The sequence below is a fragment of the Panthera onca genome, chromosome C2 (genome assembly GCF_046562875.1).
Source record: "Panthera onca isolate mPanOnc1 chromosome C2, mPanOnc1 haplotype 2, whole genome shotgun sequence".
Lineage (NCBI taxonomy): Eukaryota > Metazoa > Chordata > Mammalia > Carnivora > Felidae > Panthera > Panthera onca.
The window spans coordinates 153,821,063-153,891,782 of NC_138347.1; the positions used below are offsets into that span (position 1 = coordinate 153,821,063).

At 51.3% G+C, this 70,720-nt stretch overlaps 1 protein-coding gene across 1 annotated transcript; it reads left to right on the plus strand.

Moving 5' to 3' along the window:
- The first annotated feature begins 4,956 nt into the window (after window positions 1-4,956).
- DCLK3 (doublecortin like kinase 3) lies at window positions 4,957-54,981 on the plus strand. Its single transcript, XM_060638204.3, has 5 exons — window positions 4,957-5,447; window positions 28,309-30,143; window positions 48,260-48,392; window positions 51,568-51,735; window positions 53,830-54,981. Exons 1-5 carry the CDS (start codon window positions 5,381-5,383, stop codon window positions 54,021-54,023), a joined length of 2,397 nt encoding a protein of 798 aa, XP_060494187.3. The 5' UTR covers window positions 4,957-5,380; the 3' UTR covers window positions 54,024-54,981.
- Window positions 54,982-70,720: the final 15,739 nt, after the last annotated feature.

Below are 70,720 nucleotides of genomic sequence, written 5' to 3' on the forward strand. Positions count from 1 at the left end.
CAGCCCACAACCCTGGGTTCATGACCTGAGCCAAAGTCACGAGTCGGACGCTCAACCGACCGAGCCACCCAGGCGCCGCACAAATGGGTTTGTTTTTATTGTGAAAATGCAGCACCGAGTGCCATATTCTTGGGCATCCGGAGGGCCTAAAGGGAGATTTTAGCAGACGTTGGAAAGACACTCATTTAAAAGCAGGAGCTTGTATCCGGAAAATGTGTTAACAGTTTGGATCTCTTCCTCCAATCACGTCTACACAGAGCTGACACAAAGGGTGACACAAAGAGGACTAAAGGGTGAAGCGAGATTACAGGCATGAAGGACATCCACAGGAAATCCTGTATTTTGTCTTGGGCAGCAGGTTTGACTTCATTCCCTTTTGAAACCTATCACTAGTGTTGACTCAGGCCAAGCCAGATGGAGGCATTTGGAATGACTTCCCGTAGGTAAGAATCACTGGCCGAACGGAAGGTGCCAGTGCCTGGGTCAGTTGTCAGCACGGGTGCGAGATCACAGTGGCCATGCTGCAGTCATTTCTCATACCCTACTTTCTTATTCTTCTGCTGGTAGAGGGGGCCGACGAGTTAGGGCTTGAGTCATGGCTTGGCAGCTTGCTTACTGTGGGGAGGTGACACTGGAGTAAGGACTGCTCAGGGACAGATGGGGCGGTGTATGGAAAAACATGGCAGTCAAGACAAAGCAAGGAATGTGTGCTAGCTGGAGCCCAGAGTGCCCCTGGGGGAACGGCAGGACATGAGAGTTAATAGGTAGACAGGACCAGAGGTTGAAGAGCCTTGAAGATCATTCTAAGGGGTCGGGAACTTAGTTCTCTGGGCACTCAGAGTCACTGGCAGATTTTTAGTGGCGAAATTATGTAACGTCTAGAGCCACATGGAGAAAGGTTTCCTTGGCTCCAGTAAGGCTGGTGATTTGGGAATAAGGATGGAAAGAGTGTGACCAAGGCAATGGCGGGGAGGTGGTGGTGAGAGGACAGGGTTTAGTGAATGGATGTGGAGTTGATAGTCATTCCTGGGCTTATGGCTTGGAACCCTGAATTAAATGAGACCAAGAATCCAGCAGGAAGAACAGATCCGGGGGGACGGACGATGAGCTTTGTTTTGGACATGTTGTGAGGGGTGCCAATGAGAGGCCCCCGAGGGGCTGTCCAGGAGGCGACTGAGCTGATCTTGGGGGAGGCAAGGCGAAACTGGCCTGAAGTTAGAACTAAGGCTTGGATCAGATCAAGCCTGGGGTGAGTCTCCCAAAGCCAAGAGCAAAGCCCCACGCCGTAGCAATTTAAGGCCTGAGTGGAGGACGAGAGACCCACGAAGCAGTAAAGATGTTCGCTTTTGGAAGGTGGGGTGGAAGGAAAAGCAACTGGCACCACAGAAGCCAGGAGAGGAGAGAGTTTCAAGGCCGGTCGCACGCTGCAGTGCGATGAAACACAGCGAGGACTGTGTGGCGCTCACGGAGCCTGGCAGACAAGGTCGTTAGCGGGGTAGTCAAATCAGCAAGGCAGAAAGAGAGGAAACAAGGCCCGCTGCGGCAGGTCTGAGGAGGTGGGGGCGGGGGGAGGTGCCTGGAAACGTCCTATCCATATGCTAGGGAGAAGTGTAACGTCCTAGCCATATGACAGGGAGAACGCACGCTGCAAATGTGCTGGAATAGTGGTCTGTGTTAAGATTCTCAATTTTTCTCCTTTTCCTCCATCTCAATCTGGCGTCAGCCCGGGCAACGCTGGGAAGCGGAACAATTGCTCCTGGAGGCTTCATCACCCCCTTATGTAGGTCTCTCCTGCAAGCTTGTCTGGCAGTGATACCCCACCTGGGCTTGACCTCCCCGAAATGTTCCCAGCTACCTCCTTAGCAAAGCCGACCCGGTGTCCTGGATCTGTCAGTCAGCTTCCCTGCCGTTAGCAATTTCCCCTCCAGGCTTAGAATATTCTAGGCACAGCCTCGGAGAGGCCCCCATTCCACACCTTCAGCCTCTGCTTCCTTTCCAGCTGCTTTCCCGCGGATCCGTGGCTGTTGCCACCGGGGATGGACACTTACCCCAAAGCAGCCCATCCAACGGTGGGCCAGTGGTTTAAGGAGCCTGGTCAGAATAAATAAGCTGGGCTGAGGATATTCCTTCCTGGACAAACTGGATTCTCAGGGGCGGCAATTGCAGGGGACATTCGGGAGTCAGGTCCCGAGGTGGTAGCCAACCTGCTTTTGGATGTTTGTGAGATTTCCTCGGATCCTGTGCTGCCTGCCGCCTTGAGCCGCTTGAGTGACTTTTGATCATTTGCCATCAAAATAGCTCTGAGGCCTCGTCCAGACCACGGGGACTGTTACTCCCTTCTTTTCAGCTATGCTAAGTGAGTTGCTCCTGAAGTAGATCACCCGTAAGCATGATGATTCTTTTCTGTGTTCCATTTGACCATTTGACGTAAAAGATTGCAAATGTATGTGGTCAGTGCTTCTCTTAATACGAAACTAAAGTGATTTCCTTTGGGAGCCAATTGATACAAATCATCCCTTAGCGACCAAAACAACAGACTCTGAGAGTGGTAACTGACACGTGCGAGGATTTACTCTCTCTTAAAGGGAAAGGCCAAAGTCGAGAGTTGAGGGGTGGTATGGTAGCTCCATGATGTTGTAAGAGACTCAGGCTCCTATTTTTCCGCTCTGCAAGTCTGAAGGCATGGCCTCCATTTTCAAGGTGAGCACATGACCCCAGATGGCTGCCGAGGCTCCAGCCATCGTCAACCATCATGTTAGCTAGCTTTTGCTGCAATAATGCTGAGGAACAAAGCAGCCCCGAACTCCATAGCTTACAGCAATGGGCATTTGTTTGTTCACTCCTAGGTCTGAATGTCTGATGGGGTGGCTCTGCTTTGGTCTGCAGGTTGGCTGAACATAGCAGCAGGTCCAACTTTAGGTCTGCTGCACGTTTCCTGACATTTTGCTTGGACCAGCTGCCACCTGGGCCCTTGGCAGGAGCATGCAAGGGCAAAGCAAACCACAGGGGTACATTCCATGCTTCCATTCACGTTACGTCTGATAGCATGTCATTGGCCAAAGTCAGGAAAATGGTCAAGTCTCAAATCTGGGTTTGGGAAGTACATTCCATGTACTTGTCTAATTCTGTCAGGGTTGTTTAATTCTATCAAGGGGCGGGGTGAAGAGTTGAAATAATAATCCAACCAACCACAGACATGTGTGAAACCCTGGACAAAAGACACAGGTTGAGAGGGACAAAGGACTGTACCTGTTAACCACATCAGAGTCTTTAAAGGAGCCCATTTGAAACTCCCACACAACACATCCTATTCTATTTCATTGGCCAGAAACTTTCCATATGGCCATTCCTGCGTGCAAGGGAGCCCAGGATATATATTCTTTATTCCAGGCTGCAATGTGCTCAGCTAAACTTTGAGGTGTGTTTCTAGGTCAGAGAGAGGGAAGAAGTATTAAGGAGGAAACTGATAATGTCTTGCAAAGTGTTTGACAAAGACGTATCATATTTATCTCTTACTGTTGCAGGGTAATCTGATAACTTCGGTGAAGGTGTTCATTGTACTTGTTTAATGTGTGTATCTAATGCACATATAGATGATTATCTAACCAGTAATTAAACACTGCTGGACTGTTGCTTTTGCAAGGAAGAAAATACAAGTCATATGATCTCTCTTCCACCGGTTAAAGCTTTTTTTTTCTCAAACTCAGTTTAAATTTTACTTACTCTTAAAATATAAATGATAGGGCCAGGAGGAGTGACTGCTCAAGGCTGCTAAAAAGAAAGTATTTAAGTAGCTGAAGGGCACTTACCACCTAGAGAAATTTCCAAATAGGCTCTTCCTTCAGGCTTTTGCTTAAATACCACCTTGTCAGTGAGGCCTTTCCCGACTGCCCAGCTTAAAATAACAACATCCCCCTTTCCTTACTTCCTCTTTCTCCATATCACTTATAATGACACTTGATTATTTCATTATCTGTCTCCCCCCCACTAGAAGGTAAGTGACTTGAAGGCAGGTCCTTTGTCATTTTGGTCGTTGTTGGTGAACTGGATTACTGAATATGGTCCTCGATGATTGCTTTGGGTTGTCCGGTCATCCAACCAGCCGGAAGCAGAAGCTGCTTTTTCACTCAATGGCTTCCTAAGGCTGCGGCAGCCATTCTGTGACCCCCAGGCAACAGCCTGAGTCTGAGGAGAAAGGCCAGCATGTTGAAGGCGGGCCTGTGGGAGCCTGGAAAGAGATTTGGTGCCGAGGTCATCCCTGAGCAGCAGAACAGTCTTCTTTTAGACTAGGTATGTGTGAGAGAGAAAGACAGATGCTGACATCTGGGACCTGGCCTGGGACGATCCGCTCAGCCTCGGGGTTCTGTTGAACCTGAACAATTTCACAGAACACCAGCATTGGACAGGGCCACTCTGTGACCCGATGGATCAGGGCAAAATCAAGACCACTTCTGTAATCTTGTCAGGGGCCATGTGGACAGGTGCGTGCACGGTGGTCCCCTGTATTCATCATGTCTCCCAGGAGGGGCCGAGCCAGTGCTTGAGGATACGCGTCACCTGGGACAGTGAGGCAGACCTGGGATACGTGCAAAGATGAGGAATGGGCGTACGGTGCTTGGAAGGGGTATAACAAGGCAAGGGGCATGGAGCAGCCTTCGGATGGTGCCCGGAGACGTGAGGCTGAGGGCTGTTCTGCAGGCTGTGCCTTAGAAGCCAGGGGTGTGGTCAGAGTGTGAGCAGGTGTCCGAATCTGGGGGGGCGGGAGGATGTAGGTGGCTGCAGGACGTGGGGTCAGGGTGCTAGGGGAGTGGGAGTGGGGTGGGAGGGAGGGAGGGCTGCGGGAAGTCTGGACGCCGATCTGCCAGGAGGCGCGAGGGCTGTGGGGGTCCTGGGGACGTCTTCGGTTTGCCGCCTACAGAGGAAGGGGGCGAGCCTCCGGCTCGAAGCAGGATCCCGCCCTGCGGGGCAGGAGCGAGCGCGGAGGGAGCGCGGAGGGGGCTGGACCGGGCTCGGGGGGCGGGGCCGCCCAGGGGCCCCCCCCCCCCGAGGGCCGCCGCCCGGCCCTCGCGGGCGGAGCAGGGGTGTGGGCGCCGGTCGCCCGCCCGCCCCGCCCCGCCTCCAGGGCCCGGCGCGGCGCGCACGCCGGGCCGGCGCGGGGAGCGAGGCTGCGGCGCCGCGCGGTTGCTAAGCCCGGCGCCCCCGGAGACGTTGCCGGTGGCCGTCGCCGGGCGCGGCGCAGCTCGGGGCGGGAGGGGGGAGGAGAGAGAGAGAGAGAGAGAGAGAGAGCGCGCGCCCCGCCTCCCCGCGCCCGCTCGGCCGTCGAGCCGCGGCCCCGCGCTCCCACCGCCGCCCCCCGGGCGCCCGAGCCCGCCGCCCCGCCATGCCCGCCGCCGCGCCCACCCCGCGCCCGCCGCCGCCCCCGGCCCGGCCCGCGCCTCCCGCCCCGGGTAAGTAAGTGCCGCGCGCCCCGGGCCCCAGCGGGTCGGGGGGCGCCGCGACCCCGGGCCGGTCCGGCGGGGGTGCCCCGAGCGCTGCGTGTGCGTGCGCGCGCGCGTGTGTGTCCGTGTGTCTGGGTGTGTGCGCGCGCGCGTCTACACCCACTGGAACTCGCTCGCCGGGGATAGGGGGATAACGCGGTCGGCTGCTGCTTTCCACTCCGTCGCCAGCCAGAGGGGGCTTCCCGGGAAACGCGTGGGCGACCTTCGAGGCGCGGTGGGGCTGCGGAAGAGTGCGGGCGTCCGGCAGGCAGGGGACACGTCGTGAGCGCCTCGGGGCGCCAGGGCTTTGCCTGGAGCTGGCCTCCCGCCCTCCTTCTCACAACCTGTAGGGAAAGTGGAATTATCCCCATTTCTCCCAGGAGAAGCAGCGGTGCCCGGAACTCTCGACTTGCCCGAGGTCACTGGGCTGGGTAGCCGTGGAGCTGGGCTTTGAACCCGGGTCTCCAGAGCTCTCCGACCCAGCTAAAAGGAAGGGAACTCCTTAGAACTAGATACAGAGACACCCGGAAGAAGTAACGACCTTCGGGATAAAGGCTACAGGCGAAGCGTCGGGGAATTCACAGAAGCAAACGAGTTCCCGAAATCCCCCATCACTTAATTTTGAATCTAGGACCTCATTTACACTGCCTTCCACGTCTGGTTCTGGGGGGCGAGGTGTTGGGAGGTGGAGAGGAGACTGCCCCAGGGCCGTGCAGAGGCGGCTGGGGACACCTTTTCAGAGGATCCCTCTGCTGGGAGTGGGGGGTCAGGAGAAGTGGAGGGAACTCCGTATTCACGCCCAAGGTTAGTCATCCCTCTGCCTCAACCTTCCCCCTGCACTCCATTTCCTTCCTTTTCTCTGTGTGTTGTCCAAGAGGACAGCGGTCAAATGGAAGCCGGTCCTGCTACCATCACTGTGTTTCTGGAAGCATCTTGGCATGGGGTGGTCCCGTGCCTCCGCGACCGCGTTACAAGCTGTGAAGTCAGTCTGGGTTGACGTGGTCTGCTGGGCCGGTGTCGAGCTGACAGTCGCCATCACAACTAAGGAGGCAGCTCCAGCCGTAGTCAAGCATTGTGCTTTTTCTTAAGGGACAAGGTGGCAAATGGCAGGGGCCCCAGGAAGTAAAAAAGTAAAGGGATGCTGGGCGTGCGGGGCAGCCCAACTTCAAAAAAGCATTTTAACTTAATATTTGGCTTGCTTTGGGTGGTGCCCTAAAATGCCCCACTGGAGAAAGAGCAGAGAAGCACAGAAGGATTGTTCAAAGATACTCAGTAACTCTCTTCATTTAGGTTTGAAAGGTCTTTGAGCCGTGTTCTTTGATGGTAAGCTGAAAGAATAGGAGAAGGGGGAGAATCCCTGCATGAGAACCCCATAAGGACTCAGACTAACAGAGGAAGTCTTAGTTTAACATGGCCAGTCTTTGGGCAAAGCTTGGAGAGAGGGATGCTGGGCTGTCCGGCTTCGGTGCTGGGCTCATTGTATCTGGTACCCATGGTTCCCCCCCACCCCCCCCTTTTCCTTTGGTGGCCCCCTTCAGCCTCTACATTTGGCCCTTCTGGTGGTGAACCAGAGCCCCTTTTGAAGACGTGTCTGTGGGGGGCTTCTTTGGGATGGATGTTTGTTCATGACCTGGTAATGTAGGTCGTAAGGGGGCAGTGCAGGGAGAGTAGAAAAGTGGGGAAGGAAGACATTCCTGTTGGGGAGTCAGGCCGTTGGGTTCCCTCCTCAGAGGTTTGTGGCTTCCTGGTGACCAGTCACTCAACTTCTCTGGGAACCTCAGTGTCTTCCACTTTCTTTGTTTTTTTAAAATATTTATTTACGAGAGAGAGAGAGAGAGAGAGAGAGAGAGAGCGCGCGCACCCACATGCAGGAGCAGGGGAGGGGCAGAGAGAATCCCAAGCAGGCTCCATGCTGACAGCACAGAGCATGACTCCAGCCGGAATCAAGAGTCAGAAGCTTAACCCACTGAGCCACCCAGGAAGCCCTTCAACTTCCTTTACTTAGTAATAACGGTCTAATCTCAGAGGGTTGTTTGATGATCAAAAGGGAAATATTTTCATTGGCTTACCAAACCATTCCCGAGCGAGTCCGTAAGATCCTTACCGAGGGAGAACGGACAGCCTCTCTGGGACAGTGGTGTGTGGTGAGGGCATCGTGCTGTAGGTCGTAGGTGATGGGCTGGAGAGAGGCACCGGTTCAGTGGCTGTATGAAGGGGTACGGAGGTCCGCCGGGGTGCTTGGGCTGGGTTTATAACACTTTGCAAATGGCAGTGCGTCCTTATGGGGGTTGGGGCTCTTGATCCATCTAGAGCTGCCTCCAAATCCTGGTCCTGATCTTCGAAGCTGTATAATCCTCAGCAGGGTACCCAGCTACTCTGAGCCTGTTTCCTCTTTGGTAAAAAGGGCATGATCAAATTATTCTGAGGGCCTAGTGACCTAAAGCGCTTAACGGCGATTACTACAAATGGAAAGTATTTTAAAAAAATGTTTTTTAACGTTTATTTATTTTTTGAGAGACAGAGCGCGAGAGGGGGAGGAACAGAGGGAGGGAGAGCAAGACACAGAATTGGAAGCAGGCTCCAGGCTCTGAGCTGTCAGCAAAGAGCCCGACGCGAGGCTCAAACTCGTGAACCGCGAGATCATGACCTCAGCTGAGAGGACTGACTGAGCCACCCAGGTGCCCCGAAATGGAAAGTATTATTAAAGTTACCTTTTACTCTGAACAGATGCTATTTGGGTGCCTTCGGCCAGTGCTTCTTAAATATTTTTTGGGCATAGGACTCATCTGGGGATTTTGCTAAAACGTAGATTCTGATCCGGGAGGTCTGGCGTCAGCCTGAGATTCTCCTTTTCTCACCGGCTCCTAAATTCTGTAAGTGTCACTTGTTTGGAGATCACACTTTGAGTACTAGGCCATAGGCCACTCTTAGGGCTGGGGAGATGATGGGGAGGGTTGGGGCTTCCTAGGCAGGTCTGGTCTGGTGCGGGGGGGTGGGGGGTGGCGCAGAGACAGCTGGGACGTGTTCCCTATAGGGGTGATGGGTCTAACTTCCTTCAGGTGCCTTAGGACCAGCCCCCTGGAGGAAGCTCTTTCTGGCCGAACGGTGCCTGCTCCCCCTGCATGCTGGTCTTGAGGGTGTCGAGATGAGTAAGCCACGGATGCTGTTACAGTGTGATTGGGGGTAGGGCGGGGACAGGCATGGAAATGTGTGATTTTTACGTGGTGAGATAAACATTCTATACGGTTCATGGGTGATGGCCATGGGGGTCAGAGGGTTGGAAAAGGGAGGAAGACTTCTTGCTGGTGACGACGCCTGACCTGGTTTTGGAGGATGAATCACAGCGGGGGTGGGGGGTGCGGGGAGAGCAGAAGCGTGTGAGGGGTGGCATTCTAGGATTAAGGAACAGCATGTGCACGGTGTCATGAAACAGCTTGATGTGTCCAGGTCATTGAACCAAGAGCCATTTGGAGCATATGATGAGAAGGGCTGGGACAGGGAGGCCAAGCTCCGTCGCTGGGATGTAGTGGTCAGGACGGGCTGGGCTCTCCTGCAGTAACAAATCGTCAAAGCTTAACCCGGTCAAGGTCACTTCTCACTCACACTCAGTGCCCCTCACAGGCCAGAGAGGGCCAAGGAGGCAGAGCTTTTCCCTTTGTGCAGACACGTCGTTTGGAAAATGTGGCCTACGTGGCCGCCAGCGTGGGAGAAGGAGATGATGGGAGAGCTGCCCTGTGGCTCCTCTGGCACTGAGTCGTCGTTCCGTGTGCCACAGCTCATTGGTCAAAACTCACTGCGAGGGGGCTGGGACACTATGGGGGCGGTGTGGACGGAAGTTCAGAGAACATCACTGTCTCTCCCACGTATGCCTCAGAGTGGGCCTTGAGCCTCGCTCTGCAGGCCGGAGTTTCTCAAATGGGAGCAATATGTGAATTCCTTTAAAGGAAACCAAATGTTGGAGAGTCCTCGTGGTGGCTCGAACTATTTTGATTATAACGACTTCATACACGTAGTCGCCTTAAAAGGGTCTGTACTCTATGCTTAGGGCTCTTGTATGACTGTAAAACCAAAACACATGTCTACGTAAAATATCAACACGGCTGCACGTGGCGAAATTCAGATCAGCTTGATGAGTTTAGTGTGATGGATGGTGATTTTAGCTACAGCAAAACCACCGTTTCTGATTCTAAAAACAGCTGTTCAGGTCCTGCGAATTTGGTAAGCTGTGGGCCGTGCCACATGGGTCGCCTGATGGCTCAGTTCTCCTCGGTGTTCCCCGGGTTAAGTCTGATTTGTTACCTTCTTACTAGCCTGTGACACAACCTTTCTTGTCACCTGCCGTATCGTGAATGCGGGAGTATGCGTCGTGAGACAGTGTGGCAGCTCTGGGTCATAGCACGTTCGTGCACACGATCCAGAATGTGCTTCTGTTGCTTTTCTGTGGCTCGGCTTCAGAAAGATTTTCGTGGGAATGAAACACAAAGTCACACCCGCTTCGAGAGAACTTGCAGCCGGCCCGGAACGTGTCTGAGGATTCTCCAGAGTCTGAGAAGCAAGTGGAAATGCCCGTGGGGTGTCTAATGGAGGAGGCCGGTGACCAGCTTTGGGGTCCAGAGACCTTGCTTGTTCAGGTGTGGGTGGGTGAGGGGCGGGTGGGGAGGCCAGAGGCAGGTGGTTCAAGCCAGACGTGCGAGGGTGGGCACCAAGGCAGTAGGTAATAGACGCGATGGAGAGGAGGTGCTACGGTTGAGAGAGATTTGGGGGGTGGGATCCACGGGGCTGGGAGATTGGCCGGGGGAGGGGAAGGAGGGGAAGAGGACCCAGAGATGGCTCACTGTCATGGGTTCGGGGGGCCGATGGTGCCGCTGACCAGGGTGAGGACCTCGCGTGTCCGTGGAAAGAACAGGAGCGCTCTAGGCTAAGGCTCTGCGCCCGTATTTATCAGCCTGCCTTTCCCACCTGACTTGATCTTTCCTGAACCAGTCTCTCAGGAACTGCAGCATCTTGCAGGATCTATTTTTTCCTCTCCAGGACATTTAATCAGTGCTCATTTGGACGACACGATTGGCTTTGTGAGCCTTTCCCTCGTGCCTGCTGCTTCTGACCCGTTGGAGTGGGCTCTGGCAACGTTCTTGCCTAATCAGGCGCATACTTTTTGCCTTCTACATATTTGAAGGAGGCGAAAACAATTTGAGAAAACTGTGGATGGTTCTGAGAGAGAAGCTGTCATACCATATAAGGGGAGATGAGTTATGCGCCTTCAGTTTTTAAGAGCACCAACTCTGTTTTTTTGGACACAGACACTCAAAATTCTCCGAGGAGAGAACAGACGTGGTGCGGGTTACATGATCTCCAGGTAATTACGTAACAAGGAATGTGGAAACTGTGCCCTTTGGGGAGTCAGAGAGGGGAGAACACGAGGGCACCCGAACAGACAGACAGGTAAAAAGGTCCCAGACTGAAAGCAGATCCCTGTGGTGGCCAGAGTGGAGTCTTGTGTTAACGCAGGTTATTGGCACAGAATAGTTGAAAAGGTAACTTGGCCTCTCCTCTTTGTATGAATTATTAACCTAATATACCCTGGTGGAAACGCCTAGAGCAAGCTGCCAGAAGCGGCTTCCATCCTGCTTGTTCCTGCTCATGACAGACTCCCACTTGTCTCTTGGCCTCGGTACAACCATCACCTTCATGGCACAGCTTCTGAGGTCCTCCAGGGGGCGGGTGTGTAGTCCTCCCCCTCTGATCCCCACTACATCTCTTTGGCACTTGGGACAAATGGTCTGTAAGCAAGTGCTGACCTGTCACCTGTAGAGACCACATGCTACTGGAGGACAGGCGTTGTGTCTCTTCATCTTGGACCCCCCCCTTCCCCGTCCCGCCCCACCCCGCTAGACTAGTGAAGCATTTTTCCTGAGAGCTGTCTCCACACCCATGAGCTAGTCCAGGGCACCTTTAAGAACCATCTTGAGACCTCAGGGCTGGGTTAGAGGAGCAGATGTCCCAGCAAAAACAGCTTGGTTTGCGGAACGTCTCTTCTAGGCATGGGTTGGATGAAGCTAGTTGTTCAGTCTGGTTCAGATGCTGTGTTGATTTCACATGCACTGGAACCAGAATCCTCGGGTCTCTACATCTGTGGCAGACTGTTCATGCTCCCCAGATATCCATGTGTCCTCTGCATTAGCAGATGCCATCAGCACCCCCCCCCCCCCACTCCTCAGTCCCCATTCTTATGGTTCCTTCCCCTGCAACCCACTGCAGCCCTGTTTGAGGGCTTTCTCTGGCTGTAGGGGAATGGTTCCCCCATTCTTGGAGAGAGCCAGAAGTCCTGGGGAGGTAATGCCCCTGGGAGCCGCCCTCAACCCCTAATGGAGGGGAATGGGTGGATAAATATCACAGTTACCTTGCCCCTTTGGTGAGACAACCCTCGGCCAGGGTTCTCCCCATTCTTCCAGAAGGTTCCTCTCAGAGCTGAGCCCAGGTTGCCCACAGCAGTGACCAGCTCACCCGTGCCACTGTGCTGCCTCCGTTCTTTACTCTTCTCCAGTGCTTTCCCAAGAGTTCTTCCCCATTCAACCCAAATCCTTGTCCCAGGCTTTACTTTGGGGAGAGTCAAACCCAAGACCCTTTTGGGCTGACCAGGGCCCTCAGACTATGGTTGGGAATGCTGTGTGTCACTTCTCACGCAAAGCAGATAAGAGCCAGGGCACTCAGGTGTGACCATTCCGCTGCCGCGGCCACCTCGGAGGGTCTGAGAGGGAGCAGGGCTGCTTAGTCCACATGGAATTCATATGGGCAAGAACTCTTAATGGTAGCTGCCGAGCTTGGCATTTATCGGTTTAGGCCCCTACCTGCCTGCCACGTGGCACCAGCCCTGTCCCTTTGGGGGCCAACACTGAGGTCGGTCCACCCTCCGTTTCCCCATCCCGTACTGAAGCGGGGGCACTTGGGATCTGTTACCTGTGCTTCCAGGCTCCAAACTCGTTCCCTCTTCAGTGGTTTGATAAATACTAGAGTACAACTTATTTATGTTTGTCCACGGCTTTTAAGTCATCCGGAATTTATTTTGGTATATCCTGGAGAAATAAAAATCCAGATGTAGGGGTGCCTGGGTGACTCAGCGTGGTTAAGCGTCCATCTCTTGATGTCTGTTCAGGTCATGATCTCAGGGTTTGTGAGATCGAGCCCCACGTCGGGCTCCATGCTGATGGCGGGCTCCATGCTGACTGCACAGGTTCTCTCTTGCCCTCTCCCTGTCCTCCCGCCATGCTCTTTCTCTCTTTCTGTCTCTCAAAATAAAATAAACTTAAAAAAATACAAATTTATTTATTTATTTATTTATTTATTTATTTATTTATTTATTTATTTATTTATATTTAGAGAGAGAGAAAGAGAGAGCACGCAAGTGGAGGAGGGTAGAGAGAGAGAGAGAGGAAGATACAGAATGTGAAGCAGGCTCCAGGCTCTGAGCTGTCAGTGCAGAACCAGGTGCAGGGCTCGAGCTGATGAACCGTGAGATCATGACTTGAACTGAAGTTGGATGCTCAACTGACCCAGCCACCCGGGTGGCCCCAAATGTATTTTACTTCCAGTTATTAACCAGTTGTTCCAATATTGAATAAAAATGATTCCCACCTTCCTGATGAGTTGGTAATGATCTTGTATTATACATTAAATGCTCCTTTCAAGTAGTATCTATTTTGAGGCTGCAATTTTCTTTTTCCTAAAACCCAGCTATTCCTGGGTAAGTACCAAGATCTTATAATTGTAGCCTTGCAATATATTTTGCTGTCTTCATTACTCATTGTCATCTCTCTCCTGTCCTCCCTCAAAAATTGCACAAGTACTTAAGTGGCATCAAACCTACAAATTACGATTAGAACTGATATGTTTCATTGACTGGGACTTCACGTTCTGGAATGGATAGCCGTTTAAATGGATCTTTTATTTCCTCTCTGAGTTTTGTAGTTTCCTTACATTGCTTGCTAAGGTTATTCCTAGAAATTCTCTATATGTTGACATTATATATGTTATTACTTTTTTTTTTTAAATTTTAGATAGTGCAAGAGGGGGGAGGGGGGCAGAGGGAGAGAGAGAGAGAGAGAGAGAGAGAGGGAATCTTAAGCAGGCTCCACACTGAGCATGGAAGCCAGTGAGGGGCGGGATCCTACCAGGGATCATGATCTGGGATCATGACCTGAGCCAAAATCAAAAGTCGGATGCTCAACCTGCTGAGCCACTCAGGCACTCCTATTGTGTTATGTTTTAAACTGGTACATTTTCCAACTGGTTATGGCTGTTCTATAGGAAAGCTTAATATAAATATAAATATGTATACTTAGAAAAAATTTCTGGCCTTATAGCTGGCCAGTTTTGAATTATATCTTGAAGTAAAAACGCAAAATCTATTTCATGAGGTTCCATGGGCTCAAATTACCTTTCCAGGTGACTCAGAATAAATAGATAGATTCTTGAGTTGAAAGAAGTTCAGGGAAGAGGGAAAAAGGGGTAGAGAGAAAAGGTATACAAAGGAATTGGGCATGTGGTAGGAATGAGGATCCCTCTGCCCCCCCTGCCCCGTCTACTTGCAGAGTTATAGATGCTGTGAAAACAAATAGTTTGCATTCAGTATGTTTTCTCTTTGAGACATAATCTCTCGTGAATTTAAAAGTTGCTTGTCAGTGTCTCTGACTGTCACTGGGATCGACACTTGTTAGTAACAGCATGTTTATACTGTGAGTCTTGATGAAAAGACAGGCCTAGTTATGAGTCGTTAATGTAAAACAAGATAAAAGGACACCACAGCCCTGGTCAGGGTCTCACCTTGTGTTGGAGTTCAGAAAACCAAAATCATTGGACTCAGTAATTTATTTTTTATTTTTTTATTTTTATTTTTGAGAGAGAGAGAGAGAGAGAGAGAGAGAGAGGGAGAGAGAGAGAATGAGCAGGGGAGGGGGAGAGAATCCACAGAATCCAAAGCAGGCTCTAGGCTCTGAGCTGTCAGCACAGAGCCCGACGCGGGGCTCAGACTCATGAACTTCGAGATCAGGAGCTGAGCTGAAGTCAGATGCTTAACCTACTGAGCCACCCAGGTGCCCCTGGACTTAGTAATTTAAAAAGAAAAAAGAGAAAGCAGTTGAGTTCATTAGATTGAAGCTCCGTTTTCTTTTGGGAACTTGGAGTCAACCAATGCCCAATGGTTCCAGACCTCCCCAGGAGGGGAGCTGCTAAGGTGTTGGCCATTTGACCCTTGGAGTGGTTTCTCTTTAACGCCATTAGGAGTAATTTAGAATTCAAAGGAGTTGATCTTTCCTACAAGGATCGCATAACTGAAGATGTTTTACTGGTTTTGAAGATGGTATTTTCCAAAGATGTCTTGCAGTGTGAAAGGGAAACAGGAGTGCACACTCACATTAAGGAGAAATAGAGAATGAATGAAAAACTCTGAGAACCAATTGAAAAACCCCCGGGGTTCCCACCTTCCCAGGAACATTCCGTTATTTATTTGCTTTCCCCCCACTCGCTTTGTCTGCATTACAGAGCAAAGACAGCAGTGGTTGCCGGGGTTCTCTTTCTTAGTTTGCTTTCTTCATCATGAGCACAAAGCAGATGTTTTCTTAGAAAGGAAAGTGCAGTGTCGGTGTAGAGGTGGAGGGGGGATGGGTAAGGAGAAAGACTGTTATCTGCCCCTCTCCCCTTCCTCCCCCCCCTCCACCGCATGTTTGCGTGGCCATAAACACGTTGTGTGGGCTTTTAAGTAGTCTTAATTGAGGATGTTAACAAAGGAAAAACCTACATGAGGGGGGTTTTATTCTACTGGGAGGGGGGAGTGGAGTTTTAAATACCTGCCCATCCCAGGAAAAAAAAAAAGGAAAGTTTTATAAAAACTTATAAAAAAAAAAAAAAAAGGAAAGTCCTTGCTGCCTTGAATAACTGTTAGAAATTCTCAGCAGTTTCTGGCTAGCCGGCTGCCTCCATCTGGAGGCTGGCATTGTGTTTTCTTAACCTACAACTGACTATCACCCTCTCAAAATTGAACCAGTAACAGTCATATCCTTTCGTGGCTTTTTAAGGAACTTTTTCTCAAAGGTTCTTACAGTTCTTTTCCTACCCTTGACAATAATCAGTTTTTAGTGTAAAGGTTACCCACTTAGACATTGAGAGATCACTGATGGTCACCACAAACTAGTTTTTCATTCACTCACATTTAGTTGCTGAGTATCTCCTATGCCACCTGCCATAGGCACAGTAATCTTTGTTTAAGTTGAAAGTGCAAATAGCCCTTTGTTGCTGGAGGCTGTTGTATTCGTCCATAAAGAGCTGGAGCGTGGAGGTCAGAGCATCAGGTGGGTATTGCAACATCCGTCGTGGTAAGCTGGGAAGGGAGAAAGGAGCAGGAGGGTTGGTGAGTGAGGGGGATGGAACGGGTTGAGGGTCTTCATGGAGGGCCTCTTGGAGAAAGGATATTAAATGATCGATTGCAGACCTGAACAAAGGTAGGAAGTGCGAGAAACGTGTGTGCGAGAAATAGTTTGATGAACACTCTAGGCATCTCTGGGTAATTAACTGCCTTTGGTTTTTAAGGAAACACGAACGATGGAATGCCTTCTACGTGTGAATTCGAGAAAACATGCCACAAAACCCTCAGTGCTCATTCTTGTTTTGAGATTTAAAGGACTTTCATAATTCTTTAGGCGATAGTGTGGGTCCATGTTCCCTAGAAGCAGAACCTGAGATCGGGATCCCTGTGCGTGTGATTTTGAGGGGAGAGCTGCCACGGGACGGGAGGTAGGGTAGCAAGGGCAGCGGGGGACGTGGCTAAGCAAGGATGTGGTCTCAGCTGGAGACAACCTCAGCCTGAGCCCACGGGAGTTCTGGAGCCTGCACCGCACACAGACCTGGTCCCCCCTGGGTGACCGCTTGGTCTTTGGTACCCTTCCCTGTCCCCATCAGTCATTGATCATGGGCTGCACTTGAGGAGGTGGAGATGGGTGTAGAACCTCCTGGGTGAGGGACTCCAGTCAACAGAGGATAATTCCAGAAGCTAGAGCAGCGGTGGCCCTTTAACAGCCAACGCTCATAAGAGTTGGTGGGTGGGGACCACCGCCTGGTAGGGGGATAGCGTGGGGCACCTGTCGCATCCATGACTGTGCTGGTCCTAGAGAATGCGGATGACTGGGTATCTTTAGTTAGATTTGGGGGCAGAAACAGATGGAAAGCGCAGGATTGCTTTGGTCACCCAGGACAACCTGATGATTGTGGACCCAGCCAAGCAAGGTCCATTTTATTTACTAGACACTGTCCTTGCCAATGATATATTTTTGGCAAATGCCAGGAGAGAGCTTCGCAAGGGATCCCGAAGAAGCTTAACCGCAGAAGCTGCCAAAGTTGACTCATATCAAGGCTCTGAAGGCAACAGCCTTTGCCAAAACATTTATAAATGATGCTCTCAAAAGACCTGGATGCAGCATTTGGGCTCTTTGAGGGAACCGTACGCATTTCTGCCCTCTGAGGTTGGCTTCTTAGCAGAGGAGCTGGCTTGCCTTGCTGCTGCTGTCACCAGTGTGGTTTAAGCACGATGTACTGAGTGCTTTCCATAGGCAGGTGACCTTACACCTGTCATCTCGTTGCAGTCTTTACCGCCATCCTGGGAGGCTGGCCGGTGGTGGCCATGCAGGTTCCCGTGGTGATGAGGACCACCAGGCACTCTGCCAGCAGGGCTGAAAATGAGGTCCCTCTTGGCTCTAGCACCCGGGGTGGGTGCCGGGGCCCCCTTTATGGTGCCTGTTGGATGCCTGTTGCAATCAGGTTCTTGGCACGGTGACTTTGGTACTTTTAGATTAGAGGATAACCAAACCCAGGTTGAATTCCCTAACGGCAGAAAAGCGTGTACCTTGATCTGCTTCCCTCTTTGTTTGGAATCCTAACACACTTTGGGGAGTTGTGTTTTCAGATCAGCCTGTCTACAGGGATGTCAGGGAACAGCTCTCTTGTTTATTGCCTGCTGCGGGAACACCGTGTGACTTTATTTTGCCCAGTTGGGATGCCGGCTGTGTCAACAGGGCACAGCTAAACCGAGGCTGCTTTGCTTAGGGACCGACGCGTGTTGATGAGTTGGTGTCCTGCTCTGTTTCCTCTGGTTGGTCCCGTGAGCTTTGTTTTATTCCATGGTTACGAATGGCAACCTGATTTTGTCTCAAGCCATCGATTGTTCTAGTTCTTACTCGCAGGCTGTGTGGCCTTGGACCCACTGCTTACCCCTTCTTGTCTACCCTTACATCTAAAAATTGAGGCTCCTGGCCTTTCAGTTCTAACATACAAAGATTCTCACTCACACAGCCTTTGCTGCCACACATCCTTAGGATCCCCTTTGCATCCTTCTTAGGATGAATCCAAGGCCAAATGCATCCAAAGGATGCATTTTTCAACAGAAGCAATTTCTGAGGAGTTTTACCAGTAAGCCCAATCAATCACATAATGGCCATGTCCTGAATATTTATGGCAAGTTATTCCTCTGGGTGGTGTACCTGAACCTCAGATAATAGCACCATGGAGCTACTCGGGTTATTTATTTCTTCCCGAGGAAACTTGGGCAAGATGTATCTTTCATGGAATCCATCCATTTTATTAAGTTGTCTTATTTGTTGGCATAGGATAATTCACAGTATTCCCTTATCGTTATTTTATAGAAGCAGCCCCAGTATTTTTCGAACACCGTATATCGCCGCTCCTGAATAAGAATGAAAACTATAAATTTTTCGGAAATGTTTCCTCTTAAGTTGCTTTACGTGCTTGCTATTTAATTACATGTTGTACGTGGTGGTTGTCTCATCAAGAGTCCAAACCCTTTTAAAAAGGGCTTTCTAAAGAATCCACAGGCTCCCTGCCTCCCTTGCGCTGTCTAGTAATGCTTAGTGGAGGTATCCCCTGGCCCCTCCGATAAGCAGCTGATACATGAGGGGTGAGAGTCTGTGGGGCCAGGCGCTTTCAGGCGGTGGGTCAAATATTCCAGCGGTCTTTAGATCAATCTGAGATCCAGCCAGACCTAAGCACGAAGGCGTAGACACGAGGTAGCTGTGCTCAGTCTCTCTAGAAAAAAAGAACACAGCCTTTGCTTTTAGAATGATTTCGACAGCCTCCCCTATAGGGACGGACCGAGGCGCAGCTCTAGCTAGCCGGTGTGTTTCCGTGTTATTAGGACACAGGCCAGTGGAGACCGGTGGTCCGGGGAAGGCCTTCGGGAGTGACAACCAGCCAGAAAAAGGCTGACCAGAAAAAGGAGGTCTTGCTGGCCTTGAGTCGGCTGGAGACTATACTTTCCTTCCAAATGAACACACCCAAAGAGGCTCCCTGAAAGGCACCGAGAAGAGCGAAATTCAGCCCCAGTCAGGTTTATGGAACTGCAGCAGACAATCGGGATTAAAAATCCAGGTCATGGAACGCAACAGCCCGGCCTGGGGGCCGTGTCCCGTTGGAATTTTACTGAGCGAGAGGCGACGCCCCAGGGACGGGCTCGTGGGTGAGTTGGGGCGTGTCGGGAGGAAACATGAAACCCAGGGGTGAGACAGAAAGACAGGCTGTCCCCAGGGGAAGCTCGTGTCAAAGTAAACCAGGATCGGATGTCGCCGAGAAGGGCAACGTGAGCGACAGGGTGGCATCGGGCAAGGCTCAGCAAACGTTGGCACACAGAGCCGAAGGGGAAGAGAGGAGCATAAAAGCTTCACGTGAGGCAACAATGGGAAAGCGGGAGGAGAAGGGCTCGTCTGGGGGAAGAGGTGTTGGAGTGAGATGGCCATTCTTGCGGCCACTGGAACGTCTGAGGCCTCACGAGCCCTGGGAGCAAACGAGGCCGTGTTTAATATTAATGCCCGGCTTGGAGGCCCGGTGGCCCCACCTGCTTACACAGGACCTCAGCCAGCGTCCTCGGAGTCCCCAGGACAGGATGTCACTGTCCTCAGGTACCCGGTGGCTCCTGTTCTTTCCCCAGTGGTTGAGTCACTCCTCACTCCCCCGCCCCTGCTGTCAGTGTGTCCCCGAGGCCCCACATTGTCCTCTGTGCTGTGCTGGGGAAGGCTGGGCGGCTGCCTTTGAACCTTGTCCCCTGGGTCCCAGAGCCCCACACGGGCTTAACTGACGAATGGAGAAAGAAGATGTGGTTTGTGTATACAACGGAATACTACTTGGCAACGAGAAAGAATGAAATCCGGCCATTTGTAGCAACGTGGATGGAACTGGCGGGTGTTACGCCAAGTGACATAAGTCAGGCAGAGAAAGACAGATACCCTGTGTTTTCACTCATCCGTGGACCCTGAGAAACTTAACAGAAGACCAGGGCGGGAGGGGAAGGGGGGAAAAAGTTACAGAGAGGGAGGGAGGCAGACCATAAGAGACTCTTAACTACTGAGAACAAACTCAGGGTTGATGGGACGTGGGGGAGGGGGGAAAGTGGGTGGGTGGTGGGCGTTGAGGAGGGCACCTGTTGGGATGAGCACTGGGTGTTGCATGGAAACCAATCTGACAATAAATTATATATATATATATACATATATATATATATATATATATATATATATATATATATGAAGACACACAGCTTCTTTATTGTCCTTTGTTAACCCTGTGCTCCAAGGATTGGGAGGGCAGGGGCAGATGCCATTCCACTGTCTCTCTTGTCATTGTCTCTAATCCTGCTGCTTCCTCCGGGGGTCTGATGCCTGCGCATGAAATGCCTCCTTCTTCCCCCTACATTCCCCTCGTTGCCTGCCCGTTTGTCAGCCGGCGCATGTGGATTGCAGGGGAATAAACCCACCACTGGGCGAGGGCCAACCCTGGATCCCACTTTGGCTTGGGTTGGGTCACGCCGTGCCGTGCCTTCGGGGTTGGTCAAATGGGGATGCACTAGTCCGAGGACCTCGTAATCTCTCCCGTCGTGGTCTGCATACTTTGGTTCCACTAGCCACCTCGGCGAGGCAAGAGATGGTCTATAGCGGTGCTTCTTAAGATTCAGCACGCGTCAGACCCCCCTGAGGGTGTTGTTAAGATGCGGAATCGGATCCGGTGGGTCTGGGGTGAGGCCTGCGATCCTGCACTTCCAACAAGCTGTGCGGGGGGTGGGGGGGTGCTGTGCCGCGGGCCCCCCTGGGTCGTCAAAGTGGTCACCGCCTCCTTCATTTCTGTTTGCTGTGCTTAACGGAAGACCCTGGCTAGGAAATCCTGACCGGACTTTTTGTTTCACTGCACGGGTGATGTCATGTTTTAATCACCTATCATCTTCCTACTCGCATTATGAAAAAAGGGTACTGTTAGTTGTAATACTACTTTAAGGAGTTGGTGTGTGGACCCACTTAGAAATTGCCGATAGGTGACCGGCATTCCCAGAAGGATACTCTGGAACTCGTCTCTGTATCCTTGTGTCTCACGGTGGGGTCCATGTGCCAGCAAGATGGGCATCGCCTGGGCCCTTGTCGGAGAGGCAGAATCTCAGGAGCTATCCTCGACCTTGACTGGCTGACTTAGGACCTGCACGTGAACGCGGTCCCCAGGTGGTGTGTGTGCCCTCATACGAGAGATGTGAGAACACAGCGCATCGGCAGCGGGAGCTGCTGGCTTCGCCACTTTAGCGGGACGCCCAAAGGAGGCACGTCGGTGACAGTGGGGAGAAGTCCATCCCTTGGTCATTGGTCCTCTTCGTCACGGGGTGTCCCGGGGGACGTCTGGGGAGAGAGGAACACAGGCTTTCTGGCTTGCATGGAGCGTGAAGGTTCTTCAGACAAAATACAGGCAGCAGAGGAGGAAGGGAGGTGCGATGTGACGGTGAGATGGGTAGGTGTGCAGGATGAGAGCAGGGTGCTGGGAAAAGCAAGGGCGGGAGGAGGAGTGTTGTTGAGGGGGTTTGGGATGAGCTTCGAAAGCGAGCAGATACGGAAGCTTCGCTTTCAAATCCCTTTCTAACTCGCTGCGACTCCAAAGTAGCTGCGATGGTAAAGTTCCAGAAATGTACTGTCTCACGGTTCTGGGGGCCAGATGTCTGAAATCAGATGCTGGCGGTGCCGGTTCCTTCTGAGGGCCGGTGTCAGCCCCTCTCCTTGGCTTGTAGGTGACCATCTCCATGTTCACGTGGCATTCTCCCTGCGTGATTGTCTGTGTCCAAATTTCACCTCCTTGTAAGGACACCAGTCATGTTGGATTACAGCCTACCCCAGGGACTTCCCTTGAACTTGATTGCCTCTGTGAAAATCCTGTCTCAGAATAATGTCACATTCTGAGAGCCTGGGGGCGGGGAGTTTGTATGAACTTAAGGGTGGGGGAGGGGGACACAATTCCACCCATAACGAGGTTATATAGGCAACTGTTAGTTTGCCTGGTCGGTATCCATTGCACTTTCTTCTTTTTTATTGATTTTTTTGTTGTTGTTAATTAAGTATAATTGGCACACGATGTTACATTAGTTTCAGGTGTACATCGTAGTGATTTGACAAATCTATACGTTATGCTGCGCTCACCACGAGTGTAGCTGCCATCTGTCACCGTACATCCCTATGGCAATATCATCGACTATATCCCCCGTGCTGTACCTTTCACGTCTGTGACTTATTCATTCCGTAACCGGAAGCCTGAACCTCCCACTCCCCCTCCCCCGTTTTGCCCCTCCCCCCAGTCCCTCCCCTCTGGCAGCCATCAGTTTGGCCTCTGCGTGTGTGAGTCTGATTCTGCTCTCTGTTTAGCAAACTCCATCTTTAAATCAGTGAGCAGCTTAGGAAGCAAATATCAGGCATCTGTCAGGCGGGCTATTACAAGGACTGGCAAATATCCTTCAGTCAGAGACCAAACAGGGTTCCCGTGCCAAGAAGCTGGGAGGCACGTAGGGAAATTGGCATGAGTAGGTCAGCAGATTAAAAGACAACCCAGAGCAGGGGCACCTCTGAGATGAGAGCTGGAAAGGTCTTTTCAATCACTCCGTTCCTGGTGTCTCAGTTGACGTCCTGTTAGTAATAAAGATTAGGTAGCGACAGCACTAATTAGAGATTGAAGGGTCATCAGCAGTGACAGCCAATAAATGGCACGGCACGTTCGTCGTATTACCTTACCTTTATTAACATCTCCAGCTTTGATCGATACAGACCTTGGCCAGGCTGGCAAGTTAGGAAACTGTGGCACTTTTGAGGCTTACTGACTGGAGGCTGCATTCCAATTTTTTATTCGTTTAGAAAACCCTCCTTGGGATGTTTGCATAATCAAACGTAAGTTCACAAATGTTTCTCCTGCCTCATAATCTGCATATGAGCAAAATGAGTTTGTTCCCAAACAGCCCCTGGAAAAAGCCCAGGACAAATGATTACTCAGTGGAAAGGAAACCGAATCCAGCCGGTCCGTCTTCAACTTCTACAAAAGGATGGAAGCGAACAGCCTCGCAGCACTGCAGCCTGGGGCCACACGTGATCAATCTGGTGAAACCACCCAGAAATACGAGGTCGATAAAAGGGAACACATTTCAGGGGAAGCGTCTCTGCTAGGAATGGGGACTGCGTGCCCCTAGATGCGTTGGCTTTTATTTTCCCATCAGTTTTTGGTGTTGCATTGCGTGTCCCCAGATGCTTTGAAACACCGATTTCCGTTTCTTTCAGCACTCCTAATTCGTCAGTGCTTAAAAAGTGATTATGGATTACTTACGCCTGACGGCAATTTGGATGCGATTCTCCCATTTCTTTTTCTTGATGGGTCATTGTAGCCTTCTAGGAACCAAGGTGAGAATTCCAAAGTTAATGCTGACCTCAGACACAGTTTTTCTTTGTTAGACATACGGGTTATGATTTAAAAATGAGTAGGAAAAGGTACATTCGTTTTGTTCTGATTAAAAAAGACAAGTAAAAGATTAATTTTAGCAGTATATATATATATACATGTATATATACGTATATATATATGTATATATATATATGTGTATATATATATACGTATATATATATATATTTTTTAATCTTGGTACCGCCCAAAGTGTTATTAAATGATCACACAGGAAACTGGATTAACGTGACGTCCAGTCATTTTGGTAGCCTTGTCAGTATGATAAGGTGTAGGGCTGACCCTTGTAGAATCAGGTTATGAATCGTGGCAGCCGATAGGAGACAGGATTGTCAGGGGCCAAACCCACTGGAGGCAATGACAGCAAACTGTCTATGCAGTTGCCGCGTTTACTGGCTGATACCAGTCGGAGAACCTAGGATCAGTGAGCAGGAAGTTGGCTTATCCTCCCAGAATTGCTGTATGCTTCAGTTTGCTGGAGTGTTTCTCTTAGTATCCTATCCCTCCTGTCTCCTATTTCAGTCACTACCTGGATGACAAATTCACCCACTGAGTCACATTTAGCATCGTGTTCTCTTTGCTCTTAAGATCTACGTGGATTTGGGGGAAAGCCAGGGTTACAAGACCTTGTTTTCTTTTGGAGAGGGAAGACAACAAACACACGCTGAGCGCCTTCAGCACGACCGAGGTATCGTGGTTGGCAGATGTGGAGACTGGGGCTCAGAGAGATGCTATAGCTCTGCGAAGGTCGCATGGCAAGTAAGAGCCTGCTAGAACCAGGATTTCAATGAGGTCTCTGACCCTGTGTCCAGTGTTCTTTGCACGCCTCTGGAACGAAGCTGTCACAAACTCTGCAGAGATGTACTGCTGTCCCCTACCTGTATCAGTCCCTCTTTATAAATGCTGCATTGGCAGATTTCCTTGAAGTAAAGTGGATGTCTGTGATCGTGTCTTCTTTCGCCTTTCCACTCTCTTTAGGAGGCCTGGGGTGTGATGTCTGCCAGAGCTGAAAGGAGCAACACTCCGTTGTCTACAAGGAGAGCCGGCAGACTGAGACTCGGTGCTTGTGTTGGATGTGAGGGCTGGGAACCGACTCCCCAGATCCACAGTACTGGCTGGGGGCCGGGCGTGCCGGGGGGATTTACACAGTCTATGGTGTCTCTGTCTTTAGGGGGCTTGATTTCAGTCGAGAAGGAGAGTACACCTGTGAAGATGAACTAACAAGTAGCCGAGACGTGCCACAGAGGAGACCGGATATGGGGCAGCCAAGCGCCGGTATTGGGTCTCGGGTCTCGAGCATCCCTGCCAAGTGTTGCTTTAAGGAACGAACCGAGCTTCAGAGGAGGGAGTGGACTGTGAAAGTGAGGTCAGGGAAGGTTTGGTGGTAGCCGTGGGTCCCAGGTCTTCCGACATGGTGAGGTTTCGGTGGCTGTGAGGACCGAGGGTGGTGTGGGGCTGGGATGGGCGGAGGCCACCGCGTTATGGAGGGCCTTACCTATCCAGGGGAGGGGTTTGGGTTTGGCCCTCCGGGAAGATAATAAGGAGCCACCGTAGGTTCTTGAGCAGAGGAGTGACTCGGCGAAAGCAGTGTTTGTTCTGCTGTGTGTGGGGGTTTAGATTGGCCCTGGGGAGAGACCCTGCACATATTTGTGTCTGGGGTATATGAGGCAAAAGCAGTGTATTGTCAAATCAAGGCTAATTGATGTCGCTGTAGGAACCTAGAAAAACAGGGCTACGAGAGCATCCTTTTCTGCGTCCGTTTCCGGGAAGCTCCAAGCGTGGTGACCGAGGACTGGGCCTTAGGGTGTTTACTTTTTACTCTCTGTACTTTTTCTTTAACTGCTTGTGGTTGACGTGGGGACAGGGCAGGGGTTATTATCCTAGATCGTTTCAGGTGAAGCCACATGACGTTTCCGCTTCTTTGCCGGGCAAGATGGAAGTACTGGCAATCTCACGGGTTCCATTTTAGTGGATTCTGTAAATTGTTGGAGATAAGCAGACACAGCCTGGTCTTCGGCTTTCTGCTCGGATGGATGGGGGGTGGGTACCAGGAAACTGCTGCTTATGCTTAGCCTAAATGGACCACTGTGCCATGCTCTCGGGAGGTGAGGCTGTTGCTGGAGGCTGAACCCAGGGCCCCAAGGTCGGGCTATGTTGTTCCTCTCCCTAATGCTTGCTCCCCGTGCTTAAAGACCAGGCCTTCACAGTCTGCTGATGTTATCCTCTCACCCTTAAAGAAGAAAACTTTGCTCTGGACTAAGGATTTTTAAAAGGGGGCTTGTGTAAGAGAGGATAAAAATATTTACACTTGGAGGCTGTGTTTTCTTAGCCCCCCAGTTTGCTCCTCTAGCCACCAGGAATCAGGGCTGGTTCTGAGGTAAGGTCTGCTGAATCTGGCTGGGCACAGCCATCCCAGAGAGCATGCCCCCCCCCTCCCCCACACACTCTGACTCTGGGTACCACAGGGCCATACCCAAACTCCATAGTTTCACTGGGACCTTGAAGCCCCAGGTCCCATCACGACATACCTGCCTGTCATCCTTGGTCACCATTCAGTGTGTCAGCCCTATCAGCGTCTGTCCCGTTCCATGAGTACTCTTGTAGGGTTCCCTGACATCCCATCTGGACCCTTCTCTGGGACCCTCCTGAACCCCCTTCTGTGCTAAACTCTTCCCACATCCCTAATGTATTCACCAAATGCTTCCCGTGTTCTTCCCTGAAAGCCCCTCTCCTTTCCCTTCCCTGAAATAGAGAACTCTTTTCCATTTAGTTAGCGTGCCGAACGTGTAGAGCAGGTCCTTCTCTTTGAGAAGGTCATCTTCCTTGGCATCCTTCCTTAATGTTCCCCATGAGGAAATACAGACTAGCATTGCTTCTGTAGATCTCTCTAAACTCTCTCAGACAACAATGGAGGCAGATGACAGAGATTATGAGAAGAAATGGTATACCAGATGTCCGCAGTCTCACTGTAAATGTGAGCGCTAAACTTATAAATGCATGACATGTGAGAAGATCAGTCGGTACCAGCCACTGCTTGTCATCTAATTTGACACCTGTGTCTAGATGGAAGTCATCTCAGAACAGATTGTACGTTGTAATTGAAAAACAAAAGGCATTCCGTGTAAATATGTTGGGCCAAATTGCGCATCTTGGCACAACTGGGGTTCCGGCTACAACTCAAATGCACATAGAAAGGATTATCTTTAACTTCTTTTTATTATTTATTTATTTATTTATTTTCATTTATTTTTTTACATTTTTTTATTTTTGAGAGACGGAGAGAGACAGAGCGTGAGCAGGGGAGGGGCAGAGAGAGAGGGAGACACAGAATCGGAAGCAGGCTCCAGGCTCTGAGCTGTCAGCACAGAGGCCGACGCGGGGCTCGAACCCACGAACTGTGAGATCATGACCTGAGCCGAAGTCAGACGGTTAACCAGCTGAGCCACCCAGGCACCCCTCTTTAACTTCTTTTTAAAGGAAGCATAAATGGCAGATTCCTACATGGAGGGTAGGACATATGGATCCTTTGGGGGTAATGTAAGTAGGCCGCAGTCCACCCTCATGGTTGAAGTCCGTGACAGATTCTGTTGTTTTCCTGTTTCCTGACCTGGACAGAAATGGAAATTGAACTGCTTGTGCCTCAACTGCTTCATTCTGGCTGGGCACAATTGATCAGGAAACACAGTGTCTTGTTGTATTCATTTATGCGGTTAATGAGTAAATAGAGAATGAGCATATTTTTTTTTTGTATTTAAAAAAATTTTTTTTAATGTTTATTTTTTGAGAGAGAGAGAGAGAGAGAGAGAGAGAGAGAGAGAGAGAGTGTCAGTCAGCGGGGGAGGGGCAGAGAGAGAGGGAGACACAGAATCCGAAGCAGGCTCCAGGCTCTGAGCTGTCCACACAGAGCCCGACGCGGGGCTCGAACCCACAAACCGTGAGATCATGACCTGCGCCGAAGTCGGACGCTTAACCGACTGAGCCACCCAGGCACCCCAAGAATGAGCGTATTTTCACTATTAAAGCTTTCCCTTTTTCTGAGAGGAAAAGCCATTTGGAGAAGAAAGTTTCTGTACCTACACCGAACTTGTTTCCACCTTCTTTTCTTTTCCGCCCCCTCCCACCCCCCCCCACCCCCCCCCCCACCCCCCCGGTGTAAGAGAATCTCAATCACAGCTTTAAGAAATACCCGCCCTGTCGTGCTGGTCCATGAGTTCTTGTGATGCCAAGTGGATTCTGCCTTCCCAGTGTAATATATTACTACCAAAATGATAATACCATACAAAAGAGATATTGAGACTCTAAGGACAGTTTTAATCACTGACAATTACTGTGCCCTCCCTGTGTGCCAAACACCCCTTTAAGTGAACCGCAATCATTTTCCCATTTGCCCCTCATAAAAACCCTTTGCATCCCCATGTCCTCGCTGAAAAGACAGAAGCATGAGTGATTTGCCCACATTCACACAAGTAGTCAGTGGCTGTGCCAGGGTTCAAATACAGGTCTGTCTCAGAGTCAGTGGTCATCACCCCTTCAGGTACCACCTCACCTCCAGTGAGTTGAAAGTCAAGCTGAGAAAACTCTTCCTGGCAAAGAGGTGGGGGAAAGTTGGGTTCTTTCCAGCTCCGGAACGTTCTGACTTGTTGGCGTTTCCTGGGTGGCAAACCCTGGACCTTTGATCTCCGTTGTGTATCCTGGAGAGTCGGCTCACTTCAGGGGGGCAGAGGCTGCGTTTCCAGGGTCAGGCCTAGCCTAGTGAGAACTCTCCACGTGTGGCCCATTCTGGGGGTTCCTGGGAGGCATAGAGGAGTGACCCAGGCCCGAGGCTGACTCAGTTCGGCGTTCCTCGTCTCTTACAGGGGAGACTGGGGATAAGGTCCCAAGTGCACAGGCTTCCATCGTTTCAAACAGGCCCTCCACGATCACACCTACAGACCATAATAGAACCCGTGACCTTCAGTGAAGTTTTGGCGAAGGCCAGTGGGCCCCTTGAACCCATCACGACTGACACAGTGTTGTCATTTTCCTCTTGCAGGACGCGGAAACCTGTGTGACCATTCTCTAAAATCTTTAAGCTCCAGAATCACGGTGCGGAAGCTGCAAGGCGCGTGGCTGCCTGCGGGCCGCGGGAACCTGGAGAAACCACTCCTGGGGCCGCGGGGCTCCGTCGCGCCCGTGCTCGGCCCGCAGAATGGCCTCCACCCCGTCCACGCCGAGAGCAGCCCGCTGAAGCCCAGGGTGGTGACCGTGGTGAAGCTGGGCGGGCACCCGCTCCGGAAGGTCACCCTGCTCCTCAACAGACGGTCGGTGCAGAGCTTTGAGCAGCTCTTGGCGGACATCTCCGAGGCCTTGGGCTTTCCCAGATGGAAGAACGATCGCGTGAGGAAGCTCTTTAACCTCAAGGGCAAGGAGATCAGGAGCGTCTCCGATTTCTTCAGGGAAGGGGATGCTTTCATAGCCATGGGCAAAGAACCGTTAACCCTGAAGAACATTCAGGTAGCCGTAGAAGAACTCTACCCCAGCAAAGCCCGGGCCCTGACCCTGACCCAGCACAGCCGGGCCCCTTCTCCGAGGCTGCGAAGCAGGCTCTATAGCAGGGCTCTGAGAGGGGGTCACCACTGTGGGGAGAGCGACGCGGCCAAGGGCCGCGGGGAGGCTGGCGCGTCCAAGGCGGCCCCCGGACATCGGGGCCAGGCCCCCGTGGAGCCAGCGCCGGAGGACAGGGCGAGGCCCCAGAAGAAGTGGGTCGGGGGCAAGCGGGAGCCCGAGCCCGCCAGCAGGCCGCCCAGGGAAGCGGCTCTGGACAGACCTGCCAGCGGCGAGAAGCACCTGGGCGTGGAGATCGAAAGGACCTCGGGTGAGATCATCCGGTGTGAGAAGTGCAGGCGGGAGAGGGAGCTCCAGCAGGGCCTGCAGAGGGAGAGGCTGTCCCTGGGGACCAGCGAGCTGGACTTGGGGAAGAGCCACAGGTACGAGGCGGCGGCCGAGAAGCTGGTGAGGACCAGGAGCTGCCGGCGGTCGCCCGAGGCCCACCCTGCAGCCGGGGAGGAAGGGGGCAGGGCCGAGAGCCACAGGAGCAGCCCCAGGAACCCCACCCAGGAGCCCAGGAAGCCCGGCAGACACCCAGACAAGAAGGAGGACAGAGACCCCGAAGGTCAGGAGGGGCACGCTCAGGCCGCGGCCAAGGCCAGGAGGGAGCCGGGGGACGCGCCGCCGGTCAGAGAGGAGGGGCTGCGGGACGCGAGGAGGGAGGCCAGGAGCGCCTGCGGGAGCAGGCAGGGCGGCTGGCCGCGGAGGGAGCAGCCGGTGGCCCCGGAGGCGCCGCCCGGGCCCCGCGGGGGCGAGCCGGACGCGCACCGGGAGCAGCAGACCTGTGCGGCCGCGTCAGCGCCCAGGAAGCCGGCCGCCCGCGGGGACCGGGAGCCCAGGGGCGGCCGGAAGCGGCGGCCCGCGGGCCTCCTGGCGGCCGACGTGCACAAGTTCTACGAGGCGGGCCGCGTGCTCGGGGACGGCAACTTCGCCGTGGTCAAGGAGTGCCGGCACCGCGAGACGCGGCAGGCCTACGCCATGAAGATCATCGACAAGTCCAAGCTCAAGGGCAAGGAGGACATGGTGGACAGCGAGATCCTGATCATCCAGAGCCTCTCCCACCCCAACATCGTGAAGCTGCACGAGGTGTACGAGACCGACGCGGAGATCTACCTGATCATGGAGTACGTGCAGGGCGGGGACCTCTTCGACGCCATCATCGAGAGCGTGAAGTTCGCCGAGCGCGACGCCGCGCTCATGCTCATGGACTTGTGCAGGGCGCTTGTGCACCTGCACGACAAGAGCATCGTCCACCGGGACCTCAAGCCCGAAAACCTGCTGGTAAGCCCTGACTGCCTGGCGGTCGGCAAGTACGCCTCCTAGCGGTTCTCCCCCGCATCCTGGGACGTGGCCCTCGTGCTGCCTTAGCATTGTCGTTCTAGTATTTCAAAGCCCGGTCGTCGGTCACAGGCTGCTGAGATGCGTTGGGGTTGATGATTATTGAAAAAGAAACCTTCCAGTTTAGATAAAATGGGACATGCTTTCTCATTCCTGGGAGAAAAATGCTTTCACCTTGACAGTGACCAGGCGGACTTAATTTCTCGGCATTTGCGCATCGCCTGGTCTGGGGTGGGAGGGTATCTACCGGGCGGCAGCTTCCCCCGAGGGCTTTGCATCGCCCTCCCACCGGAATGCCCCCTGGCCCTTTGGAAGGTAACAGCTTGTCAAGGGTATTCAAAAGGCTCAGCGCTGCGGGGGGGCCCCTGTGCGAGCTGGATGTAAGAGGCTGGCCCTGGAGTCAGATAACCCGAGTTTGAATCCTGGCTTTCTGAGTTGCTTGCCGGAGGATAAGTCTTTCACCTCTCCGGGCCTTTGCTTCCTCATTTATGAAAGAGAAATAGCAATAGTACTTGTCTGGCAGGGTTGGAGGAAGACGGGGCACAGGAAAGAGAAGAGCAGGCCCTGATGGCCGGGAGCTGGCCTCGCACGCTCAGCTCGGCCGTGGTGTTCTCCTGGTTCACGTAAATAGGCTCCCAAAACACCACCGTCAGATAAAGATGGGTTAAGACAAAAGCAAGAACCCTTTATCATCGTGTCCAAATGCACGTAAAACCAAGATTGCCCAAACCACAAGTAAGGCCCCCGTCAGCTAGTAGGAGGGGCTGCCTCATTTCATTCCTCCCTTCTCCTTGGTAAGAATTACTAAGACACCGAATTGTAGAACGACCCTCCCTTCCTGACAGTGTCCCATTCAGAGCAAAATCCTGCTTTCTCGACCCCTCCCCCAAGTCACCTAACAAGCCAAATCCTAAGGTAAGTCCTTTGAACACCCTCTGATTTGGATGCCTGGCTCCCCGTGGTGTGCATTCTCTCTTGTAGCAGCGAGTTAGTAAATGCAGTGTTCCTGAACGGCACGCGTGTTCCCGGTGGTCTCTGTTAGGACAGCATGCTTTCACACGGTCACCCTCTGGGACCCTTATCCTACTTCATTCGTAGCCCTGGTCACCCCCTGATACATCCCTTATTTATTCTTCTGTTTTCTTTCTCCTCTTACTGGAAAGCTCGTTCTAGGCCAGCGGGAGCTTTGTTTTATTCAGACTTTACCCCCAAACCCAGAACAGTTCTGTCACATTTAAAGAAGTGGACCTTCTTTAAATCTTAGTTAGATGAATGAGTGAACTCGGACCATAGCATGGTGCCCGCACAACAGCGAGCATGCCATCAGCGGTGCGACTGTCGTGCTTTAGAAATGACTCGGATGTTAAGGTGGATGTCAGGAGCAGGCATCCAAAGCCACACTGCTGCAGATAGAGCAGTTGGGAATGGGGAACGCGATTTCGATGAGCCACGTTACTTTTTCTTTCTGGCAGCACGTGAGCTTGCTTTCTTTCATTTCGTGGCCGTAGACCCAGCCCGGGAACATGCTGCCACGGGGCATTCATCTGTCTGTAAACTGCTCCCACACGCAACAGAAATACCGAGTCAATCCAGCCAATTAGCTGGCGAAATGAGGTCTGTGTTGACCACCCAGTCAAGCAACCTTGGTTTTGCCTGAATTTAAGAGAACCGAAGAAGCAATTTGGTCGCCTGCGAGATCTGCATTACGATCCGATGGCTCCCTTTGAAGAAATTTCCCTTCTGCGTTAGGGAAGTGTTCTCCTCCTCTCTTCACTTGCTTCCTGATTGTTTCTTCTGTCTTCTGGGTCTGAGCCCCGGTGTTCTCCATGTGTGGTGTGCCGTGCGCTGTTTATAATGGACGCTTTGGAATGAGCCTCTGATGTTTTACTGAATTGTCTAAGCAGAAGAGATTCTGCTTAGAGGCCCGGGTGGGTCCCCCTGAGCTGAGCATTTTGGGCATATGCCTACTAAAGCATTCTAACGCTGATACAGGTTGAATCCACGCTTGAATATGTGGGCTGACATAATTTATCCTATAAAATTGTTTTCTTTTGGGGTCAGTCATCTAAGCTCGCGTTTTCTCAACAAGGTCCCAGAACCATGTGCTGAACCAGCTCATCTCTCGAGCCACAGAGGCTCTTACTTGTGTCAAGGGACTTACTTGTCGGCAGTTTTTACTTTTTTAAATTTTTTGTTTATTTTTGAGAGCGAGTGAGTGGGGGAGGGGCAGAGAGAGAGGGAGAGGCAGAGAATCCCAAGCAGATTCCGTACCGTCAACGCAGAGCCAGATGCGGGGGCTCGAAGTCACGAACTGCGAGATCGTGACCTGAGCCGAAACCAAGAGTGAGACGCTCAACCCACTGAGTCACCCAGATGCCCCTACTTGTTGGCAGTTTTTAAAATGGAGAAAGCGGTTTAGATTTCGGGGAGAAGTTTTTCCTTGAGGAATTAGAAGACGTGCAAGGAATGTTCCGCATGGACAGGCTAACTGCCTCTGAGAAGTCGTTTGGCAACGCTTCATGGATTTAAATGTCAGTACAGGTGTGTTTTTAGTGCCCTTAAGGGCAGTGAAGTGTGTGTGTGTGTGTGTGTGTGTGTGTGTGTGTGTGTGTGTTCTGAGAGGCACATTTTTCAGTCTCAGTACATGACTTATTTATTGGTGTGGATTGTAACTTGTATTTAGACCCTTCTCTCTTTTCTGATTTCAAAGAAAGCCCACTTCTTTTTTTTAAATGTTTTTTTAATGTCTATTTATTTATTTATTTTTAATTTTTTTTTAACGTTTATTTATTTTTGAGACAGGGAGAGACAGCATGAACGGGGGAGGGTCAGAGAGAGAGGGAGACACAGAATCCGAAACAGGTTCCAGGCTCTGAGCTGTCAGCACAGAGCCTGACGCGGGGCTTGAACTCATGGACCGCGAGATCATGACCTGAGCCGAAGTCAGATGCTTAACCGACTGAGCCACCCAGGCGCCCCTAATGTCTATTTATTTTTGAGAGAGAGAGAGAGACAGAGCATGAGCCAGGGAGGGGCAGAGAGAGAGAGGGAGACACAGAATCCTAAGCAGGCTCCAGGCTCCCAGCTGTCAGGACAGAGCCCAGCGCACGGCCTGAACCCATCAACCATGAGATCTTGACCTGAGCTGAAGTTGGACGCTTAACCTGTGAGCCACCCAGGTGCCCCCCTCCCTTTTTTCTTCTTCTTTTTTTTTTTTAATAAAACCTTTTGTGTGTGTGTGTGTGTGTGTGTGTGTGTGGTCGTATGGCTCCTCAGAAACTGCAAGAAGATACATATCTGAGCCATCTTTTGTGAAATACTTTAATATCTTTTCTGTCCTGCAGTTTGTCAGGTTGCATTTATCTGAAAATGAACAGGTCTGTCGCATTTCTAGGCCATATTGGTTCTGTTTCTGGGTGAGTCAAGTTCAACGTGTTGTTATGTCAGAAGTCGAAATGGTCTCTAATGCCAGTGTTTATTGGCTTTTCAGACAGAGCTCTGGATAGTGCTGGATCTGACAGTGGACTTGTGGTCTGGGTTTAGAAGGTCGTCCTCTCTAAATTTGCTGGTATGATAAACACGCCCCAAACTTGCCTGGTCTTCTAAGATTTACTCTTCCTGAATATGACCAGGCTGGCCACTGTTCATCGATTAATGTTCTTCAGGTGCCCTTCATTTAGTGTTTTGCACTTGTACGGAGCCTTGGGTTATCAAGGTGATTCTTTCTTTGTCCTTCAGCGGATGGCTACTGTCTGAGTTAAGACCTGACTTTGCCAAACTTAGTTCTAACGTGAAAGCGCTTTCCTAACTTCGGATTCCATGAGTGATTATAACTGTTGCTTCTTTTAGAGACTTTCTGAATGTGCCCAGAGCTCCTTAGGACTATAGCAAGCTTCTCATGTTATTTTAATCAACAGAAATATTTGTGTCTAATAATTCGGCCCCGGGGTACAATTTTAGGCCTGTATTACTGAGTTTATCCATCTCTCCCGACCACGTGTCCTGATAAGACGCCTCTTCCCCTTGGGTTATCTCGACTCCTGAGATCTTGCAAGAGAAGTTTTAATTATGAGAATTTCCAGCTTGCAGAAATGTTAATTGCTTCTTCTGCCAGCGTGTGCTCCCTTGGTGGGGTTGGAATGTGCTGTGTGGTGTTGACTGGGCCCTGGGAGGAGAGGAGGGGGCACACAGGAGCCAGAGAGGTGAGGAGGCCTGGAGCAGCCCACACAGCCTAGGGGGTGGCTACTGTTGGCTACTTCCGGCCAACAACTGAGACACCTTGGCGAAGAAAGCTGAGGGTGTGGCGGGGGGGGGACACACTGAGGGGATGTCAGATGTGAGCACAGGCCATTTGAGGTCATCTGTCCCACAGAAGGGCAGGGTTTGGCTTTGGAAACGGGCTGAAAGGCGGGGGGTAGGCGGCAGGCACTGTCGCCCTGAAGTGTTTGAAGCAGAGACCCTTGGAGTCCAGGGGAAATGGTGTGGGGACAGGTCCCAGCTCATCGAGGATAAAGGTTGTGCTCTTTCTGGCCTCTCGTGGGTTCTGGGAAGGGAACAGACTTTTCTAGATTTTCTGAATGTGGCTAGGACACGTCAGAGACTGACATCCCCAAGGGTGGTAAGGAAGATACGGAAGGTTAAAAATAATGGCTCAGAGCCCGGAGCCTGCTTCAGATTCTGCGTCTCCCTCTCTCTCTGCTCCTGCCCCACTCACACTCTGTCTCTCTCTCAAAAATAAACAAACATTAAAAAAACGGGCAAACGCACATCTTGCCCATTTTCCCTCGGAAATAACCCTGTCCAGTCACTTTGTGTGCTCTAGTTCTCTAAGTTCTTTTTCCCACTTCTACTTTGATGCGCAAGAAGGACTCAGCGATTAGTGCTCTGCTAGCAGTTACGGTGCGCAGTTCTCCCTCGCCAGCAACACGACTTCTCTGTCCCAGCTCCAGTTTCCGTCTCCTTTCCCCGTAGCATCTGAGATGGGTGTCCAGGTCCTCTCCTTAATGGTCCAGGCATTCACACATGCATTTATACACCCGTTGCATTAATTAAAAATTGGAGGGCTAGGAAGCGTATCTTGTTAAGGTATACTTAGCACCATCAAGAAATGGGGATTTCAGCAATCACACCAAGTCACTAAAGCAAAAGCACAGTGATACAAGCCTTTAGGCCATTGGCCAGTATTGATCACATCGGTGAGAAGACGGGTTTATAAGAGCTCCAACTCATCTCAAGAACCCCAGGGTGAATTCCACAGGAGACGTCAAGAGTTACGACTTCAGGTTTGTATCCATGAGAGTGGTTCTCGGCCTCCATGTGAACAGTTTCCAGGAAAATAAAAAGTGTCCATACAGTGAACCCACATATGTGACTTGACCACAGAGCCGGAAGTTTCAGGAGATTTAAGTCGTCACAATTCTAGATACTGGGTCATTTTGATAACCGTGGTTTTCTTTCGTCTGTTCCTTTTGAAAGAGTCACCTAACAACGGTCGATGTCTCCTAATATACTGCAGACCGTAAATTATCAGTAATGGAGGCACCTTTAAAACCTGATTCATAGTTATCAACCTTGTTGAATCTCTTCTAGAATTGTGACTTCATTCCCCCCAAGGAGTCCTGAAGTGCAAATCATTTAGTAAAGGTAAATATTACAGCCGTCTGTTGTCCTCTCAATACTTGTGTTCATGTGTGTTGCTGTCACTCCAAGAGACTGATGGCCTGTGAGCCATTTGAGGGTCTGACGTGAAGTTTCTTAAAAATCTCTTGTTTTCGAAATGCCCTTCCCCTGGGGAAGCAAGTTGGTAAATCTCTTCAGGACATTCTGTGTGCATATGGATACTGTTGATCCCTCCCCAACCTTTCATCGGCAAGGAGAGTCCACTTTTCCGTGTCTGGACAGAACCCTTCGAATCCTTTCAGCCAGTTGGATAGAACATGTAGAATCAGGTTAAAGGACGATGTGTCTAAGAATCTATGAAGGCAGCCCGCCCAGGCATTTGGCCCCAGGTGCCTTCTCAAGATGCTAAATTGGCCCTCTGGGAACCGTCTCTGATGTTTTGACCTTGTCAGATCCCAGGGTACCCCTGGAGGCCCATGAATAAATAATGGCGACCATGGCAATAATAATTCTGTTTCTGATAACTTTGGCTTTCTTTACTGGGGAGGACCTCGACCGTGCGAAGTTTGATCAATTACGTGCGTGGCCCTGTCATTGTGGGCTTGGTGTTTTATGTCGGTTCATTAGCTTTTTCTGGGAGGGAGTTGGAAGCAGGAACACAAAGATGTGTGCCCATGCAGGTACTGCCTGCGTCTGCGTCCAGGGGAGCCAGACGCGTCGTAAGGGCCGAGGAGCGGATAAAGAGACGGAGAGGACCCCCTGACTGGCTCTCCTGGTGACAGCGGACCTACCTTCCGGCTGTGGCAGGACCACCTGACTACAGTGGGGTAAATCAGCACTTCTCAACCCGTCTTGTGCACCGGAGGCACCTGGATCTTGATGAGAGGCGGCTGCTGATTTCGTGGGTGTGGGGAGGGGCCTGAGACGCTGCAGTTATAATAAGGCCCAGGGGATGCTAAGGGTCCACAGAGCACACCTTGCGGAGCAAGGGCTCCAACAGCGGAGGCCTCTAGTTGTCTCACGTGACCAGAAGTTTGGAGACAGGCGGTTACAGGGATGGTTAATGGAGCAGGTCAAGCACGTCCAGGCCGTTTTTGCCATTTCTCTCAGGGCCCCCAAATGTCTACCGCTCTCCACGGATCGCGTTGTCACAGCCACATAAACGGCAGGAAAAGTAGGGGGTAGACTCTTGCTGGCCTTCTCCCTTTTGAAAGTCGAAGAGAATCTGCCCCCTGGGCACACCCCCCGTTCTAGCTCGTTGGCCAGGACGCATCACGGGGCCCCCCTTGGAAAAGAGGCATGGTCGCAGTGATGGACTTGGGCCCAGTCACAATGGGCCCACCTTTCCTCGCGCAAGTTGCCCGGCGGCTGGGTGGAGTCTGGGTTCTGTGGGAAGGAAGGGGAGCCTGCGGGAGGAGCGGCACGAGCCGTGGCCGCCCTACAGCTCAGAGTGGGCCTGGGAACCGGCGGTGCCTGGAGACGGGGTGCACACACGGTGCGTTGCCTCTGCAGACTTCTGTGTCTTCTAGAGCCGGCAGGACAGATAGGGAGGAGGTGACCCAGCCAGCAGGCCCTGCCGGCCTGTGTATCTTCCTGTGCCAGCCAGTTAGGGAAGGGCTGTCTATGTTTCCGTGTCACATGGCCCTGCGGGGAGTATGGTTCTTTGGCCACTACACGTTTCCACCCTGTTGCTTATGCCGTGGCCTGTGTTTTAGCCTCACCTCGGCCCCCCGACCAGGTACAGTGAATGGGGCATGAGAAACTTTCAAAACACACATTTTCCTAGCCTAGGACACTTTGGAGATGTTCACTTGTGCTTTCTCTTGGGGACTCTGCCCAGTGGCCAGGCCCTTAGGTACCCTTCCCTGTTTGGAGGGTTTGGGTGGGGACGTAGAAACCACCCGCCACACTGAAGACAGTGTGCTCCTGGAGTGGGTGGGGGAGGGGGGACCACCCACGTGGGCCCCTCTGGGTCCCTCCGCCGCTCAGCATGGGGCTGGCTCAGGGCCATTTTTGGGGTGGCCGCCCTCACTCTTTTCTCCATCTCTATTGTGGGATTATAGGGATGATTCTGAGTCCTCTTAGGAGGTCTCGGGGACTGCTGGTTGTAGGGCAAATCTGGGAGACTGTACCCTTCAAGAAGCTGTAGATAAGACGTGCCCACCAGACCTCTGTTTCTAGAATCACCCAAACTTCGTGGGTAATTTCTCTGGATCTCTTGGGAGGCTCCCAACTTCATGGAAAGTTGGGCCTCCTCATCCTGTGGGACAAGGCGTCTCTCAAATGCTTTCCAAAACTTCCTCTCAGCCTGCTTTTGTTTAAACGGGCTCAGCAAAAGGCAAGGTGGAGGCCATCTTGCTCTTCTGGCGGGAGCAGAGCTAAAACCGAGACCCAGGTAGTTTCAGTCCTAGTTCTGAGCTCTTCTGCAAGATGCGTGCAGTCTCTCGCATCTTTGCAAGATCTTCGACGGTTCCGTTGCTTGACTTTGGGTTGAATGATTTCCTTGGAAAGTTCTATGCCCAAGTGTGGACTTTGCTCCTTGAGAGTCGGGGAGCTGGGTGGGTTCCGGTATCGGGGAGACCGAGAAGCTGGTGAGGAGGAGCACAGTCTTCGTGTTTCCATACGAAGGGACAGCAGAGTGTGGAAATCACACGCTAGTCCGGGCCTTTGTTTGAAAACATCCTGCTGGTTACCTCCGTCGTGTCCTCTACCAGGGCGTAATCACTCTAGTCTGAACCTGATGCTTGTGGCCCTATTTCTGTCGTTCTCCACCAGGATTCTCAACTGTGCCACTGTGCCTGCGTTTGGGCAGGATGACTGTGCTGTGGGGGCCCGTCCTGGGCATCGTAGGTTTGGCAGCCTCCTGGCACCCGCCCGCCAGAGGCCAATAGCATCCCCCGAGTTGTGACAGGCAAAGATGTTTCCAGACAGTCAGGCATCTCCTGGGCGGTGGTGGTGGAGGACCCCCCTGCCTGTACTTGTTACGCTGTGACGTTGACTCTTCGCTCTGTGCTCCCCCCCCCAGGAACCCACACCCCATTAGAACTTTCCTGTCACGTGATTGTAGCACATTGCTCGCTGCTGTCTGCATCTTGCAGTTTCACAGAATTCTCAGGTCAACTCTGAGGAAGGCTTCGTCACTTGCATGTACACGTGGGGAAACTGAGGCTACACTAAGCTGAGGGGCTTGCGGGAGGTCCCCCAGCTGAGAGCGTCTGGCCGCGGAACCTGGGGTGTGGTCCAGTGTCTGGTTCAGATGTGGCCCGCCCCGCTGGTGAAGGAGTGGCTGGTGAGCCGGAGATGTTTCCTGGGTCACACGGGGTGGGCTCCCATTTAGCCGCTTACTTCAGGTCACCACCTGGTTGTCTGATGTGATGGGCGTCTCACTCCCAGGATGTCAAAAGCTGGGTTTCACCCGGAACCTGCTTCTCTCCGGACTTCTCTAACCCAGAGGATGGCTCCGTCATCACAAAAACATACGTAATATTCTCCCAACTTAAGAAAACGAAACCTTGTCTTCTCCACATCCCCCTTCAGTTATTACCCCACTTTATGAACTACACACACACACACACACACACACACACACACACACACACCCTGAAACATGTGTCTGTACTCACCATTTGTAGTTTTCCACGTTCCATTCTGTCCTGAACTCCAGCCGGGCTCTCACCCCCTACTGTGCCAAAACCACCCTTTTCTGTCACAAAGATGGGGCCTCCACCCACCCAGCTGCTCGTGGCAGGAACCTCAGAGTCTCCCTGGAGCCCCTTTCCCCACCCTCCCCGTTCAAGTCTTCTCTCCACCCTTAGGTGGGACATTTCTCCCCACCTCCCCTCTACCACCCAAGACCAAGCCACCATCAATCATCTCCTGCTGGGACTATTGCAGTAGCCTCCTTGCTGGTCCTCCTTCTTCCTCTAAAGGCCACCTTCCTCAAGGAGCCTGAGTGATCTTCTCCAAATGTAAATCGGACCCTGTAACTCCTCTGCTTAGGGCCATCACTGGCTTTCGGTTACACTCAGAATAAAAGCCAAGTTCATTTCTGTGGCCTCCAAGGTCTTGCACGATACGGCTTCTGGCTTCCTCTTAAAGCTCCACTGCGAACACTGATGCCTTCACTCATTCTGCTTCTGCCCCTACTTGCTGTCCCTCCTTCAGGCCAAGCATGCCCCTGGACCTTTGCGTTCGCTATTTCCTCCACCCAAAAAGCTTTCTCCTCGGATTATGGCTCATGCTTGACTTTTTCAGACGTCCCTTTCTCAGTGAGTTCTGCCTTAACTCTCCTATTTAAAATACCAGCCCCTGTCACTGTCAGTCCTAGCACTGTCCAGTAGAACTTTCTGTGATGATGGAAATGTCTTATCCCTGCACTGCCCGGTACAGTAGCCACTACTGCATGGGCACTTGAAATGGACCTTGGGTGTCTGAGAAACTGAGCTTTAAATCTTCTTTAAAAATAGCCACATGTGGTTAGTAGAAACGACACTGCACAACACAGCCTTTAGTTCACTTTTTCTTTTTCATAACACGTATCATTTCACATATCACACATATCATAACACGTATCACATATTCATTTGAACATTATTTATTAGTAGAAAGAAAGCTTTATGAGAGCGAGGACTTTATCTGTTTCGTTCCCTATTCCGAGTTCCTAGAACAGTACCTGGCACACAGTAGGCATCCAGACAATTGTTGGATGCATATCAGATGTTAGTTAAGTAGAAAAGAACTAGGATGAAGGCCTATCATTGGCCTGTCATATGACAGTTCCCAGGAAAGACTTTGTTTTCACTAAAGTTTTCAGTCACTCTTTTGTATTGCTGTTGACACGTAAATTGCTTTTAGGCATTGGTATTTCAGTGTGAATTGGTTTTTAAGATTATCTAAGTCCACACAGCCAGTCGAAGATGGAACCTTGGAGGGAAGAGGCCAGAAGGACCCTGAAGGATCAAGAAGAAGATAAGTAGGCTTACCCCCCTCTCAGTTTTTCTTACTTGCTGTTTACCATCTGTACTCTGCTGCCACCTTCTGTTCGGAGGTGAACATTACAACATCACATTTAAATGGAGGTACCATTTTGAAGGGGAGGAGGCTGTTCATTGTTCGGAAAAAGAAGGATTTCTCTTGAGCCTTTGAGACCATCCAGATGGTTTATGGCTGCTTAGTAAATAACATGGACCACCCGGATTCAAATCGGGGAACCTTGGCGTGGCTGGAAAAGGAGGTGACGGATGCAGACGGATCGGCAGTCCAGATGGCACCGTGCCATGTAAATTCATCCCTAACACCTTGGCGGTTGGAGGGCGGCTGAAAACACAGCCCAGGAAGGAACACGACCCGGGGCCGTGGGTTTCGATGGACCAGAATACAGAGAAATGGAGACGTGGGTGAGACAAGTTCAGATGTGCGCACTGGGGCTGTGGTGGGCCCTCAGCCAAACCTCGCCCCCTAAGGTGTAGGGGAGGAATAAAACCTTTCTTCCTCCACCCTCCTGGGTTCTTTGGCAGGGCCCTGGAAATTAAGTTGACAAAAGACAGATTAACGAGAAGAACAGAGGGCCTGTGTGCATCATTCACACGTGGGAGAAATTCAGTGATGAGTAACCCAAATGGTGAGTTGGAACTAGGGGCTTTTAGAAGCATCTTAAAGGAACAGTGAGACTTCAGAGAAGTGCCAAGGTAAAGGAAAAGGGGTTTTTAGGCTTTTAGGAGCAGCAAGTTACGGAAAGTAAAATCGTGGGAGAACTAGCGGAAGACAGGAGTTGTTTAATAAGGTTTCTATGCGGAGTCTTCTCTCAGCGCCTCTCCGGCCTGGCCAGAGCGTCTGGTGATTTACAGTGGTCTGCCCTGGGGCAGGGAGGGCACCTTCCTCACCGGAGACTTTGTGTCCTGCTTTTAAGTAGAAAGGGGAAGGTCAGAGAGTACTTCTTGCCTGCCCCTGCTGTTTCTCAAGGGTCTTCAGCTCAAGAGAATCAATATGTCAAGGTGGCATATTTTGAGGTAACATGTTCTGATCCACTGCAAAGGCTTTCTGAGGAAGGGGCATCAGAGAGGGACACTGAGTGGAGTCTTTGGCTGCCTTTTTTTTTTTAAGTTTATTTATTTTGGAAGAGAGAGACACGCACACGCAGAGAGAGAGAGAGAGAGAGAGTCAGAGAGAAAGGGAGAGACAGAATACCAAGCAGGCTCTGTGCTATCAGCAAGGAGCCCTACCTGGGGCTTGAACTCCTGAACCATGAGATCATGACCCGAACCGAAGTCGGATGCTTAACCAACTGAGCCACCCAGGTGCCCCTCTCTGGCCGTCTTTATGGCAACCCAGTGTCCCGTCCACTGAGAGGCCTGAGGTCCACTGTCCTGATGAAAACACACCTGGCATGTAGTGTTCATTCCTGGGTGTTCTTTGTTAAAAGAGGCATCGAGGAAATGGGAGTCGATCCAGAACTTGACTGTGCTCACGAACTGCCCTGGGGTCTTGCTGACATGCATGGATCTGGGGCAGCCTAGATTTCTAACCAGCCCTCAGGCAATGACAGTGCTCTTGGTTCAAGCAGTGAACTTAGTGCGGGAGGGAGCAAGGAAGGGGTGATGGTCAGGAGGGTAGGTCTTATAAGGATCAGGTGAGGATCCTCGGATGTGAAGTTAGAGAAGGCAGAGGTGACCTGGGGATCGTGATACCGGTTTCCCATCTTTGGGAGGACCGTGCCCTTCTTCATCACCCCCGAGGGCAGGCTTAGAAAACAGGGTAGGGGGTGGAATTTGGAATCAATGTAGGGGTGAACCTCTTCACAAGTCACGCTGGCCATTAATGGGCTGAACTGCTGGGTCAAGTTGTGGAATCTTTTCCGGGTGGAGATCTCAATCAGAGGCAAACAGTACTTGTTACAAGCTCCTGTCTGGGTGGAAAGATCTGGTGGGTTCAGAAGTCCCACAGAGGCCAGGAGGAAGAATTATCCCGGGAGGATGTCAGTCATTTGATTTCGAGATTATGATAGGTCTTGCTCGGAAGCCAAGAATGGTAGGTGCCTGTTAACAAAACAAAACAAAACAAAACTCACACAGTCAGTGCATGATCTTAAAGGCAATTAAGCTTCTCATGTAGGTGAAATAAATGAGAAGCCTCGAGTCCCACTGAGGATGTGTGACTGAAGGATTGTGACATCCCTGCTGACAGCAGAAGCTGGAGACTGGAGAATTAAAACCACGAGTGGTCTCGAGCCACTTTCTGGAAGGGACAAGGGGCCCCACAGATCTTAACCACGCTTGGGTCCCAGCGCCTGCTATTGGTGGTGCTGTGGGCATGATCCTTGCTGTGGCCAAGAGAGCGGCACGAAACCGGGAAGAGGCCAGGGGCAGCATAATATGTTTCAGAAAGGCCACGGAATAATGTAAAACACAGATCTGGTGTATGAAACTGTCGGCATCAGCATCTGGACATCTAATATAATAAATGTCCAGAATAAAAGATGGCCTCTCCACCATGTTGGATCTGGCGGGTCCTTCAGTTGGGCCAGGTTTTGGAGTTGGGGTGGGGGGATAGTTTCTTTCACATGGCGATACATATTTCATTGTGGGCTATTAAGTCAACCAAATGCTTTTATTGCTGATCATTTGGTTGGGAATATTTACAAATGTTTGTGAGGGATGTATTTTTCTCAGCGATTACCCAGCAAATGTGATTAACGTAGATGATCCATCTGGAAACTCTCGGCACCGCACTATGTTTTGTCCTTCCCTTCCAAACTAGATTTTCTATTCTAGGTTACTCTGATAATTACCTCCCTGTCTCCTTCCGGGCTGTATCCGTCTCGATACGCAGAGCAAAACTGAATCGAGTTTTTGTCTACGTCTGTGACTTCCCCTTCGGTTAGGTTAATTATGGAGGCGTTGATTAGGCGGCCCTGGGGTGACTCAGGCTCAGTAATTAAGACACACATTCTGCTTACAGAGACGTAAGCTCACTGGCAGGATCCAGAGCAAGTTCTGAGAGCTTACTCAATGCTGGCGGAACCGGGGAGCGCTGCCTGCCCCGGATTTTTGGGTGTTGCCTTGCCCTTGGCTCTGTTGGGGCTCAGGGAGAGCTGGAATCTTCCCATTGCCCTCGGCACCCCCCCAAACACTGCTGGGAGCACTGGGGGCCTTCGCCCCTATTCCAGTAGAGATGTGCAAGCCTGTGCCCGCAAACAAGTTGATAATTGCTCTTACAGCTCCTATAGGTGGCGTCAAGGAGCCTCTCGCCTGGGGTGATACCAGCCAGGCTTGTCCCTGTTTTACTGTCGCTCAGTAATTAACTGCTCAGCTGGCCTGTGCCCTGAGCAGTCAGCTTCTATGTAAGAGTGGGGACCGGGGATGGAGCAGAGAATGGCCCAGGGCCGTGCCTGGTTTGGAGAGGGAAAATATCAAGGACGGCTTCTGGCACTTCGATTTTGCCGGAAGTCAGTCCTGCTCTCCAAGAGGTCACGAAGGCGAAAACAATAGGGTTTACTTCACAAACACTCGTGTCGTGGTTCTGAGGAGCCAGGCGCTGTTTTTAACGCCTTAGAAATATATATATATATATATATATATATATATATATATATATTTAAATTTTTATTTATTTTTGAAGGAGAGAGAGAGACAGAGCGTGAGCTGGGGAGGGGCAGAGAAAGAGAGACACAGAATCCGAAGCGGGCTCCAGGCTCTGAGCTGTCAGCACCGAGCCCGACGCGGGGCTCGAACTCACAGACCGTGAGATCATGACCTGAGACAAAGTCTGATGCTTAACCGACTAAGCCACCCAGGCACCCTGCACCTTCGAAATATGAATTCATTAAGTTGTCATTACACATCCCATTCACCCCTCACTTTATAAATGAGGAAGTGGATGCACAGAGAGGGCAGGTTGCTTAGCCAGTTACACAGTAAATGCTGAGCTGGAGTTGAACCCTGGCAGGGGGGCTTCAGAGTCTGTGCTTGTGACACTGACTCTTCCCGCCAAGGGTTATTTCCGTGCAGGCCATGAGGAAGCCCGCCCAAGCCTTACCTCTGCCTGCCTGCCATCACCCCCCTGCCCGCCATCGCCCCGCAGAACCAAGAAGCAAGGGGACCAGAGGCACACCTCTGCCAGGAGGGGGCAGAGCTAGTCTCTCAACTCTGAATTTTACCAAGTTGTTACAAAAAAGGGCTTTTGCCATGGACCCCTTAGATGGCGCTGGGTCCAGGAAGGGTGCCTCTAGGGGCTGTGTCCCTGGGGCATTTCTGCTGTGTGACCAAGATCCCCAGAACACTGGCTGGCTATCTGGGTTTCAAGACAGCAATAGGGGCCATAAATTTTGTTTTGTTTTGTTTTTAATTTGAGAGAGAGAGAGAGAGAGAGAGAGAGAGAGAGAGAATGCATGCATGTGAGCAGGGGGAGGGGGAGAGAGAGAGAGAGAGAGAGAGAGAGAGAGAAGGAGAATTGCAAGCAGGCTCCACAACTCAGTGCAGAGCTGAACACAGGGCTCGATCCCACGACCCTGGGATCATGACCTGAGTCAAAAATCAAGAGTTGGAAGCTCAACTGACTGAGCCACCCAGGTGGCCCTTTAATTTGTTTTTTAAGTGGAAAATGAAAGTTTTATTGAGAACTTGCCTTGGGAAAAAAACCCCAAAATATAAGTGTATATAATCTTATATTTAATAAAACTTATGCTTTAATTAAAACTATGCATTAATTTCTCCCCCCAGCTTAATTGAGGTATAATTGACAAATAAAATAGTAATATTCTTAAAGTATTCAACGTGATGATCTGATGCGTGTATACATTGTGGAAGGATTCCCACAATCCAGTTAATTCCCACATTCATCACCTCATAGACTTACCTTTTGTTTTGTTTTGTTTTTGGTAAGGATGTTTATTAGCAAATTTCAAGTACATGATATGGAATTATTACCCACAGTCACCATCCTGTACATTGGATTCCCAGAACATATTCAACTTTTTTTTTAAGTTTGTTTATTCATTCTGAGAGAGAGAGAGAGAGAGAGAGAGAGAAAGAGAGAGAGGGAGAGAACAAGCAGGCTCTGAGTTGACTCGGGGCTCGAAATCACAAACCGTGAGATCGTGACCTGGGCCGAAATCAAGAGTCAGACACTTACCCGACTGAGCCACCCAGCGCCCCCAGAGTATATTCCTCTTATGACTGAACGTTGGTACCCTTGGACCACCTTTCCCGGTGCCCCAGCCCCCCCACCCCCACCCCCCCACCCCCGCCCTGGTCCCTGGCGACCATTCTACTCTTTGTCAGAGCTGGACTTCTTCCATTTGTTTTTCAAGACTCCACTATTCTCTCTTCCCTCTTATGGATGAATTCTCCTTTGGGCCTGAGACCTTGACGGCCCCAAGTATTGTCCTTTCTATTGGGGGGCAGGGCGCCAGGCAGGATGTGGTTGTGCGGGCTGCCGGCACCTTTCCCAAGAGGCAGACAAGGCCGGAGGAAAAGATACCACGCTCGCAGAATCCGCCCTTCAAAGCTCCCCGGTTGAGGCCGTGCGGCCTTCTTGCCGTGACAAAATGAGGTCAGAGTGATCGCTGGCTGGCAAGGCTGCTAAAGGGGCTCGGAACACCGGCCTGAGGTGGAAGCAGCGTCTTCCAGGTGTGCAGGGACAGGCGGCCGGGGGAGCCCCAGAGCGGGGCCCATGCGGGGCCCCGAGCCGCGTCAGCCGGAAGAGTGGGAAGCAGGCAGGTATCGCCCAGGCGTGCTTCGCTCCCCACCTCCTGGGAATGAGGGGCTGTGGGGACCCTTTGGCTTGTGCCTTTATTTCTTGGTGGCCTGGGACTTCGTCGAGGTGAGACTCCTATGGGGAAGGCAACCGCTTGAGTCTTAACATTGTCTGATGTGTTTGTCGAACAAACCTGCTGCGGGCTGCCTTTCTGCATTGCTTATTTGGGTACCAGCACGTATGGAAGAAGGTTGGAGTTTTGATGTGCCCGATTTAACCCTTCCGCAAAGTGGAAAACGGCCTCCATAGCATGGAGGGAACCAATGCATCGTTTACTTGCTGCGAGATAGGCTAGCTTTGCCCCCTCACACGACGTCTGTACCTTTATCCGGTCCTGCGGGGAGGTCCAAACACCGGCTATGCTCACCTGTTGAGATTCATTTCTTCTAGGTGAAGCCCCGCCTCTTCCTAACACATCATCTAGCACGCATATGACCTTGAGGGTGAAGGAGGACAGGACTCATTGACCTGGCGGTGGGAATTGGTTTACCAGCCATCAGAAAGCCAGTCACCAGGATTTGTTTGAAAGAGGGAGACTCAGGCGGGATCCCCTTTGACGAGGACAGAGGAGGGCAGCGGTTCTCCGCACTCATTTCAAAGTGGTGAGGGTGGCCGTCTTTTCCGTGTTCTCAAAATGACTGATTCTGCCCGTCTCTAAAACCCGATGGAAATGGGGTCTCAAGGAAGAATCAGAGCTGACTTCTTTTGCCTTCGGGAAAAACGTTAACAGAGCCCAGTGTATCAGTTCACATACGTAGGAATAAATCACAGTTCAGTAGCATTAATTCTGCATTACGTGCAGACAAGGACAACCACCTCATCCTGATTTGCCCGAGGCTGTCCCAGTTTTAACATCCTGGGGACCCTTCAGCCCCCGGCAGCTTGGGACCGTTGGTTACTCTAGATGAGAACTTTGCAAGGTAGATTATGGACACTGAATGGAACTCCTGACATAAGCCTTCTTGCTGGAAACGATCAGCACCCCCCCTTCTTTTTAAACAAATGAGAAAACAGAGGCTTCGATTAGTAAAGAAATCAGTCCACGACCATCCAGCGGCAAGTCTGGGATTCGGAATTGAAGACTCCGGGTCTGTTTGGTCCTTGACGCCTCCCGCTGCCCCCAAATTAGGGCCTGTACTTAGCCTGTTCCACTGCTTGTCTGCTTCTCTCCTTCCAATTCTTACTTCTTTCCCTTTCTTTTCTTCTTCTGCCCAGACTCTGCATTACCCGCCAGGAATTCTCTAGTCCTCCCTAAAGCTAGTCGGTGCTCAAAAAATCATTGATCCTTGTGCTCAGTTGTGCCCAATGGAAGTTTCTGTGATGATGGAAATGTTCGCTCTGTATTTGCACCGTTCAATATGGTAGCCATTAACCATCCGTGGCTCTTGAGCACTTGAAAGGTGGCCGGTGCATCTGAGACACTCTATTTTCAATTTGATTTGATTTTAATAGCCATCTGTGGCAATATGGTGCTGCCCTGTTGGACAGCACGGGGAATCTAACGCCTTCGTTTCTTGGTTGAAAAGGTGAGCGAGCACCTGTCACTGCAGTCAGGTTGGGCTTATCAACGATGAGCTCCTCTAGGTTTATTGTTTGCTTATCCTGATCTTGCACGGTTGTTGTCTCGTTCACTTTCCTTCTTCGCTCTCATCACAGTTTTGGTGATTTGGGGTTTTGTGTTCTGACAGGTTCAGCGAAATGAGGACAAATCTACCACCTTGAAACTGGCTGATTTTGGCCTTGCAAAGCATGTAGTGAGACCTATATTCACTGTGTGTGGGACCCCGACGTATGTAGCTCCTGAAATTCTCTCTGAGAAAGGTAGGTGTTATGCATTGCTCCGTGGGATGCTAGCTCCCTTACCAACAAATGTTTTATTTTTAATATTTCATATTTTCCACTTTTCAATACGGAGCAGTCGAAAATCTCAGCGTGTTGGCACCCAGCTGGCACTTGGATTTTAACGGGAATATTTGAAGCTGATCTTGACCAGAGCATGTGGACTTTTTCCTCATCGGGGCAGCCCTTGTAGAGGAGGGATTCGTGTGTGTGTGTGTGTGTGTGTGTGTGTGTTGTCAGGATCGTGAAATGATGGAAAATTGGCTGGGGAACTCAAGCGAGCAAGGCCACTCATGCCACTGGCCCTAGGATACCTCTAATGGGAGAAAATTGAAGTGGTTCTTATGGTAAGCAGCTTACAAATTTCTCCACCAACCTTGCATGTTAAGGAACAAGGTGTCCCATTTCAAACCCCGTGAGTAATATTTATTACCGGTTTGTATATACAGTATGAAGATCCAGTGAACGGTTTTAGTGACACATTCTGTAAAGTGTATAAGAGGAGACTGTTATTATTATTATATGGCTCCAAATACGTGAATGACCATTTAGCCCCCATGGCACTTTGAGAGAGATCCATTTAGGCCCCGTATGTAAGATGGGAAAGCTCGGGATGGGTTTTGGGGTCGGTGGGGAAGATGGGGAGACTCTGGATGGGCTGTGGGGCCGGTGGGGGAGATGGGGAGACTCTGGACGGGCTGTGGGGCCGGTGGGGGAGATGGGGAGACTCTGGACGGGCTGTGGGGCCGGTGGGGGAGATGGGGAGACTCTGGACGGGCTGTGGGGCCGGTGGGGGAGATGGGGAGACTCTGGACGGGCTGTGGGGCCGGTGGGGGAGATGGGGAGACTCTGGACGGGCTGTGGGGCCGGTGGGGAAGACGGGGAAACTCTGTGGACGGGTTGTGGGGCCGGTGGGGAGAGGGGAGAGAGTTTCCCAGCAGCAGCCTGGGGAAAAGGTAAGACAAGGAGATGGGAATGTGCGTGGGGATTGGGTGGTAGAGACATTAGGAAGACTGGTCTTCTCAGTGTTGCAGAGGGAAGTTCAGTTGGCTTAATGGGGTGGAGCCTGGGGTCTCCACAAGCGGGGAGGCTGAGGAGAGGAATTTGGACTCAGCGTGGCCAGGCAGAGTAGCCATGGCGGTGTGGAGACAGACAGGAGAATGCTGAGCAGAAGAGACAATGTTAGCGGAGGTGTCGATGAGCTGGGTAAGAGAAGAAGGGATGCGGATAGTCTACCTGGACGCTTAGGGAAACCTCGGCATTGGTGCTGGTACCAGCTAAGATCGGGTGTTAGAAAGAAAGCTGCCTGGGGAGATGGGGGTGGATAGGTTAAAATTTTAAATGCACCGACTTGGTAGCGATGTGAGAACGGACACTTGGGGTTGTCCACTTGGCGGGGAGGTCAAGTCCTGGGCTGACCGTGCCTTTTTGAGACTCCTCGACTCAGGAACGCCAGCCCAAGCGGGCGAGGTAATGAGCCCCTCATGGTACCGGCAAGGGCATCTGGGGAAAGAGTCTGGAGGGAGGCCAGGAGTTGGGGGATGAGCGAGAGAAGGATGGGTTAGCGGGGGACAAGGTAGTGGAGGCAGGAAGAGGAAGAGGAAAGTACTATGTCATGGAGGCCGGTGGGGGGGCGGGGGGCAGATTTCAAGATGGGAGGCTGAGCCGAACCAGACCCTCCTGAGCAGGAATTCTAGAACAGAACTGAGAAAAGACCAGTGAAGTGGGCCAGAAAGAGGTCAGGAATGATTTGTTTCTCTAATAATTTTCTGCTGATTTGTCTTGACAACATTGCTCTGGGGCTTAATAATGAATTCATAAGAATTATTAATTTGGAATAACTTCCAACCTACAGCTGCAGACAGTTTTCCTTTTCCAAAGGTAAAAAGTTGCAAAGTGTTTGCAGATGTATATACTGCTGTTTACGGAGTGTTGTGACGACGATTGGGCAGTTCTAGCAAAAACCGTTATTGTTTATTTCTTTGCGCATTTAGTTTGCAGAAAGTTATTTCAAGCATATACTAAGAGAGGTGCATAAATATTTAATAGGTAAGGATGTTCGCCACAGAATTACTTACAGTGTAAAAAAATTAGGGAACACGTACATTACATCAGAGAGGATTTATTATATCAAGGGAATACTAACAGCTCTTAGAAATCATATTCCTTAAAGATTTTTAAATGTTCTTTATGGGAAATTCCTATATAGGAAATACCATGATCTATTAAGTGTGTGAAATAAGGTATAAGATATGGACAATGTGATTTTAATTTTATTACAGAAAATATAAGTGTGAAACGTGTGTTCATGGGAGATACAGGTAGTAACGTCAGTCTTTTTATAATCATAGAAGAGAGTCAGTAAAAAAATTTATATTAATACATATTAAATTTTTTCCTAACGTTTATTTATTTTTGAGAGACAGAGAGACAGAGTGTGAGCAGGGAAGGGGCAGAGAGAGAGGGAGACCCAGAATCCGAAGCAGGCTGCAGGCTCCGAGCCGTCAGCACAGAGCCCGACACGGGGCTCGAACTCACGAACCGTGAGATCCTGACCTGTGCCAAGTTGGATGCTTAACTGACTGAGCCACCCAGGCGCCCCAGTAAAAGTACTTTTTAACTGTGAGGAGACGATGAATGCCTAGGACGCAGAGGCTGCTGGTGCAGACCAAGGCTTCTCGAAACATCTCTGGTGAAGGTTTTAACTTTTCTAATAGAATGGGGACCCTGCTACAGGGTGACTAGATCACTGCTCGTGCCACATGCGAGTTACCACGTGTGTTCGACAACCCCCGAACTCTGATGTCTATACTCTCTTCATGGAGATGTGTCCTCGATCATGCGGTTGGACATCACAGTCGTGCCAAATTGCTCTGAGTTTCCAATTATTTTCAGTTTCTGTGCCGATCTTTATCACAGACCGGTAATAAAACATCACAAACTGCTGGTTGTCCGAGGACCAAACGTTGAGTACCAGAGGTGCAGACCCGTGTTTATAGAAGCTGGTAGCAAAGCCCACCCTCCTGTTCAGACGTGGCTGGTGCTTATCGAAAGCTGAGGTCTCTGTGACCTTGAAACCCCAGTTCTCCACTCTTTCTCCCCTCACATCTGACCCAGCCTGGCCTCCGTTTCGCTTGTGTCTCTGCCTGTCGCACAGGTTACGGGCTGGAAGTGGACATGTGGGCCGCGGGCGTGATCCTCTACATCCTTCTGTGTGGCTTCCCCCCCTTCCGCAGCCCGGAGCGGGACCAGGACGAACTCTTCAACATCATCCAGCTGGGCCGCTTCGAGTTCCTGGCCCCTTACTGGGACAATATTTCTGACGGTGAGATTGGGGCTTCCCCGAGCAGGAGGAGAGGGGACGTGGGAGCTGGAGCCTGTCCTGGGTTCTGACCGCAAAGCAGGTTTTAGGTGTGGAATGAGACGCGCAGAGGGCCCACTACAGAACTGGGCACAGCCGCGGGCCGTTGACAGGTGCCTCCTCCTTTGTCTCCTGGAAGCTTCCTGAAGATTTCTTTGTGTGGCACTCTGAAAACATGACTTGCTTTAGGTTCAGTGAAAAAGTTTGACCGCTGGTTGCAGTCACTAGATACTTTTTCTTAAGGCAGCGGAGGACCCTTAGAACGGAAGAATGTTGACAACGCAGATCCCTCATTTGGAAAGATCCAAGTCCTCTCGTATATAGGCGTGCTGTGAGTTGAACAGACTAGGAGTGCATATCTCGCTCGTGAACAGCCAGGGGTCCTGGAGGGGTACACTTGGGACACAGGGGCTCTGGCAGGTAGGGCGTGAAGGCCTCAGCTACTTTCGGTGGAGCAGAAGCACGCGGGGTCTTTTTGGCCCTTTCAAATGCAACTTTCCCCCTTTTTGCTACTGATTGGTTGGTATCACCCAGCGCCCTTGTAGAATTGGGAACTAGACATTCAGGGAGTTTGAGTCTTTGAGTCTTTAGCTTACAACGTAGCAGTGATAACTTTACTTTGCCTCGATTTTCCTCCGACCACGTCATCTAAGATTAGTTATCAAACTGCCCTCACCCCCAGCCTCAGTCTCCTTACTTGGGGTTAGGAGATGAGGGAAGGAGAAAGCTTCATTTTTTCCTGAAAAAATGGTGGAGTGAGGGTCTTGAGCTGATCAAGCTAACGGCAACTTGGGAACTGAAGAGCTGAAAATCATTTTAGAAGGTTCTGTGCAGCAGTGTCCTTAGATTTGGGTATGGTGGCCCCTGCCCTGAGCCCCATACCTTAGAGGGCCCTGCTCTGGTTACACCTGACCCACAGAGTGAGGAGACTCTGGAGTCAAGGACATGTGTCTCCCCAGAGCCCAGATTCCCCCCGCTTCTAGATCCCTTAATCAGGACCCCAGAATCCCCTGGCCAAATGGCTCAGGCCCACTCCCAAGACTGGGGAGACCTCTTTTCCCAGCCACTCCCCACAGTGAGCCAAGGGGCGCCTGTTCAGAGGGGTAGAGAGACCTTGGACATGTGGCCAGGTGTCCAGTGGTCCACACCTGTCCATGTGAGTCCGAGAATTTCCAGTTTAAGCCTGACCTGCTCGCCGCTGAGTCCTTTGAGGACCTTGACGGAGTGACGCTGGCCAGATGGGTACCAGGGCACTTTGTTGGCGGAGCTTGAAGTGGGTGGGGCAGGAGAAATCCTGCGGCTTCCATGCCCAAGAGGTGGTGGGACAGGGGTGTGGAGGCGGGGCTGATTGGTGGCTGAGCAGCTGATGGAGAGCCAAGGGTCATCCCCCGAGAAAGGTTCTCACGTGTTTGAAAAGGAGGCTCAGGGAGCTGGCCAGGGAGAGCCAGCAAGTCCCAGGAGGAGAAATCTTTTCTCCTGGTCTTGGGCAGAAAATGAAGTGCATTTTGAATTTGTGCTCTTTTTTACTCCGGTTTCTTTCACACGTTTCTCAGTTTTGTCAATGCGAAGGCATATTTACCAACCTAGGAGATTGAACATATTTTCCTTAACAGCCCGACGATCGATTTCACAACTTAAGATCCATGGACATATGGTAGGTGGCCCCCATTTGTTCCCTTGCACTGGGCGCCGTGGCTATCACGGGTGGGGCCTGGCCTGTGACTCTAGAAATGAACAGTGGTCCTCTAGAGCTGTGCTGTCCCAACATGGTAGCCCGTAGCTGCACGTGGCTCCGGAACTTTACGTGTAGAGTAGCTGAAGGTAAACGGAAGAAACGTTCGGTTCCCCGGTCTCACTAGCCGGATTTCAGACGCCCAGTGGGTAGTGCAGACCTGGAAGGTTCCCAACGTCACGGAAAGTTCTGCGGGGCAGCGCGGCAACAGCGTAGCTCGCGTGGTGCTGACACGGATGTTTGTGCTCTTACCTCCTGCGTGGGGAGAACCGTTTCGGAGGCACCCGCATTCACTTCTTTCCCCCCTCCTTCTCTCACCTCAACAGCTGCCAAAGATCTGGTGAGCCGGTTGCTGGTGGTGGACCCCAAACAGCGCTACACCGCCCACCAGGTCCTTCAGCACCCCTGGATTGAAACGGCGGGAAAGACTAGCTCGGCGACCCTACCAAGGGAGGTGCCCCCCAGCAGTGAGGGGCACGCGCGGAGCCAGCACAGGCGGTCTGCGGAGAAAGCCTTGTAGCCCCCGCCTCGGGTGCCGGTCAGCCCCCTTCTCCCCCAAGGGCAGAGAAGGAGCTAGAAGTCCAGGAGACAGACAGAATCGGGAGAGGGGGAGAAACGCTTCGTATGTTTTAAAGCGTATTTTACAAAAACAAACTTGAGTCTTAATGCTACATGTTGTACCATATTTTTAGATTTGTATATTTGGAGACTTTAATACATTTTGGGGGCGGGGGCCGGGGAGGCCGTCGGTGAGGACTTTTTGGTAATAATGCTGTGTTTTGCCTCCTCCTCGTAACCCAGTCCATGGTATACTACCTGAGTGGTGCTTGCCAGGATCTGAACTCCCCCTGTGAGGTTAACAAGGCAAATCGTGCTCTTTCTCTGTTAATAAAACGTGCTCTGACGGACAGAAGTGGGTTGTATTCTGCTTGCTTCTTAATGCTGGTGATGGGAGCCTGGGAATTCTAGTTTAGACATGCTTCCTAAGACCGATGTGACTACATGTAAATGTTGTGACGGACACTTGACTAACTGGCAGGACGCGTTTATTTGGGATGTGCTCGTCTCGCTGTCCAGCGTGTCCTGAAAATCCATTCTGATGCTGTCGGAGAAATGGAAAAAAAAGAAATCGTTGATTTATTCTTGCCCCTTCAGTACCCCTTTATTCTGTTTTTCAGCCGAGTGTACCTGAGCCTGAGTCATTTCCACATGAAGTTAGGCACTCAGGCTGCGACTGTGTTAACATTTTCAGATCACCCGGGAGCCATTTAGTGCATTAATATGTCAGCGATGCAGTCAGTGGATTACACTCAGGCTCGAAGTTGCTCAGAGAGTTCAGGCACGTTCCTACCTGCAGGGCAGACACACGGAGGGCACGGGATGCGTGTGCTCTGATTATTTCAGTCCAGGTTTCTGGGTGGAAACGCTGGGCTTTTCAGATGACTCGGGGGCGGGATACGCGTGAGCTGAAAGCAAAACGTAATTCTCCTGTTTCCCGAATGGACCTTTCTGGGTTATGTGTAACTCGGCCAGTGGGACACAGAACCAGCCCCCAAGTGTGGGTTTCGCCCCCTGCCCCCTCCTTCCCTAATGATGCCGGAGTCATCTGGTGAAGGATGCACATCGGGAAAACGGGAGGAGCCAGAGAGAGCGTTTAGTGTAAGGAATAGCTCAACCGGGTATTGAAACCTACAAAAACACCCGGGAGACTCTGAAGTAATTTGGCAACGGTAACGGCAGGAAGCGGCTTCCGATCCTGGGTGGGGAACCGAAGGAAGAGCCTGGGCCATGAGAACCTGGCAACTTGGAGGAGAATCGCCTTGCGGATGCTGAGTAGGCCGCCCTGAACCCCCTTGAAGACCGAAGGGAACAAACAGGTTGTGGGGCTGGCAGCCCTCAGCCGTCACACCTCCCTCCCGGGGCAGGCTGTGTCCAATGACTGGTCCACGCAGGGGACGAAGGCTCAGCCCCCGCACCCCCGTGGGGACAACACCGAAGGGCCATCCCAGCCTCAGGGCTCCTCGTGGGCATCGGCTGAGCCCTTCGGTGACACTGCTTCCCAGCCCAGCATCCGCCTGGCCCAGGCTTGCTTCTTTCTGTCCTCGGAGGTGACAGGGGAGACCACGCTCTGATACAACGTCTGCCCATCTCCATCCCACGGTTGGCTTCCCAGGAGACGGGGCTCCGAAGGGCGAGCTGGGACCCACACACCTGAGGAGGGGATGCTGCTCGGTACATGGACTCTTGTTCCGCAAACATCGAAAGAGGCTGGAAGCTGGAGCCCAGTTGCTCCTGGAAGGTCACCAGAGGCGCTAAGTCCAAGTGAGAACGTTCAGTTCGTGTTAGCGTCGGTTGATATCAGGTGGTTCTCCTGACCACTGTCTCTGAGCCATTTCTCCTGTTGACTTCTGTGATGCCACGTTTCTCTGATCTTCTTACCCGCTTCTCTGTCTTCTCCTTTGGGCCTCCTGTACCAGGTTCAGCCTCCTTCCAGTTGCCAAAAGCTGTTTCATCATCAGGATGAAACATCAGGAAAACGCAAATTAAGACCACAATGACATAATACTGTGTACCTATGAGAATGGCTAGAAGTTAATGGCCACAGTGAAAAGACTGACCATACCAAGCGTTGGTGAGGATTTGAAGCAACCGGAACTCTCTCTCTCTCTTTTTAATATGCACTTATTTTGAGAGAGAGCGCATGTGGGGGAGGAGCAGAGAGAGAGAGAGGGAGACAGAGAATCTGAAGCAGGCTCCGAGCCGTCAGCGCAGAGCCCGACGCGGGGCTTGAACTCACGAACTGCGAGGTCACCGTGGCCTGAGCCGAAGTCGGGCGCTTAACCCTGAGCCTCCCAGGCACAACCGGAACTATCGTAAGGGGCAGGGGAGCGTTTTCAGTGGTCCTCCCCCTCTGGAGAGCACCTTGGCAGTTCCTTTAATCGTATGCCGACTGTGTGATGCAGCCATTCCCCCTCTGGGTATTTTTGAGAGAAATTACAGTATGTGTCCGCACAAAGGCTTACGCACAAATAGTCATAGGTGCTATGTTTGTGGTAGCTCAAACGTACAAATAGCCTGAATGTCCGTAAATTGGTGATGTATAAATTATGGTGCATCCATGCGGTGCCTACAGTTCAGCAATAACAAGGAGTGAACTCTCGAGACGAGCCACAACACGGACAAAAAGAAAAACGTGAAAAGTGATTAGACTGAACAAAAGAGGCCAGACCGAAGCAGCTTATGTTCTCTGTGATCCCTTTTGCCTACAGTTCTAGAAGCTGAAAACTAAGCCACAGAGCAGATTGGGGTTGCCCGGGGACAGGAGGGAGGAGGGGTCCCCAAGGAACAACACCAGGTAACTTTGGGGGTGAGGGATACGCTTGTTATCTCGAATGTAATGATGGGTCTGTGGGCGCATACACGTCGAAACTTAACAAATTGTGCACTTTTCACTTTGTGCTGTATATTGTGTGTCACTTACACCTCAATAAAGCTGTTAAAAAATATAGTTGCAGTTGCTTCAAGACCAGTCCTAGACCCTCTTCCTTGCCCCCGTACTCTCTCTTGGCAGTTTCACTGGCTGTAGATCTGCAGGTGATCGTCTGCCTGCCTCCCCCAGGATGTCTCCAGCCCAGGCTTCTCGGCTCAGACCGTCTGTCCTACCGGCCCTGTGACACATCCACGTGTAGGTTCAAGTTCCTCCAGGCCAGAATGTGTGATCATCACCCCACCCACACCTGGCCCTTCTCCGTTGCTCCCTATCGCACCGAACGGGTCTGCTGGGCAAGTTCAAAACTCTGGCATCATCCTCGATCCCTCCATCTGCCACCTCGAATCCAGCCCATCCCCATTGAATTTACTTCCTTAGTGTTTCTTGAATCTAGCCACTGAACCTCCTTGGTTCCCCTCCTGATGGACCCTAAGGTTGTTTCTTGTTCGTTGTTTATTGTTAACAAACACACTGCCTTCACCACTGTGTATACGTGTCCTTGTGCCCAGAGACACGGGAGAGATTCTCTTCTTACACACAGAGGATACTTACACTTCTCACGTGTAGAGGATATGGCCACGTTGATTTTGAATTACTTTACCTTCTCACAGAGATGCATGAAGGTTTCCTCTTTTCCCTTAGGGATTCCCACATGACTTTTGTTTTTTAATGCTAGAATGTTACTCTCTGGCCATACCCAAAAAGTAGGAACGCAGAAGCTGCTTTCTATTCTGGCATTTGTGTAGCACTTCATGGCTTCTGAATTAAGCATTTTTTTAAATGTTTATTCATTTTTGAGAGAGAGCACGCATGTGCACGAGCAGGGGCGAGGGACAGAGAGCGAGAGAGAGAGAGAATCCCAAGTAACCTCCATGCTCAGCATGGAGCCCGATACGGGGCTTGATCCCACGACCCCGAGATCATGACCTGAGCCAAAATCAAGAGCTGATGCTCAACTGACTGAGCCACCCAGATGCCCCAGCACTTTATAGCTTTTGGCGTGAATGCCTTTTAAGTATCTCGTTCTAACCTTAAACCAATAGCATGGGGAGGTATAGTTATCAGCCCCACTTAATCATCTGGGAGACAGTGGCTCAGAGAAGTGACCTCCCTTCCTCAATGTCACTCGCCAGCTGCCAGGTATGGACCCCAGGGCCATCGCTTTAGTTCCCAGCCTCCGCTCTGCTCTGATCCTGCAAGGCTGGGTCCTCAGTGCCTGCGGATGAGTGATTCCGGGCAGATTCGTTTCCGCAACAGAGGTACTCATCCAGAGGCTTCACGAACCCCTCCCACTCCTGCTTTGTGAGAGCAGAAAGGCCGCGTTTGAAACTAGTCCCTGTATCGCCGGACCTGGGGCATCTCACGAGACCCACCCCACCGGCAGGTTGGTTGAGAGCTGATGGTGGGTCTCAAGGTGGCTTAGCAGTCATGGTCGGTCCTTCCAGGGAGGTGCCTCTGGTGCAGAAGCCCCCGGGGCGGGGGGGGGGGGGCTCTCAAGTGGCTTGTGCCCTCTCCTTAGGGCTTATCATGAGGCAGGTCACTCTGTGGCCCTCATCTGCTCCGGGTGGCAGAGCAGTCTCTGAACGTGCCGCCCCCCGAATATTCTAACATCGGTGTGATGGATGCGGTGTGGCGTTATGAGCCCTGCTCCTGGACTCTAGCCCTTGCTTTTCTAGACTTGCCTTCGGCTGAACTAAATCTCCTCACTTACACTCATGTGGGCCCTGGGGCAGCTCGTGTCCAGTGGCTGGTCATTGTGGATTACAAAGGTCCAGACCCGTTGCTTCAACTCAGGACAGCCGTTCAGGGCCTTCCCATATCTCCCTGTGGGACCACATTTTTTCTTCTACTGGGTTCTGTGTGGCTTACACCCCTTCCCTGAAACGTGTCGATACCGAGAACAGTCCCCGGGAAGCTTCCCACACACCCATCTCCCCTCAGAGCCCGCTTTCCTGGGAAACAGTCTGTGAGTTTCTCGCACCCAGTTTAGTAAGAGCAGGGGGCAGCTGCATCGGGGGACCTTCCCCTCCAGACCTGGAATGGAGCCCCCGATACTTGGCTGCCCGCGTTGAGGCTAACCCCAGGGGACCAGGGCAGAGAATGGCTCTGGGTCCAGGCGTCCCGGAAGAGTGGACCCTGGTGACTTTGGCCGGGTGATAGAATCCAGGGACCGGCAAGCTCAGAGCGGGGTTACAGACTCAACTGTGGTTTCCCTCCTTCCAAGGGGGAGATTAGAACTACTTCCAGTGTGTCAGCAAGACTTTCAGGGCCTGTGCGAGTAACTGGGCTCCAGCCCTGGGGCCGTGCTGTGGAGTGAAGGGAAGCTCAAGCAGGTGGTGAGGCTTCTGGCCTGGAGAGGAGGAGGCTAACCCCATCTGGGAAAATTCTGGGGGCATGGGGTTCCCGAAAGCAGAGGCTGAGGCCAGGATTTAGATGGATAGTTTATGGGAGGCCATCCCAAGAAATGTGGTGGGAGTGGGGGAGGGAGTCTGGGAAGGGAGAAAGGTCCAGAAAGCAGGTATCCACGCCTGAGGACTGCTGTGGGCAACTGAGGCTTGTCTACTAGGGGCTCCTCGAGGCACCGTGTAAATTGTCAGAATCAGTCCATTCCTGGGCAAGACAGCTGGGGTTTTAACCACCAGCTCGTGTCTTTTGCTGGTGGGGGGATTTTCCTGATGTGTTAACTCCCTGCCACTTCTGGCCTGTTTGGGGCTAAAGCTTCCATGTCTGGGGGATGCCTTCTCGCAGAGTCTCAGGAAGCTGGTGGCATCTGTAGCAGCCACTGTGGGCGACCTCCGGGTCGCTGACAGGATGCTGTGGGGGTGCCGCCACACACAGGAACCTGGGAGACAGGACCTCCAGGATTTGGGGAAGGCGCTCGTGGTGTGGGCGTGAGGTTGGGGGGATGCGGAAGCTGGTCCACTGGCTGACAGTTCCCTTCAGCCCCCCCAGAGCCGTGGGGGGTGGGGCAGGGGCACGGTAAGGGTGACAAAGATGACCAGAAAAACTGGATCAAAGTAACTCTGGAGAGGTTTTATGGCTCTTGTGAGTCTACAGGGCATTACAGTGGAACTTGTTTGTGGCCTTTGGGGCTTGCTGTTGGTTGCTGTTCAGTTATCCCCCGGGACTATTGCTTACTGGGGTTCCCGTCTATTTCCACCGACGTGTGGAGTCAGAGCACGTGCGATCCCCAGAGGGGAGCCCATTTGGTGACAGCTTTCACGTGGCCCAGAGAGACTGAGTCCCGAGGCTTCTGCCTGCATGGTTTTTGGAGACTGATTTGGGGAACTTGGGAAAATGATGGCTTCTATCTCTTCCAGTCCAGGGAGGCGGGGGAATTCTGGTCGTTGTGATGGGGAATAAGGGCAGATGCCACCATGGACATCTTAAGATTGATAAAGCTCAGGCGTTTATAGACGAGTAGGGAGGTAGGAGGGGTCTGGCAGGGCACTTTGCTGTAGAGGGACAGGTTCTTGGCCAACTGGACCAGTCACGGGCACTGGTGGAGAGGATTCAGCCATCTCAGCGAGGCAGGGGGCTATGAGGACTTTCTCCATTCTAAAATGGTTTAGGGTGGTGTGCCATTTGCATTTAGGAATAAAAGAGGCATCGTGCTCTTTTTTTTTTAATGTTTATTTGTTTATCTTGAGAGAGAGAGAGAGCACACGAGTGGGAGAGGAGCAGAAAGAGAGAGGGGAAGAGGGAGAATCCCAAGCGGACTCCATGCTCCGTGCAGAGCCCGACACGAGGCTCGATCTCACTACTGTGAGGTCATGACCTGAGCTGAAATCAAGAGTCGGACTCTTTTTTTTTTTTTTTTTTTAATGTTTATTTATTTTTGAGACAGAGAGAGACAAAGCATGAACGGGGGAGGGTCAGAGAGAGGGAGACACAGAATCCGAAACAGGCTCCAGGCTCCAAGCTGTCAGCACAGAGCCCGACGTGGGGCTCGAACTCACGGACCGCGAGATCGTGACCTGAGCCGAAGTCGGCCGCTCAACCGACTGAGCCACCCAGGCGCCCCAGGAGGAGTCTGGCATTTAATTCATGCTTTGGAGTTCACTGCCTTTTGTATTTTCTCCCGCTTTTAATTGGCCTTTCTTCCCCTGCTGACTTACCCTGGATTTCTACCCCAGGTCTGCTGTATTAGTTAACAGTTGCTGCAAAGCAACCAAACTCAATGGCTTTGGGCTGGGATTGTGGGCTGGGCTGGGCGGGGCGGCCCTGACCTAGGCAGTGCTTTGTTGTTCTTGGTTAGAGTAGGTGACATGGCTGGGTCCTCCTCAGTCCGTGTGGCTGCTCCCCCTCCCGCAGGCCCGCCTGGGCCTGGTAACATGGCAGCGGACGGGTCCCCAGCACGAGGTTGGTAGCTCTCAGTTCTCTTCAGGTTCAGCTTTGGAACTCCGTGCGATCGCTTACACTACCTTTCTGGCTGATGCGATTCACACAGCCAGCTCGGATTTAAGGGGTGAGGAAACAGTCTTGACCTCTCAATGGTGGGAGCTTCCTGGGGGGGTAGAATCTACGGCCACTATGGCATTCTACCACATCTCCCGTGCCCAGCATGGAAGACCAACCGTCCTTACGGACCACTCACCTCTGCGAAGCTGAATTCCCACCTCTTAACACTCACGGTGGAAGGGCAGGAACGATGTGGGCTCCTTCCTCAGTCATCAGGAAAAAATCATGTGTACATTCAGGTCTTCCTCAGCTTGTCAAGATAAGGGTGCTTGTCCTGAGTCCCGCCCTGTGCCAGGCCCTGGGATACAATGGCGTCTTGTGCAATATGGCATCGTATCAGCTGTCAAGAAGCTCCATCTTGTGGGGGAGACAGGCCCCAAAGCTGATCATTTCATGCAGCGTATTAAGTGGAACGGAGGAGATATTCACAGAGTTCCATGTGTGTAATGAGTAACGGTGGGCATTTAGGAGCACGGACACAGAGCCGGGATCTGTGACAGGCCCTTGATATCTTCTCAGCGAATCCCAGACAATCACAGGATAGAGGCTTTATTATCTCACCCTGCATCCCTGGCCAGAGCGAATTTTTGAAGCAGGGATTCAGTCATGTCACCGCCATTTAAAAATGGCTTCCTACTATGTTTTGAACCGAGCTCTTCACTGTGGCCTGTGGAAGCGAAAGGAAACTAACCTCCCGATTCCCTGACACCCCTCTCCCAGGGGCTAGCGTGGCTGTCCTTCGCACAGACGTCGTCGTGCCTTCTCAAGCACAGTCAGCGCCTTCTGGGCCTTGGCACCGGTTCTTTGCTTTCTCTGGAATGATCTTCCTCCAGCCCTTGAGGGTTCAGCTCAAATGCTCTCTCCTTGAGAAGCTGCCTCCCCGAGACGCCGTCCCATCCGCCTGTTCCGCTCAAGTTCACTAAAGGAGCTTCTCAGTGTCTGCAGCGCTTCGTTTGTCTACTCGTCTGCGCCTCCTTGTCCTTCGCACCGCGAAGGGCGGGACCTTCTCTCTTTTGTTCCCGAAGGTATCATCCACGTCTCGACCAGTGCCTGGACAATTTGAAGCTCGTAATAAATACTTGTTGCATGAACGAAGGAATCCCTGATTTACCGATGAGGACCCTGAGGACCCCCCGTCACACGGTGGTAAGCGGCAGAGCTGGGATCTGAACCCATAATTGTGGAAGCCATGGCCGTTCCCTCCATGCCATCTTGCTTAGAGAACCTGAGAACGCAGACCTCTCCCCTTTTCTGTATTTTGATCCTACGTTCTACGACTTTGCCTTTGGTGTCAGGGTGGGATCACCGTGGCCGTCCCTCTAATGGCAAATACCAAGAGCTGAGTCGCCGTGAGATAGAATCTCCATGGCTGTTCTCTTTCATTCTAAAAGGGATACTTTTCCATATGGTGACATTTCTTTAATTGGAGTGCATTCTACGCTTGATGAGCACTTAACATAGGCTCCTTTGCCCCTTGAAAGCTCTTATTAAACCTAGGGTATACCCCACAGTGATGGTGTCCTAGAATCTGGAAACGAATTGCAGTGAAAACTCTAATTGTTTTCAAGAAAGCAGCGGTACTGGAATAAATAGCGGAGATTTCTCTCTTTCCTGTGGGTTATCTTCTTTCTGTTGTACGCAGATACCATACAGAGCAGCCTCAGATATTTCTTTTGTTGTTAACGGTATATTTTTTCCTCCTTGTCTACCTTCCTGATAGAATCTGGGAATTGAATAATACGAGAACATAAAGATATATCTAGATTTGTTCTGACAAGTTTCATATCACCGAATATACTTGGAAAAGAATATTTGACCTTAAGAAAAATTACGTTGAGAAACCCAGCTGCTGTTATAAAAACCGTGCAGCACAGAGGAAAATGATGCTCTGTCTGTTGTGGTATCCGTGTAATTTATGTCAACAGAAAGCCAATAGCTTCATCAAGATCTGAAAGTAGATTTCGCTTGAGAGATCTTGGGCCCTCCCTTGATCTGATAAGAAGGAAGCATGTGTATACATTCTCTGCTCCAACTCCCCGGAAGAACTTTGGTGGGAGGAAGGTGGGGGTGGGGAAGACGGACGGTTCTTAGATTGTCCTCGTTTCATGCCAGCCCTCACCAGGGCTCCCTGGCCTTTGACAGAGAGATTTATACAGGAGCATCATGGAGGTAACTCTGGAAACAGGAAATACTTTAATAAGCATTCTTGCTAAAACTAAAGAAGTCATTTTATTTTTTTTTAACATTTATTTTTGAGACAGAGAGAGACAGAGCATGAACGGGGGAGGGTCAGAGAGAGAGGAAGACACAGAATCTGAAACAGGCTCCAGGCTCTGAGCTGTCAGCACAGAGCCCGACGCGGGGCTCGAACCCACGGACCGCCAGATCATGACCTGAGCCGAAGTGAGACGCTCAACCGACTGAGCCACCCAGGCGCCCCAGGAAGTCATTTTAAATTGACATGTTGAAATCGATATGTTTCTCCATCAAATGTAGTTTCACGCAATCTTTTTTTTTTTTTTTTTTAATCTGCGCGTAATGCAAGTTGCTTCATTAACCTTTTGACCTCAGTTTCCCTATCTGGAGGCAGCTGGTATGAATATTAGTCTGAAACAAGGGATGTGCATCATTTTATTTTCTGTCAGTTGAATGACGTTTCGACCGTGTCCTCCCAGTCTGCTGGCTGAGGGTACAGTGGGCAGTGACCTCAGCCATTCATTCCGCATTTGATCACAGCCCTGGGGGCTTGTGAAATGCCACGTCAAGGGCGGCAGCCTTCAATGATCAGTTACTGCTGACACACCTCCGTCCCAGCCCACCTGTCTGCTGCTCCCTTGCCACCCTAGGGCTTGGGAATCCTTTGTTCAACAGTCCATAATCTTCTTTGGAGTCTTGACCCGCCAGTGGCCCTCCACTTGGGTCCCTGGGGCTTCTGGAGCCTATAGGATTCTATTTCCTCAAGCCAGGAAGGACCACTTGGAATGGTTGGGGAGGGGGATTCTCCTTTTCTCTCTGTAAGCGCCTTTCTCCTTCCTTACACCCTCGATAGATCTTCCAAATTCTCCCCTGGGCAGGGCTGGGATTAAGGTGAAGTGAATGGGGATCCATCTCAGCTGCTAAATTTAAGGGTGCACCTTAAAAATTGCAGATTTTTTAGGGTATTAATTTCGAGTTTTTAAACGATTGCATTAAAATATTAATTACCCTGATTTCCGAGTTTTTTGGTTTTTTGTTTTGTTTGTTTGTTTGGTTTTTTTTTTGGTGACTCCTTAAATTTTGCAGCCTCACCTGCCTCGCCCTACAGCTGACCATGGCTTTTGGAAACAAAACCAGAAGATCATACGGTTTACTTGTCTTTTCTGTCTTGCCATGTACCTTGAGAACCAGCTTGAATTGAAGGAAAGAGGGAGGGCAATTCAGGGAGGACAAACCATCAATTAATATGCCAACACACATGTAGGGGTACCTGGGTGGCTCAGTCGGGTTAAACATCCAGCTCTTGGTTTCGGCTCAGGTCATGATCTCATGGTTCATGAGTTCAAGCACAACTTTGGGCTCTGCGCTCTGCGTGGACAGCATGGAGCCTGCTTGGGTTTCTCTTTCTCCCTCTCTCTGCCCCTTCCCCGCTTGCGCTCTCTCTCTCTCTCAAAAGAAATTATAAATAAATATAAAAAAAAAAAAAGGCACACCTAGCCACACAGAGGCTGAGGGTGGGGTTCTATCGCAAAAGCGTTCCAGCTTTCCCGTCTGTGCTTCCAGACACACGAAGCTGGTGGGCAGGTGTGCACAAGGAAGATGCTCGATCCTCACCCACCTCCGCCCAAATTGTTTTCAGCTCAGATTCTTGGCTGCGGAGATGCGGCCACTTGACAAAGCATCCCTGGCTAGAAACATGACAGCAAGATCGAGCGTGGACCCTTCCCTGCTGGAAGGTTCTTACTTCCGTTTTCCTCATTTCTTTGAGGCTCACCTGCTTGCTTTCTGGCTGTGGCTGCGCTGCCCCTTTGCCCTCATTAAAAAACAAAAACGCAAACCCTTTTTCCAGAAGCGTCTCCATTCTCCAAAATGTGATCGCAGGAGTTTGATTCTGTTTTTATAAAAGGCCTGCCTTTGGCCCAAAGGCACCAGCATCTTCAGATGGAAGGATGATCCCTTTGATGGTGCTTCTTTCTTTAAACTTGCCCTCGGGGGTGGAAGCCAGTCCCAGGGAAAGCGGGGAAGGTTGTGAGAAGTCAGCAGGGCTGTTCCCCAGCCTGGAATCAGAGGGCCCAGCCTTTGTAACTGCGAGGCAGCTGCTTTCAAACTGCCCTGCACGGCTTTTCAGCCCTCCTAAGAATCATTGGAGGGCTGAACATTGCTGTTTTTTCTCTGCTTTGCCTACTCCCTTGAAAATAGCAGAAGCACCGTGGGACGTTTTGTCCTACATTTGTGGCTTCTGAGTATTTTCCGTGGCCAGGCTGTGGGACTCGGGCCACCTTCTGCGGGCTCTGAGTGACTGCACGTGGGTCTGGTCTTCTCAGGCTCTGCCTCCATTGTTCGGTCTGATCACCCTCAACGGAATGGAGCTGGCCGTGACCTCTCCTCCCCCCGCTTCCCTTAGCTCTGACTTGTTCCTTCCTTCCTTCACGGCAGCGGGTAGCATGCACATCCGTGCAAGGTGCATCCCCAGCAGGAATCGTGATGTCGCAAGGGCACTGCGCCCCCCAAGCGACTCAGGGAGAGAGGGCGCTTACCGCAAGGTCATGGGGGCCCCACCGAAAAGGTCGCATGGGAACCAGAGGTCACCTGCACAGACTCTCCAGCCTCTCCCCGTGGACCAGGGGCTTCCAGCTAAGCCTTGGCTGGGTGTCCTCTCCTCCCCTGCGTACCAGCCCGCTTCACCCCAGCTTCTGGGGCTTGCTGGCTCACAGGGGTGCATGTGCTGTGTCAGCTCTGGCTCCGGACTCTCCGTGACCTTATAGCGTGTCCCCTCAGAACTGGCTGACTCAGCCACAGGGATCTGTCTCCAAATTCCTGGGAAAGGAATTCTGGTAGCCTGCTTAGGTCAGGTGTCCACCCCTAGCCCCGTCAGCTGTGTGCGATGCTGGGGCAGGCACATGGCACCTTCCGGAGGAGGAATTGAGGGTAGATTTTCCAAGAGGACGGTGTGGGCTGGGCAGGAGAGAACTGGCACTTCCAGGGCCATCGCTGAGTGTCATCTCCTGCTTGCTGTCCGGTGCTCGGGGGCACACCCGTGGTGAGCCTCCCTTTCAAAGAAACCTGATGGTATTCCAGTGCTCTGACTCCCCGATCTTGTGATCTTGTCTGTTTTGGGTTCTGATGTTGACACATTGCCTAGAGGGCACCCCCCACCCCAAACGCCAGGATTAAATATTAAAACTATTTCCTATGTATATCTTTATTAGGTAGGGAATTCAATTTTATTTCCCACCCCCCCCTGGTGGCTAGCCAGCTGCCCTGACATAATTTTTCAACTTACCCCATTCAATTACTTTTTTTATTTTTTGTGTTTTTTAAATTTTTTAAATATGAAATTTATTGTCAAATCGGTTTCCATACAACACCCAGTGCTCCTTCCAACAGGTGCCCTCTTCCATGCCCATCACCCACCCTCCCCTCCCTCCCACTCCCCATCAACCCTCAGTTTGTTCTCAGTTTTTAAGTACCCCATTGGATTAAAGAAATTTGTTTTTCTGATGCATGAAATCAATCAACATATAAATCAATATATGTCGACTATATTGAGTTTCGTTCACCTGTTAACCCATGTACCCTATTTTATTTTATTTTATTTATTTATTTATTTATTTAAAAAAAAATTTTTTTAACGTTTATTTATTTTTGAGACAGAGAGAGACAGAGCATGAACGGGGGAGGGTCAGAGAGAGGGAGACACAGAATCTGAAACAGGCTCCAGGCTCCGAACTGTCAGCACAGAGCCCGACGCGGGGCTCGAACTCACAGACCGTGAGATCATGACCCGAGCCGAAGTCGGCCCCTTAACCGACTGAGCCACCCAGGCGCCCCGCATGTACCCTATTTTAATTACCACAGGCCACTGTTTCTAAACTGCGGAGTCACTTTGTAGATCCAGTGAGGTTTTTTTTTTTTTTTTGATTGAAGCGCAGTTGACCCAATGTTACGTTAGCTTCAGGTGTACAATGTAACGCGTGGATAAGACTGTACATCATGTTGGGGTCACCACTGGCGTAGCTCCCATCTGTCACCCTGAAGCGGGGCTACAGTACCACCGACTATATTCCCTATTTTGCACCCTTCGGCCCCGTGACTTACTCTCTCCACAACTGGAAGCCTGCACCTCCCCCTCCCCTTCACGCTTTGTTGCCCCTCCCCCGCCCTCTCCCCTGCCCTCTCCCCTTCTGCTCATTTTCCCCTTGCTTATCTGCACAGCTCAGACCGGTCTCATTTGTACAACACTGGACACTGGCTGAGAGTCTTTCTGTCCATAGAGGGAGCCGTCTCGCCATGGGAGTGCCTCTTTTTTGTTGGGCATTTCCCCATCACTTCCCCTTGAGCAGACCAAAGCTGCCAAGGTCAAGTTCTCCTCCCCAGCCTGCAGGGTGCCGTGGCGGGAGCCTCTGGCGGGAGCCGCGTACCGTGCAGCCGTGCAGCTCTCCGCCCACGCCCGTCGTGCACGGAGGGGTGAGGGGTAGAAATGAGAAGAGCAGCTAGAAGGAGTCAGAAGTAAATCATTTTATTTAATTTAATAAATATTTCAGACAACGCTGGATATCCATTTCTTAAGCTTATAATTCATACTCAACCATAAAAGCAAAACAAAATTGCAAATTAACTTCAAATAAAGCTACGTCATAATTTATGGCAACCTGTTGGCGTGGGTGATGTTTTGCTTCCCCTAAATTGCCTTCACTGCAACTACGGTCCTTACTGTCCTGTCCACACTCTTTGGAGTTAGGTGTACTTACCATCGTGAACCCTGTGATGCCTCTGTTTTTACCCCATTTTTCTACCATCACTAACTATGGAGCTCGAAGCTGAGCCCTTGGGCCCCTTCCTTGAGCACTTAGCCCACCATTGTTCTGTTCCATGAACGTGGAGCACCGGGCACAAACTTCCCAGCACTATCTTCACGAATGCAAAACAAAGGCGTCTGTTTCGATGATTTTATCAGTCCCCTGATCCGGCATGAGTTTGCAGGAAGTTTTTAGGCCATCATGAAAACATACAAACAGCTCACGGATCTGGGAGAGAGCCTTCGGATCCTGAGCATCCCATCCAGTTTGAGATGAAAGCAACTTTCGGTTTGACGTTGCTGGACAGACAGGCAGACAGACAAACCAGACCTTTCCCAGCCTTGGGCAGCAGGTGGCGCTCTTGACGTTTGGAATCTGCAGCGCAGGGCGCGTGGGTCAGCTTTGGATAGAATTTGCTGGTGTTGCATTGCAGTAGGTTTGTTGTCTTTTTATCTTTAAAAACACTCTCCCTGGGATAACCTTATCTGGGCCACGTTTAGCCTCATGCAGCACAGGCTGGTGACGGGGCTGGGGTTTGGTCGTTAGGTTGCATTCAATTTTTTTCTAGCCTATGAAAGCAGTCCTGGCCCTTCCCTCGCTGCTGATGGTTTTGCTAGGAGATTTTTGGACCCTCTTAAGCACAGGCAGCCAGCTACTTGGCCCTGGTCTACTCCAGAACCCCACACCTGTAGGTTGGCGGGTTAGTTCTAGTGCTAAGGAAAAGGCGCGGGTCTGCTCCGGCCCTCCACCAGTCTAGGGAGTCTGTGAAAATGCAGGGGTGGTGATTCCCCCTTAGCAACATGGAAATCCAACACGTGCGTTTTTCTTCACGGGGGTGGCGGTCATCAGGCACTTCATTTTCAAGTTGCTACGTGGCCTTGAGTTTCCATTCAGAAACTTGGGATAGCAGCATCTGCTTAGGGACGGTCGCTTACAGGATGCCTCACTTATATGATTTTTTTTTTTTTTTTTTTTTTATTTTTGGGACAGAGAGAGACAGAGCATGAACTGGGGAGGGGCAGAGAGAGAGGGAGACACAGAATCAGAAGCAGGCTCCAGGCTCTGAGCCATCAGCCCAGAGCCTGATGCGGGGCTCGAACTCACGGACCGCGAGATCGTGACCTGGCTGAAGTCGGACGCTTAACCGACTGCGCCACCCAGGCGCCCCCTCACTTATATGATTTTTAATGCAAGCCACGTGAGCGCTTCAAGACAGATAAAATGCAGACTCGATCATAAAATTTAAGATGCAGAGATCACCTTCTGCGTCTTAACTCTTTTACATTTGAACATCTGATGCCCAGGGAGGGGAAATAAACTTGCTCAAGGGGGCACGGTGAGCGGGTAATGAGCTTAGCTCTTTCCCGTCCCCATCAAGTTCTTAAAAACAAAAAAAATTAAAACATAATGAATGTTTTCCTCTACGATAGCCCCAACTGTATGCCCAGTACCATCCCAGCCCTGTGTTCTGGGCTGCTCACCTGCTCTCTCCTACCCAGGTAATTCCTAGTGCTGAGAATGAGGGAGCCCACACCAAGAACGAGAATATTACATAGGTTCGGTGTTAGTTAACCTAATCCAACTTTCTAGTGTCCTAAAGTGTGGCAGTCGCATTTTTATAGACTGAAGGCGTCTTTGATGACATATATATTTGTCCGTTTCCAGATTTTAGAGATGCCCATAGCAAGTGTGTGTGTGTGTGTGTGTGTGTGTATGTGTGTGTGTGTGTTTTAAGTCGAGGGCTATTTAATATACAATAAAATGCACCAGTCTTAAGTATTCAGCTTGATGAGTTTTGACAACCATGTAATTGCTTTTGGAGGACAAACCTGACTATAGATCTAAGTCTTAAGGAGGATGGAGTCATACAATTTGTATCCGAGGGAAAGAAAATCACCGTCTCAAGGCTTGTCTGGAAAGGGACAAAGACTTACATGAGCGACCCTGTCAGTTCTCCTGGATCTCTTAAGAGGGGCAGCCCCTGGCTCTGCGACCCCAGGAATTCACCGTCCTTCCTACAGCTTGTAGGAGACGATGCTCTGGCCGGCGTCGCTGAGATCTCAGGAGACAAGGGGGCCACACCAAGCACCTGTTGCTGCAAACCGCAGGTCTGGTTTATGCCTCCAGGCGGCCCTCCCTAACAGCCTGGGAGCCACCCTCACCCGCGTGGTCCACACCAGGCCTGTCTAGGTCCTCTGTGGGCACTGCGTGTGGCCCTGGGTTTTCAACGCTTGGATTTTAATCCCATACTTCTGAGGCTGTGCCTCCAGT

Coding starts and splice junctions, on each gene's coding strand:
- DCLK3 (XM_060638204.3), top strand. CDS start 5,381: ATGCCCGCCGCCGCGCCCACCCCGCGCCCGCCGCCGCCCCCGGCCCGG. Junction 48,393..51,567: donor TGAAATTCTCTCTGAGAAAG/GTAGGTGTTATG, acceptor CCTGTCGCACAG/GTTACGGGCTGGAAGTGGAC. Junction 51,736..53,829: donor CTGGGACAATATTTCTGACG/GTGAGATTGGGG, acceptor TCACCTCAACAG/CTGCCAAAGATCTGGTGAGC.